Below are 72,089 nucleotides of genomic sequence, written 5' to 3' on the forward strand. Positions count from 1 at the left end.
AATAACAAATTACTCTCAAGAATGAAGTATAATTTAAGTAATGTTGATTGGGATATGGTCCTTAATTTTATCACACACAAAATATGTACACTTCCATTAATATCAGTAGGGAATGAAAATGAGTGTTCTGATACCTTTGCAATATTATTATTAGAGGCAGCAGTTTTTTTTCCAAAAAAAGGCAATAGCAGGGACGGATCCCATCACCACCTTGGTGGGATAATGAATGTACACTGACAATTAAAAAAAAAGAGACAGAAAAAGCATACAACTTTTATTCTTCATGGGATAACTTTAACAAATATTCTGAAATTTTAAGAAATACTAAAAAACTGTTAAGAGAGAAAAAGATTGCAGGGTGGAAACATTTCTGCTCATCCATTTCCCCCAACACTAATATATCTCAAGTTTGGAGTAACATAAGACGGTTTAGACATGTTTTTAATGTTTCTAGACCTAATTCTCTTATGCCCAGTCTTGTAGAATCATTTTTAGACAGGCTAGCCCCTGCATTTGTTTCAGAAGATCTGTATTTGGTTTACCCTGATCCACCTCAGTTAAGTAATATGACTCTTGAACCGCTTGAATTACCCTTTAGCCTTGATGAATTGAAAAGTATACTATCTAAGGTTAGGGATTCCACTCCTGGTAATGATGGGATACCATATTCCTTTATTACGCATCTTGATGATAGCTCTCTTAACTATTATCTAAAACTCATCAATACTGTAGTAGATACTGGTAACATTCCAAAGTCATGGAAATCACAGCAAATCATACCCATTCTTAAAACAGGAAAACTTTATCTGATCCAGCATCTTACCGTCCAATAGCTCTGTCATCTGTCTTAATAAAACTGACAGAACATTTAGTAAAAAACCGATTAGAATGGTTTGTAGAACATAACGATTTGCTATCTAGTAGTCAATATGGTTTTAGAAAAGGAAAGTGTACTCAACACTTGATAGTTTAAGTATATTTACAACAGATATCCGTTTGTCATTTACTGAAAATAAATCGACAATAGCAGCTTTTTTAGATATTAAAGCTGCCTACGATAATGTCTCTATAACAGTGCTTCAAAATAAACTCAATGCTTTAAATATTCTCCCTAGGTTAACAAAGTTCATTATAAACATGTTATTAGAACGGTCGATTAATCTTGAAAATAGTAATCCTAGTTGTAATTCAAATTTCAGAGTTCTTTGGAAGGGCCTTCCCCAAGGCTCTGTTTTAAGCCCTATTTTATATAACATATATACTTATGACTTCGAAAATTCAGTAACCGACCCAACTAACAAAATAAACATTTTGCAATATGCAGATGACATACTGTTTTATGTCATTGACAACTCTGTTCAGAAATCGTGTACAGTTTTAACTTCAGCATTAGAACGTTTAGGAATTTGCTTACAATTAAATGGTTTGGAGTTATCCGTTACAAAAAGTACTATTGTCCATTTTAGTGTGAAAGTGTGAAAAATCACAGAATATATTAAGATGTTTATCTGGAGTATGGTGGGGTGCCCATCCATATTCTTTGAAACTTGTATATAATGCTATTATTAGAAGCATTTTAGATTACGGTACTTTTCTTTTAGACCCAAGTAATGGAGCTGGATTACGTAAATTAGATGCTACACAATCTAAAGCTTTAAGAATAATTACTGGCGCCATGAAGTCCAGCCCAGTAAATGCCTTACAAGTTGAATGCTGTGATCCTCCTCTAAATCTCGGACGACAATTCCTCGCAGATAACTTTTTATTCCGTATCTCTCAATATTCTAAGCACCCACTTCTCCCTAAACTACAAATACTAGCTCAATATTGTATGAATGCACATTATTGGCGAAATAAATCTAGTCCTTGTTTAGTCGAAAGTTTTAAAAAGTTATCTTCTCTTGACTCACCCACCTGTAATTACAGAAGGTTTCCTCTCTTCTGTGTACCATATGAAGCATTAACCCTTATACCTGATGTTCATTTAAATATAAATATTACTAAAAATGATCCTAATGCAAATGCGATGTTTAACTATTTTATGAATGTCAATAAAAAAGATTACCACCATGTGTTTTGTGATGCATCTAAGCATAACCCTTCTGGTTGTGTTAGCGTTGGAGTTTATCATAAGCAATTTGATTTAGTTCAAAAAATTAAATTGCCCCAGAAACTTCAATTTTTACAGGAGAATGTTTTGGCATCTTTAAAGCCTTAGATTACATTTTAACTATGAAACTTAAACAATCAGCAATATTTAGTGACTCCATTAGTGCTTTACAGGCTTTACAAAAGGCTCCGTTCAAATCGAATGAAGTGTATCCTGTCATTATTGATGCTAGAAAATTACTACAGATGTGTATTTCGAAAGGATATGTAGTCTCTTTCTTTTGGATACCTGGTCATTCAGGTATTCAAGGGAATGTGACTGCAGATAGATTGGCTAATGAAGCTATTGGGTGCGGAGATGTTTTTCCTTATAAAAATTATAGTCATGATTTGGCGGCTCTGTCTGTCTCTTATCTCCGGGATGCCTGGAAGACTTGGCCTATTAGCTGCCAAACCAAGGCCCGACATTACTTTAATATTCAACCCAAAATTCCGGTCAAACCTTGGTTTTATTGTGTTAAGCTTAGCAAACGCGCAACGACATCTCTTATAAGGATGAGATTAGGCCACATGAGTTCACCTTCACATTTGGCTAAATTAAAAATAGTGGACAGTAATGTGTGCGATTGTGGTATAGACGTGGGTGACTTGAATAATATTGTTTTAAGTTGTCCTTTATATGATCATTCTATCCTTTTTCAATCCCTCATTTATCTCCAGATTCTTTTACCTACTTCCGTTCCAATATTACTGTTCATGGATAAATTAGAAATATATAATTTTATCTCCATATTTCTGAGTAGCAACAATATTAAGCTCTAATCATAATATTATTATATTTTAAATATAAGCATTATCTCATTTGGTATCTATTTTTTTATAAAACATCATTATATGTTTTCAATGTTAGCATTAATATTCATTGTAAACATATAAACTTCAAACATTTATTTCATATCTCTCCTTATTACTACTACTACTTCTCTGATCCATATCCCAAAATCCAAAACTTCCTATACCAAATCCTCTAGTTTCCCAAACTTTGATATTGGCAAATGCACCATAGTGCCAAGCCATAAGGGAAAAAAAAACTACTGTCAGTGGGTTTCGTCTAATTAAAAATACGACTATATGTGCGATTTTTAAATCTACATATTACTTAACATAAAAATATAAAATAATGTTGCCATATTTAAAGTAATAGTGATGCGTTCAGTTCTCGGCCAGACGAATGAACAATGAGTGTGAATAGTTAATCATTTCAAATTACAAAAGAATATTATTTCTATTTTACAATAAAATTGTATAAAAGTCCATTTTGTTCGTAATTCGGCTTCTAACCTCTGGTCTGTGAGCACGAATGTTTTTCTTTGCGCTCACGCTGTTTTGTTATTGTTTTTGTTAAGTTTTTCCTTATGTTGTGTTTGTGGTATTTGTTGGGTATATTGTATATTTGCTATATTGTTTCGTATAAACAATATGGATTCTCAAACAAGCACGTCAAGCCAAAGCTTGTCTTCAAGAAAGAAGAGACCACGGATTGCTTTAAGCGTTACCGAAAAACATATGATACGAAACGTCTACAAACACCTATTTGAGGAGAAAGCTGCTTCACTATTACTTATTGAGGCTCCTGAAAAAAAAGAATGTATTTCGAAAACAGCTGATATTTTGGGAATTGGTGTGACTTCAGTCTACAATGATTTAAAAGAATACAAAAAAAGTGAACAATTAAGTCTCCGGAAAAGCGTGGAAACACTGTTTCAAAGATAAATTATTGACAGTTTTTCAGAGAGATTTATAATTAATGTCACTGAAACCGACAATGATTTTTTTATCTGAAGATGAATAAAATGAATTTTGTAATAAGCGAAGTTTTTTATTTTTATTACCTAACTATATTATGTTATATATTGTTATATTTTATACATCTATAGTTTATTTACATATTTACATTTTACGTGATGTATTGTAAATAGGACAGTCTTAAATATCTATTAAATACGTCTGCGATAGAATAATTAGTAAAAATTAGTTAAAGTGCATATAAAACATTACAAACATATACCAAATATAGCTACAGAAGTAAGTTACCCTGGCATATATGAAAAACGAATCACAAAGTGCTACGAATGCGAGAAATTCACTATATTTCCAAGAGCGGTAAGCCACAATTTACCGTTACTAATTTAAAAATACCGTTACAATATTATTTACTCCAATTAACTGATTCATGGATGTAAACAAACAAATTTTCACTAATTGAATGGATGGAACTGACTCAATAACTGACAAATGACATATACACGACTACTACTTGTCACAGTGTAATAGTTGACACTTTAAAGAACGACGCAGACGCATTTTTCAACATTATAACAAGACATAGACAACTAGATAGTTTTGGATGCAAGACCATTTGGCCCATTAATTAACATCATAGGTAGGTGGCGCTACTATCGCTTGATTTTTAAATATATTATAAATATTTTAAATATATTATAATATCAGTTAATGGTTTATACATATAACTTATTGATTAATTAATTAATGTCAAGAAAGACTAATTTAAAGATGACTTCGCCAAGCAATATAACATTTAGGAAAATTAGACGATCAAGCTCATTCCATAGTCTATCTAATTCGTCACTTTATGATACCACGAATATGAGTTTACCAAATACTTCGATGGATGAGAGTATAAATATTCAAAATAAAGATAATTACATAGAAAAATTAACTACAGATCTACATTCGGCATATTCTGAAATTGATGATCTTAACGTGGAGAATACTAAATTAAAGCTAGAGTTAGAAAAATGTTTAAAAATTATAGACATATACAAAAACGATAAATGTGAGAGCACACCTATAATAAAAAAGAAGAAATCCGTAACAAAAAAAACGATCTCGAGAGAACCATCGTTTTCTCCAGACAATGTATGTATACAAGCAGAGTGCAACCAAAACCTAATTACTGATAAGGGGACCAAAGAGCAAAACTTGAAGGATACATTGATAAACACTAACAGACTGGATAACAACATAGAAGTATTTTCTAATAATAAATCTACATACTACGACAATGAGCAACATATAAAAACAACAAAAAAGAATGTTGTAATTCTAGGAGACCAACAATGCCGCGGAGTAAGACAAATATTACAAAACCTTTTGGGCAACGACTATATAGTAACAGCGTTTTGGAAATCTGGGGCAAGATTATCTGAAATATTGAAATTTGATAACAAATATATATTAGAATTGACAAAAAATGACTATGTTCTTATTATAGGAGATACAAATGAGGTTAATCCGTATGAATTTAAGATGTACGTGACTAGTTGGCTGAAGAGTATTGTTAATACTAATGTAATATTTTCTGAAATACCATTTAATATGAAACTTAACGAAAGTCGGTTAAATTATGAGTTGCGGCACATTTCTAATTTTCACAAAAATGTTTCATTTATTGACATGGATTATTCTAGGATTAAATTAACTAAAATGAAATTTACAATTAATCTATGTAGACATCTTTTAAGAGAAATATTACATATTACCTACAAATATAATTATGAAACATACATTTTAAATTTAAGTAATTATGACAACGTAGTAAGGCAAACAAATTTCTGTCATAAATATACACAGACTGATGATATTTCTCATACTTCGAACATAGCTTTAAGTAATTGTAATAATGACAAATCTAATTCAGAAATGGTTAATAAAACAGAAGATTCGTTTTTTCTTGTATAATAATATCACTGTATTGCATCAAAATATAAATGGTCTTATTGGTAAATCGGATCTATTAAGCATGAGTTTGAATGAGTTAAAAAATGAGGGCTTTTCAATCGATGTGTTGTGTATAACGGAACACAATATGGTGGAAGGTGATATCAATCAGTTATATATACCAAATTTTAATATTGCAGCAGTTTTTTCTAGATCTACACGAAAAGAAGGTTCGTGTATAATGGTTAAAAACATACATAAATTCAAAACATTGTCCAAATTACAAAAGTATAGTGTACAAAATATTATTGAATGTTGTGGTATAGAATTAGTTAGTCATATAGTTAGAATAGTCATCACGTTGTTATGTATCTATAGACCACCAAGACAAGATTCAACTTCAATGCAGACTTTTTTTGATGTATTTGATAAAGTGTTATCGGAAATAACAAAAAACCAGAGGAATAAAAAAATAATAATAGGGGGAGATTTCAATATAGATACTTTAATTAAAACTAAAAATTCATTGCAATTTCAAGGTACCCTGCACAGTTTCGGTTTAAAATTTGCTATTAAAGAACCAACACGCTTGGTCAGCTCAACTTGTATTGATAATATAATACACAATGTTAGGGGTTCTAAAAGTAATGTAATAGAACTTGCTCTATCTGATCATACAGCACAAGTTCTAAAATGTCCCGTAAAAAAAAAACTTGCATTATTTCACACTGGTTTACGAAAAAACGAGATATTCATATTGATAATTTGATTAAGTTTAAGAAAACTCTTAAGGCACTAAGTTTTGTTGATGTATATACTAATAATGACCCTAATGAAGCATTTGACGTGTTTTATGATACATTTAAGTTGTTCTATGACCTCTGTTTTCCTATACTCAAAATTAAAGTACCTACTGAAAAAAAAATTAATTGGATATCTAAGGGCTTAAAACTATGTAGTAAACGTAAAAGAAAATGTTTATGGGAGTATAGACGAAATAAAACTATAGAAAATAAAAATAAATTTAAAACCTATAGTAGGCGTCTTAAAAACATTATTCAATTTACTAAAAAGTTAAAAAATGACAATTACATACAGACATCAAAAAATAAATGTAAAGCGACGTGGAATGTTATAAATAGCAATAAATCTAATGTTGTTAAGGAACCTATAGAAAGTATATATATTAATAAAATAATTGTACATGACTCACAAATAATAGCAGATGCATTTAATGATTACTTTATAAAAAATTCAATCTGTGATAACAAATCAAATACGGATGACATTTCTTTTGACGAAAATATAAATATGACATGTAATAGTAGCAATAATAATGTAATTGACATTAATCGTATCGTATCATATCGAAATTATAATTCTATGTTTATGTTACCCACTGGTCCTGATGACATAAATTTAATAATTAAAAACTTACGAAATACTGCAAGCATAGGTTATGATGAAATTTCAACAAAAGTAATTAAATATGTAGCAGGAATAATTTCACCAGTTTTAAGTTATGTTATTAATCTTTGTATAGAAAATGGCATTTTTCCTAATAAACTAAAATTATCAGTGATAAAACCTTTATTTAAAAAAGGTGATAGGGAAAATCTAGACTGTTATAGACCTATAGCTCTTATCACAATATTTGCAAAAATTTTTGAGAAGGTAATTTACAATAACCTTTACTCATATTTAGAAAAATATAAAATATTTGCTAATGAGCAAAACGGATTTCGAAAAAATAAAAACATTAACTTAGCTATATTTAATTTTCTTAATACTGTAATTACTAACACTGATAAGAAAATAAGTGTAACAGCGCTATTTATGGACATGACTAAAGCATTTGATCATGTAAATCACGACATATTATTTAAAAAAATGGCGTCGTATGGTATAAGAGGAAATGTATTATCATTATTAGAATCGTATCTATTCAATAGGCAACAGGTAACACAGATTAGTAGAATATGTGTAAAAAGTAAGAATGAGACTATTTACACCTCGAAATTGCGATACATACGATGTGGTGTTCCTCAAGGTAGTGTACTAGGTCCGCTTTTATTCAATATATACATAAACGATCTACCGAGGGTTGTTAATCATCCAATGATTTTATTTGCAGATGACAGTACTATATTATTTATAAATGATAAATTAGCCAATTATAATTATGAAAAAGAAATAAATAACTCTACAAAATGTATAATTGACTGGTTACAAAGACATAATTTAAAAATTAATCTGACTAAAACAAATATGATGACATTTAATAGACACTCAATTCAAACTGCTACAATGAATATTAACTATTTAGGACATAAAATACTTAACATTGATAATACAAAATTTTTGGGTATTTATATTGACGATAAATTAAAATGGAAGTATCAAATCGAAAAAATTTCTAAAGACTTAAATCGATTTTCATTTGCTCTATACAATCTTTCAAAGGTAGTAAGTATAACTACTCTTCTAAGTGCTTACCATGCGTACGTCTCATCAACTTTGAGATACGGTATAATTTTTTGGGGTAACGCTACGGGTAAGGATCTAGTATTTAAAGCACAAAAAAAATGTGTCAGGGCGATGTGTAATTTAAAAAATACTGATAGTTGTGTTCCATATTTTAAAAAATACAATCTACTTACGGCTCCATCCCTTTACATTTATGAGGTGTCTATTTTTATTAAGACGAACCTTGAACTTTTTAATAACATCAAAGGAATACGTAATAATGATAAATTGTGTAATTTTCCGGCTAAAACTGCTATGTCGTGTAATAGTATTTTAGGAATGGGACCTAGAATATATAATAATCTTCCAAGGGCATTAAAATCTATTGGTAGTATCCATCAATTTAAAACTGCTCTTAGAAATATACTGATTGGTAAAACTTACTACACGGTTGGTGATTTCCTGACTGATACATTGACGTAAAGACAATTGATTAATGACTATCGGTATGATGACGTAGTACAGTAATTTTATTTCATTAAACATTAATTGTACCTACAATTTGAAATTTTGCACACCTCTTACGAGGTTAATGTACGGATCTCAACAACATATTTATAACACCTGATTGTTTACCTACATTTGGCAAATAAAGTATTATTATTATTATTATTATTATTATTAAAAGTTTCCTCGCAATTTTTTTCTCTATGTTTAAAATACTCGGTATTGAGTATAGGTAGATACTATAGGAACATAGTAGTCGAAAACTCGTTGGTATGCATAAAGCACGGCTAAAATTCGAACCCGGTACCCGATATCGGCAGTTCGGCACACTAACTATTCACTAGACTAGACAATCGAAGCAATTCCATTCATTCAGGAGTTTTTTCAATTATTCACTTTGTCACAACACTATTTTTATTTCATTAAATACTGACAATACAGTAAACGTCAGTTGACTTCGTCTAATTAAAAATACGACTATAGTACTAAGTAGACCCCTGTTAAATCTGGATTCATAATAATGTTCGGTTTATTCCAAGTATTAACTTTAGGAATGGTTTAAACCACGACTATTTAGACCACGTTTCGTCCGAGTTTTAACAGATTTTTTGTAATAAGACCGTAACAGTTCTCACACAACCATCCTGAACCAAGCAATCGAATATGAACCCTTGATTGCCGCTCCGTGTGATAGAACTCAAGCATACCACTCATTCAATAGGAAATACCAAATACAATTGAAGGAGGACGAAAGGGACCAATCTGCAGTAAATGAACTACGCATATACACAGATGGCTCCAAAACACAGAACGGTTCAGGAGCTGGAGCACATTCCCTCGACCTCAACATGAACATATTTATACCGCTCGGCAAACACAGTTCGATCTTTCAGTGCGAATGTGTTGCCCTGACCGAGGCAGCAACAGCCATGTACAGGTTAGGGGTCAACAATTTCAACGTTAAATTCATATTGGACAGTGCAGCCGTGCTTAAAGCGCTACAGAACAGAAAATCCAACAACAAACTAATAATGGAGTGCTACATCGCCTTGGAAAAAATTGCAACACACAATAGAGTAATTATCCAATGGATAAAGGGGCACAGCGGATCATATGGCAATGACGCCGCGGACGAACTAGCGAGAATAGGATCTGGCGTGGTGGTTGCTGGCCCCCTCCTGCTTATGTGTGCCATCTACCTCTTCTATGTACCTTATTCCTATTGCTTGTTAGCAGGTTGTCTGTAAGAAATTGCCTATAGCGTTAAGACCACCTTTGTAATTATTTTTTTATTTACTGCTTTTCTTATTGTATTGTATGTGCACAATAAAGAGTTTATTATTATTATGAATAAAATAAATATTAAAAGCCTCCCATGCTACATTATAATGTTTTTAGTATATAGATTTACATGAAAATGGTTCTTAACGAATGAATAAATAAAACGATAATGAATTTTAAATTCAAATGATATATTTATTGGCTGTTATAGTATACATGTTACTCATAACAGTGAAGTTACATCTAAGAATTCTATTAACTGCACATTTATAATAAATGACATATATCCCTCATGGATGTATGTCATTTACATTAAATAGAACAATAAAAGCTAAAACATTAAATTTAATAACATTTTACAATATGACTGCATTTAATATGCTTTATCACTAATTGTGATTTTATAGTTAGGGAATGCAGCTTTGATAAGTTTGGCTGTTATTTCATGGTCTGCTTTGCCATAGCCGTGTGCATGACCATAGATGCGAATCTTCTTTGAACTCGGTTCATGTGATATACTACCCCCACCCACTATGTCACAATCTAATGGATGCAGTTTTTCTTGTACCTAAAAATAAAAACAATAATTATACATGTCAAAGTAGTAATGAAATTATATAAAAATATATGTTCTATGACAATTCAAATGAGTTTATATTAAGTTTCTTTCTATTATATTTACAAAGGTCTCCACAAAGTTGTTAGTGTGCAGTACCTCCTTATTACATATTTCTGCTGCCATTGTCAACTTGTTTGCTAAGTAGTTTTGGCAAGTGGAAGATTTCACCCACTATCTAACAGCATGTGACTATATTTTGCTAATAAGTATTATAATAACGATGTATTTCGGATAACAATATTTTTAAAATTCGAGTTGAAAAAAAAAGGAGACAAATGTAGAGAAACAAATGAAGTTTATATACATACCTCCACATATACGTCTGAATGGTAAATGCATCTGCAGTAACCGCGAACAATGTATACAAAGTTTTCTTCACTTTGTTTTCTATCATATAATTTAATCAGCATATATTTAAATACCCCAGATGGATCTATATCTACTGTAGGCACATCCGCCAATGAAGATGATGCCATTGTTTTGATGGTTTGTAGCGAAATTAAACCTGCAAATGAATAACCAATTGATACTTTGAGATTAAGTTAATACACTAACAAACATATATTTACTGTACAATAATTTCTATACGACTTGCTTGCACCACCCTGCAAGTATTGATTTTATTTGATACATGCAACTTAGTGATGTGTCAACTCAAGTTAACTCAAGTTGAATTCTGCCAACTCGAGTTGGAAGAATTCAACTGGTAAATTAATGAATCAAGTGAAAGAGCGAGAGCATGATTCTGTCATCGAACTGAAAATGACATGAAATTTTCCGATCATTTCGTATCATACAATTTTCTTTCGTCACAAATATTTCAATATTGATTTGAGGTTGTTATAATTTTTTTTTTCGCATATTCGTTCGATTATGTTATGAATAAAATGATTATGCATTCCATAAGTCCTTGCTCGGCTTTAAAGTGCCATTTCTACTCGCCCCCTAAAGTTCGGTGAAGCTTTTAAGGCTAGCTGCGCCCAAAAACATTAGAATTTATCGAAAAAATAAAAATAAAAAATTTATTCCAGGTAACTGGAGTCAACTCGAGTTACCTGAATTTTAACTAGAGTTAACTCGAGTCATGTTTATTCCGAGTTAGCACATCTTTATATGCAAGTATTCTTTAAAAGTAAAATCAATCAATACATCAAAGAGTAAAGTACGTATACCAGAGGAATGCATAGTAGTAGTAGTGGTATATTTTATCCACAAGTGGATAGGCAAAGGTACGAGACCATACAGCCTAATCTTCAGTAGCAGAGGAATGCATGCGAAAAGTAGTAAACTACTCTGTGTATCGAATACAGTAAATGTCAGTGTAATAACAATAACTGCGTCAATCACGGATATCACATGGGAGATTTTCCATTAATCAAAATTTTGTAGCGATGGAGAAAAAATTGAATTTGATAGTTGTGGGAGGGTTATGACTCCATGTATGGGGAGGAGTGGGGGGATACCCTTACTGCTGTGGTGGAATCCCGTTTGGGGGGGTTGCGTACCTCATTGATTTTGAGGGGGACAGGTTCATCATTCTGAGTGTATTAGTGACCATCGCTCCAGTTTTCTTTTGTGTGATCATTAAACTCTTTTTTTTTTTTTTTTTTTTTTTTTAACGTGTGGAAAAATCTTCAAAAGACCGTCACCCCGCCGGAGGGATGGCGAGGTGGTGTGTGGGACTTGTACCCACTAAAAAACCACACGGTGTACCTACGAGCGCCTATGCCGGAGCCAGGGGATTCGCAAGTGCATTCTACCCCAGCTCCGACGGCGACGGCCCGCCCTGTAGATGTTGTAGGGCAGGCCCCATCTCGTTTTGTGGTTAGGGCGACCTATTTCGCCCTACTCCATTGTGGAGGCGTGTGGGTACACGCGCACACCTCCGGGGCCTTTGGATTGGGGGGACTGCCTCCCTCAAGGCAGTCACCCCGGCCCCAGTGGGGGATAGAGGGGGGCGGAGTTGGATACGCTCCCACCTCTAGGCCTGGCTCTTCTGCGGCGGAGGGAAGCGGGACGAGCTGACTCCCACTCCCTTTCCGCCGCCTCCTTCCGCGAGATAACTTCCTCGCAGAAGGAGCTCACCGCCAGCCACGATCTCTCGCTACTGACCATCCTCCGAACTAAATTCGGCAGCGAGAGATGGTCCCCCACTATTCGTGTGAGGACACGGCGCTCACTCTCAAACGCTGGACATATTTCCAGCGTGTGTTGCGCCGTGTCCTCTACACCTCCGCATTCGTGGCAGCCGGTCGTCGGCTCCTTCCTCGCCACATGACACAGATACCGCCCAAAGCAGCCGTGCCCGGACAGTATCTGCGTCATGCGGTACGTCAGTGGCCATCTCCTATTCATCCACCTTTTGAGGATGGGACGGACAGCCTCGACGGTCCTCAGGCCGGCCGATGGACTGGCCAGCCTTTCTCTCCACCTGATCCTCAGGATCCGCCGAAAGTCGGACCTCCGCGCTCCAATCTCGTGGCCAGCGGGTGCCTCCCCCATGGAACGTCGCTCCGCGCGCCAGTGATACACTGACGCGTGGAGCTCCGCTCAGGTAAGGGAGGGGAAGTGAAAGCGCGGGAACAGAAAACTAACGGACTCTAATATAATAATCTGTGCTTACGATGATACAGGGTAGATTTTGAGCAGTAACATAATCTCTGTAACATGCCTTAGGCAATATTGTATAATTATAGTAATCAGTGCTTAACGTAGTGGGTGACACATTTGTTAAAATTTATTAGTAAATAGCCATAAGTCATATATATAATGTGTAACTGTTTGTTGACCTAAATAAATTAAAAAAAAAAAAAAAAAACATTAGACTACTGCCTCACTTCTCTGCAGTATTACACTGATTAAGGTTAATTTCATAATAATATAAATCGATGGGGTTAAAACTGCTTTTCCTTTTAAACATATCTTCCACTTATTTTTTTTTTTTTACTGATTGATAGAAGGTACTAAATTAATGTAACTTTTGTGTATTTTGAGAATACGTTTGTGATATAAAACCACATTCGAAGGACTTCTAATTACTACCAACTGTTTTAATCTTATTGTGTATATAATATTTTGACTAACAATTTAGTGCTGGCTGGTAATTTGCATTCACACATTTAAACTTAAAAATGCAAAGTCACAACGATTATTTAAAAGAGCAAGCCTCTTGCTCGCTCTATCCGCGATAAGGCAACCGAAAGAGCGGTAAAAAAATAGCCATAACTATTCAAAAGTACATACCAAACCAAGCCCATTTAAACAAAGGGTTTTCTATTGTATTCTTCACAATTTCTAATAGTATTTATATAGATAAAGAAAGACTACGTAACTTAAGTATGCTCCCGCGTTGTACCGTCGCTCAGCATGTCGTTCTGGCACCACTTCTGCACCTACAGCTTCAATTACGGCATCTTCGGTGACACGTGATCTGGACGTGCGATGACTCATTAGATGTTTCGAAATTATAAGTTTTAGGTTTTTCACACTTCTGATATGTAAGATATACCAATTCTATGTACTAGTAAATGTATGTATTATAATAAAATAACAACTATATAACATTAATTTAACTATGTCTCTAACACAATTCACTTCAGCAATTAAAATACAACCAGCACATCCTGTGCTCAAAGACCGAATGCCGCGGCCTACAAAAACCCTCTCTTTTATACACAGAAGATATGAGTGGGGGTTATATATGCAACTAGTTTAACGATACCGAGTAATAATGAAACTACCTTCTTTTAATATAAAATATCAGATTTTTCGACAATATCGATGTGAACCCTAACATAAGTTTATGTATTATATTAATTCTTCATATATCTTGTGACTCACTGGTTTGTGCTGCGAGTTTGTAAATGTTTTCCAAATTACTTTTAATAACTTAATCCTTGATTTCGTACAAAGATAACACTCTCACTAATATACTTAATATCACACTTTAATATTGGTTAGTCTATATCGGACCGCAGTTACAGTTATGTGTGTTTCTGCCGGCCGGCCACCGTTTGTGTACATTACAGTCAGTCGCCAAAATACAACCGCGAAGACACAACGTCGTGTCGTGACCCTGAGTTCACTATAACAAAAACACGAACAACATCTTTCGGTAATGGATCGTATTACTATATTGCTAAAAATCAGTAGCTTCTATCAAGAAGTCAAAAGATGTCGCTACTAATACTTTTATAGCTACAGGAACGATTAAAGTCGGTGTTCCGCATATGGTTCTTCTATGGTTCTCTTGTAGGGTTAATATATTTAAAATTATAAAATACTGAAATCATAATCATCGTAAAAGAACCATCGCACAGCAAGGCATAAAATTAAAATAAGTACAGTATATTTTCATGTACGTAATGGTATGTTTACAAAAAATATTATACCGTATATTAGTAGTATAAATTCAGGCAGTTACATCGCTATTGTAATAAGTGTCTGGACAGGACAATATAACTTTGAGCACAGTGGTAAGCCAGTTCTTCTTATTCAACAATTTTGCAATATTTTCATCCAATGTTTTAGTGGATTTTATCGATATGTCCATCTTTGCTTGATTTTATTGGTATCTGACCTTATGGAATTCACAATTCAGACATTTCTTGTATACCGGTTGGTCTGTATTTTCAACACCAAGCATAAGTAGGCGGAGAGACAGCCGCACGGAATGGTGTATATGCAACATGACCACAAGTCCCGTTTTGAACGGGACTGTCTCGTCTTTCGTTTCTTGATCCTGGTGGTCCCGAATAGGATCCAGCTTGCATTTCCGTTGGTAGGGTAGGATAAACTGGATGCATTATTTCAAATGGCGTAACGTATGTGGTGGCAAATAACCAGTTCTAAAGAAGCTTTCCTTTTCAAAAGTAGTTGTCCAAATCCAGCACATGCACATAATTGCAGGTTTCTCCTCTCTTGCATGTACCACGAATGAAATCCTTGCATTGCACATTGTTTTTTTAGGTTTTCTGCTTAGGACTCAAACTCTATAGAATATTCTACTGTCTGTCCCCTATTTGGTCTTTCTTCTGTGTTAACTTCATACATATCATCCACAACTTCGGTCTTAATTTCAAAATTCAAAGGATTGGTGGTGGAGAATTTGGTGGTAGAGGTGGTTGTACCGTCATTTTTATCTTACTGTCGTTTTCAGTTATTTCATTTGACACAGACGAAGGCGCAGACCCTGACGGTACACTAGACGTTGACGCTATCTTATCTGCTTCCTCAAACTTAGATTTTAATTACTTTCTTATGTATTTAAAGTTAGGCGAAGGCTTAAAATTGATTGATTTAGCAGCTTCAGGTAACATTTCTGAACTTGCTCCAGATGACATGCATTTCTTATTTGATAATTTATTTAAAAAGCGGTATATATGAACTATGATATGCAATAACTTTGCAAACGATGACATATTTAATGCGAGTTTATAGTGAACGAGGACGCGACCATAGTGGGGATGCCAGCCTAACACCTATTGTTCTCGCGTATCCGAATCGGCGCTTGCTACGCACGTCCTTGGTGAGCCGAGTTAGTTCGACATCCGTCGCCCGGTGTGAAGGACACCTCACCACTACTACTTTTGCATTCTTGCTACTCGTCCACAATTATGTTTTATTGTTTTTTTGTTAATATATATACGAGTGATAAACTGTGTTCATAAAATACATTAATAGAATGAACTATAGTTTAATTTTATTATATACTCTTACAGTTCAGAAGTGCGATGGACAATTTAACTGCGTAGTTAACCGATGAACGCTTGTTCTTGTGTTTCCGGGATAGACAATTTAACTGCGTAGTTAGCCGAAGAACGCTTGTTATTGTGTTTGTTTACGACGTAACTGTGATATTTATAGTACTAATATTGTGACTATGGGGTCGAAGTCAAAAAAAGACAAATCAAGTGCAAGACGGGAAAAGCGTTTACGTCGTCGGTTGCTTGCCGAAATAGAAAACCGTCGGTTGGCACAACGGTTACATAATTTGGAAAATGAAATTTACAAAGCTCGGCATGTTCCAATTGACGGAGGGTTGCAGTCGACCTCATTACATTACAGGCCATGCCGTCTGTGATTGTTAGTGAGCGGGCCGCGCACTCACAGTCTACAGTGCAGACTCCTTCGTGCACAATTGGTTCGCTGCCTGTTGTAGTCGCACAGGACTCAACGACTATCACAGGCAGACCACAGCTGTCATCTCAAGAGGGATTTACGTATGATGAACATTGTAATAATAGTTCTTTCAATACTAATATTCGTTATGTAGGTCGGAGTGACCCAGTACCAGAATACGACCCTCAAACGTCGTTAATAACCATGGAGTTGTGGCTCCGTAAGGTAGAGGGCATTTCCAACATGTATGGCTGGGATGAGAAAACATTACTATTTAATTGCGCTTCAAAATTAAAAGGTTATGCTCGTAGTTGGTATAATCAATTACAACTGCAAGATATAAACCGCCCTTGGGCGGAATTTAAAAATAAATTGTTAACAGCTTTTCCGTCCCATAAAAGTAAATTAAGTATGTTACGTGATTTAGTAAATACCATTAGGCGTCCCGATATGGATTATTTACCATTTTACTATGATAAACTGGCGCTAGGTAATGCATGTAACATACAACCATCGTTAATAACAGAGGCAATTATAGGTACGATAGGTAACGAGTTGGTAGAAATAGGAGCGATATCGGCGGGTTGTCGTGAACCAAATTCATTATTAAATTATTTGTCATCATTGAGAACCTCAGCTTTAGCCGTTCCAGTGTCTCACAAATATGAGAGTACGGACGTTAGGTATTCTAATAATGTTAAATGTCACACTTGCAAAAGGCGCGGTCATACTGCCAATCGTTGTACTTATAAAATGCGTGAAAAATTAGTAAGTAATTGTTCGTTTTGTAGTAAAAAGGGACATAATGAAAATAATTGTTTTTTAAAAATACGTAAATGTTCATATTGTAATAAAATGGGTCACATTAAGGAGGAATGCTTCAAACTTAAAAGTCGTAATACAAAAAACTCTATGCCTCCGCAAAAGGTACAATTGATTACTGATCGTGATGAAGGTTCAAAGTATTTTATGCCCATAATTATTAATGACATAAAAGTAAATGCTTTTATAGATTTTGGAAGTACATGCATTACGATAACGGAGTCGGTGGCTAATCAACTATTGCTGGACATTCAACCGTGTGCAGAAAATAATGTAATAAAAGGTTTCGGTGGATCAATTGTTACACCTCTTGGCGAGGTTTTGATTACTATAAAAGCTGATGAAGCCATGTGTAAAGATTTAAAGGCTTACATTGTGCCTAACATATCTCAAGATATAGGTGTAATAGTTGGTCCCTGTTTGGCCAAATGAGCAATCAATTCTGGTGATGTATAATAATTATCAAAGAATAATTTGTAATTTTTATTCTTTGGTATGGACCTAACTAAGCGTACTACGATATTTGAACTAGCTCCTAAGTCTGGCTCACTTGGATGTCTTAGCTCGGGATCGTTCTCCATTCCAGAATAAATTTCAAAATCGTAAGCAAAGCCACGATCGTCGCAGAGAATAAGCAGTTTATAGCCCCGTTTGTGTGGCTTATTAGGTAGGTATTGTCGAAGAAGATTACAGGCTTTTGTCGCGCACATTTGCTCGTCGACTGATAGTGCTTCTCTTTTCGGCACGCTTTGACATTTTTTTTAATGTTTCCAATATGGGCCTAATTTTATGCAAACGGTCATACCCTGGACTATCTGATGGCGGTTGCGTAGAATTATCGTTAAAATGTAGGAATTGACAGATTTTTTTGAATTGATTTAGCGACATCGTCTTTATAATCAAAGGAATACCTAATTCAGATGCCCAATACATTCGAATATTTGGCAGTGGCGCCAGACTCATAATCACACAGATACCTGTAAACTTTTCCAATTCATTAGTTGTTATTATATACGGCTTTGATGGATTTTTTGTATACTAAATTTGTGCATTTCTTCTACGATATGTTGAAATAATTCATTATCAAAAAACCATGAAAAATATTGCAGGGGAGTTTCGAAGTCTATAATCGGTGACTGTAAATTTGTGTTTCCAGTACATGATAAAGGAAGTGATTGGAAAGAAGTTTTCTTCCAAATAAATCTCCTCTTTTTTCTTTGAGTGACAGAGCCAGGGATTCTAGATCTATGACCGATTGTGTTACTCATACTCCATGATCGTCTAGATGCCCGACATTGTGTAATGGTACCTGTAGTTGTCCCGGAAGTCATTCCTGATGTACTAGACTGAGGCTCTAATATTTCTGGTTGATAATTTTCAATATTCGTAACAACCTCGTTAACAGGAGACGAACACTGACGTTTCTGCGGAGATGAGGAAGTTTCCACGTCGCTAAGCGCCTCGGATAAAATGTTTCGGATTGATTGAACTTTTTCGATGTCATCATCACTTTCAGCGTCATAGAAATCTTGTTCATCTTCGCTTCCAGGAGGAATATTCAAGAAACCCTCAATATCTGCATCACACAATCTTCTTCGCGACATTATCTATAATAAAATCAAAGTATTCACAAGGACAGCAACACATATAAAACAACAACATATATAAAAATATGATTTACTGATACGTTTACTATTGTAATATAAAAAACAACTTACTAACGCAACACTTTCATTCAAATTTCACCCTGAGTTCACTATAACAAAAACACGAACAACATCTTTCGGTAATGGATCGTATTACTATATTGCTAAAAATCAGTAGCTTCTATCAAGTCAAGTCAAAAGATGTCGCTACTAATACTTTTATAGCTACAGGAACGATTAAAGTCGGTGTTCCGCATATGGTTCTTCTATGGTTCTCTTGTAGGGTTAATATATTTAAAATTATAAAATACTGAAATCATAATCATCGTAAAAGAACCATCGCACAGCAAGGCATAAAATTAAAATAAGTACAGTATATTTTCATGTACGTAATGGTATGTTTACAAAAAATATTATACCGTATATTAGTAGTATAAATTCAGGCAGTTACATCGCTATTGTAATAAGTGTCTGGACAGGACAATATAACTTTGAGCACAGTGGTAAGCCAGTTCTTCTTATTCAACAATTTTGCAATATTTTCATCCAATGTTTTAGTGGATTTTATCGATATGTCTATCTTTGCTTGATTTTATTGGTATCTGACCTTATGGAATTCACAATTCAGACATTTCTTGTATACCGGTTGGTCTGTATTTTCAACACCAAGCATAAGTAGGCGGAGAGACAGCCGCACGGAATGGTGTATATGCAACATGACCACAAGTCCCGTTTTGAACGGGACTGTCTCGTCTTTCGTTTCTTGATCCTGGTGGTCCCGAATAGGATCCAGCTTGCATTTCCGTTGGTAGGGTAGGATAAACTGGATGCATTATTTCAAATGGCGTAACGTATGTGGTGGCAAATAACCAGTTCTAAAGAAGCTTTCCTTTTCAAAAGTAGTTGTCCAAATCCAGCACATGCACATAATTGCAGGTTTCTCCTCTCTTGCATGTACCACGAATGAAATCCTTGCATTGCACATTGTTTTTTTAGGTTTTCTGCTTAGGACTCAAACTCTATAGAATATTCTACTGTCTGTCCCCTATTTGGTCTTTCTTCTGTGTTAACTTCATACATATCATCCACAACTTCGGTCTTAATTTCAAAATTCAAAGGATTGGTGGTGGAGAATTTGGTGGTAGAGGTGGTTGTACCGTCATTTTTATCTTACTGTCGTTTTCAGTTATTTCATTTGACACAGACGAAGGCGCAGACCCTGACGGTACACTAGACGTTGACGCTATCTTATCTGCTTCCTCAAACTTAGATTTTAATTACTTTCTTATGTATTTAAAGTTAGGCGAAGGCTTAAAATTGATTGATTTAGCAGCTTCAGGTAACATTTCTGAACTTGCTCCAGATGACATGCATTTCTTATTTGATAATTTATTTAAAAAGCGGTATATATGAACTATGATATGCAATAACTTTGCAAACGATGACATATTTAATGCGAGTTTATAGTGAACGAGGACGCGACCATAGTGGGGATGCCAGCCTAACACCTATTGTTCTCGCGTATCCGAATCGGCGCTTGCTACGCACGTCCTTGGTGAGCCGAGTTAGTTCGACATCCGTCGCCCGGTGTGAAGGACACCTCACGGCTACTACTTTTGCGTTCTTGCTACTCGTCCACAATTATGTTTTATTGTTTTTTTGTTAATATATATACGAGTGATAAACTGTGTTCATAAATTAATAGAATGAACTATAGTTTAATTTTATTATATACTCTTACAGTTCAGAAGTGCGATGGACAATTTAACTGCGTAGTTAACCGATGAACGCTTGTTCTTGTGTTTCCGGGATAGACAATTTAACTGCGTAGTTAGCCTATGAACGCTGGTTATTGTGTTTGTTTACGACGTAACTGTGATATTTATAGTACTAATATTGTGACTATGGGGTCGAAGTCCAAAAAAGACAAATCAAATGCAAAACGGGAAAAGCGTTTACGTCGTCGGATGCTTGCCGAAATAGAAAACCGTCGGTTGGCACAACGGTTACATAATTTGGAAAATGAAATTTACAAAGCTCGGCATGTTCCAATTGACGGAGGGTTGCAGTCGACCTCATTACATTACAGGCCATGCCGTCTGTGATTGTTAGTGAGCGGGCCGCGCACTCACAGTCTACAGTGCAGACTCCTTCGTGCACAATTGGTTCGCTGCCTGTTGTAGTCGCACAGGACTCAACGACTATCACAGGCAGACCACAGCTGTCATCTCAAGAGGGATTTACGTATGATGAACATTGTAATAATAGTTCTTTCAATACTAATATTCGTTATGTAGGTCGGAGTGACCCAGTACCTGAATACGACCCTCAAACGTCGTTAATAACCATGGAGTTGTGGCTCCGTAAGGTAGAGGGCATTTCCAACATGTATGGCTGGGATGAGAAAACATTACTATTTAATTGCGCTTCAAAATTAAAAGGTTATGCTCGTAGTTGGTATAATCAATTACAACTGCAAGATATAAACCGCCCTTGGGCGGAATTTAAAAATAAATTGTTAACAGCTTTTCCGTCCCATAAAAGTAAATTAAGTATGTTACGTGATTTAGTAAATACCATTAGGCGTCCCGATATGGATTATTTACCATTTTACTATGATAAACTGGCGCTAGGTAATGCATGTAACATACAACCATCGTTAATAACAGAGGCAATTATAGGTACGATAGGTAACGAGTTGGTAGAAATAGGAGCGATATCGGCGGGTTGTCGTGAACCAAATTCATTATTAAATTATTTGTCATCATTGAGAACCTCAGCTTTAGCCGTTCCAGTGTCTCACAAATATGAGAGTACGGACGTTAGGTATTCTAATAATGTTAAATGTCACACTTGCAAAAGGCGCGGTCATACTGCCAATCGTTGTACTTATAAAATGCGTGAAAAATTAGTAAGTAATTGTTCGTTTTGTAGTAAAAAGGGACATAATGAAAATAATTGTTTTTTAAAAATACGTAAATGTTCATATTGCAATAAAATGGGTCACATTAAGGAGGAATGCTTCAAACTTAAAAGTCGTAATACAAAAACTCTATGCCTCCGCAAAAGGTACAATTGATTACTGATCGTGATGAAGGTTCAAAGTATTTTATGCCCATAATTATTAATGACATAAAAGTAAATGCTTTTATAGATTTTGGAAGTACATGCATTACGATAACGGAGTCGGTGGCTAATCAACTATTGCTGGACATTCAACCGTGTGCAGAAAATAATGTAATAAAAGGTTTCGGTGGATCAATTGTTACACCTCTTGGCGAGGTTTTGATTACTATAAAAGCTGATGAAGCCATGTGTAAAGATTTAAAGGCTTACATTGTGCCTAACATATCTCAAGATATAGGTGTAATAGTTGGTCCCTGTTTGGCCAAATGAGCAATCAATTCTGGTGATGTATAATAATTATCAAAGAATAATTTGTAATTTTTATTCTTTGGTATGGACCTAACTAAGCGTACTACGATATTTGAACTAGCTCCTAAGTCTGGCTCACTTGGATGTCTTAGCTCGGGATCGTTCTCCATTCCAGAATAAATTTCAAAATCGTAAGCAAAGCCACGATCGTCGCAGAGAATAAGCAGTTTATAGCCCCGTTTGTGTGGCTTATTAGGTAGGTATTGTCGAAGAAGATTACAGGCTTTTGTCGCGCACATTTGCTCGTCGACTGATAGTGCTTCTCTTTTCGGCACGCTTTGACATTTTTTTTAATGTTTCCAATATGGGCCTAATTTTATGCAAACGGTCATACCCTGGACTATCTGATGGCGGTTGCGTAGAATTATCGTTAAAATGTAGGAATTGACAGATTTTTTTGAATTGATTTAGCGACATCGTCTTTATAATCAAAGGAATACCTAATTCAGATGCCCAATACATTCGAATATTTGGCAGTGGCGCCAGACTCATAATCACACAGATACCTGTAAACTTTTCCAATTCATTAGTTGTTATTATATACGGCTTTGATGGATTTTTTGTATACTAAATTTGTGCATTTCTTCTACGATATGTTGAAATAATTCATTATCAAAAAACCATGAAAAATATTGCAGGGGAGTTTCGAAGTCTATAATCGGTGACTGTAAATTTGTGTTTCCAGTACATGATAAAGGAAGTGATTGGAAAGAAGTTTTCTTCCAAATAAATCTCCTCTTTTTTCTTTGAGTGACAGAGCCAGGGATTCTAGATCTATGACCGATTGTGTTACTCATACTCCATGATCGTCTAGATGCCCGACATTGTGTAATGGTACCTGTAGTTGTCCCGGAAGTCATTCCTGATGTACTAGACTGAGGCTCTAATATTTCTGGTTGATAATTTTCAATATTCGTAACAACCTCGTTAACAGGAGACGAACACTGACGTTTCTGCGGAGATGAGGAAGTTTCCACGTCGCTAAGCGCCTCGGATAAAATGTTTCGGATTGATTGAACTTTTTCGATGTCATCATCACTTTCAGCGTCATAGAAATCTTGTTCATCTTCGCTTCCAGGAGGAATATTCAAGAAACCCTCAATATCTGCATCACACAATCTTCTTCGCGACATTATCTATAATAAAATCAAAGTATTCACAAGGACAGCAACACATATAAAACAACAACATATATAAAAATATGATTTACTGATACGTTTACTATTGTAATATAAAAAACAACTTACTAACGCAACACTTTCATTCAAATTTCACCCTGAGTTCACTATAACAAAAACACGAACAACATCTTTCGGTAATGGATCGTATTACTATATTGCTAAAAATCAGTAGCTTCTATCAAGTCAAGTCAAAAGATGTCGCTACTAATACTTTTATAGCTACAGGAACGATTAAAGTCGGTGTTCCGCATATGGTTCTTCTATGGTTCTCTTGTAGGGTTAATATATTTAAAATTATAAAATACTGAAATCATAATCATCGTAAAAGAACCATCGCACAGCAAGGCATAAAATTAAAATAAGTACAGTATATTTTCATGTACGTAATGGTATGTTTACAAAAAATATTATACCGTATATTAGTAGTATAAATTCAGGCAGTTACATCGCTATTGTAATAAGTGTCTGGACAGGACAATATAACTTTGAGCACAGTGGTAAGCCAGTTCTTCTTATTCAACAATTTTGCAATATTTTCATCCAATGTTTTAGTGGATTTTATCGATATGTCTATCTTTGCTTGATTTTATTGGTATCTGACCTTATGGAATTCACAATTCAGACATTTCTTGTATACCGGTTGGTCTGTATTTTCAACACCAAGCATAAGTAGGCGGAGAGACAGCCGCACGGAATGGTGTATATGCAACATGACCACAAGTCCCGTTTTGAACGGGACTGTCTCGTCTTTCGTTTCTTGATCCTGGTGGTCCCGAATAGGATCCAGCTTGCATTTCCGTTGGTAGGGTAGGATAAACTGGATGCATTATTTCAAATGGCGTAACGTATGTGGTGGCAAATAACCAGTTCTAAAGAAGCTTTCCTTTTCAAAAGTAGTTGTCCAAATCCAGCACATGCACATAATTGCAGGTTTCTCCTCTCTTGCATGTACCACGAATGAAATCCTTGCATTGCACATTGTTTTTTTAGGTTTTCTGCTTAGGACTCAAACTCTATAGAATATTCTACTGTCTGTCCCCTATTTGGTCTTTCTTCTGTGTTAACTTCATACATATCATCCACAACTTCGGTCTTAATTTCAAAATTCAAAGGATTGGTGGTGGAGAATTTGGTGGTAGAGGTGGTTGTACCGTCATTTTTATCTTACTGTCGTTTTCAGTTATTTCATTTGACACAGACGAAGGCGCAGACCCTGACGGTACACTAGACGTTGACGCTATCTTATCTGCTTCCTCAAACTTAGATTTTAATTACTTTCTTATGTATTTAAAGTTAGGCGAAGGCTTAAAATTGATTGATTTAGCAGCTTCAGGTAACATTTCTGAACTTGCTCCAGATGACATGCATTTCTTATTTGATAATTTATTTAAAAAGCGGTATATATGAACTATGATATGCAATAACTTTGCAAACGATGACATATTTAATGCGAGTTTATAGTGAACGAGGACGCGACCATAGTGGGGATGCCAGCCTAACACCTATTGTTCTCGCGTATCCGAATCGGCGCTTGCTACGCACGTCCTTGGTGAGCCGAGTTAGTTCGACATCCGTCGCCCGGTGTGAAGGACACCTCACGGCTACTACTTTTGCGTTCTTGCTACTCGTCCACAATTATGTTTTATTGTTTTTTTGTTAATATATATACGAGTGATAAACTGTGTTCATAAATTAATAGAATGAACTATAGTTTAATTTTATTATATACTCTTACAGTTCAGAAGTGCGATGGACAATTTAACTGCGTAGTTAACCGATGAACGCTTGTTCTTGTGTTTCCGGGATAGACAATTTAACTGCGTAGTTAGCCGAAGAACGCTTGTTATTGTGTTTGTTTACGACGTAACTGTGATATTTATAGTACTAATATTGTGACTATGGGGTCGAAGTCAAAAAAAGACAAATCAAGTGCAAGACGGGAAAAGCGTTTACGTCGTCGGTTGCTTGCCGAAATAGAAAACCGTCGGTTGGCACAACGGTTACATAATTTGGAAAATGAAATTTACAAAGCTCGGCATGTTCCAATTGACGGAGGGTTGCAGTCGACCTCATTACATTACAGGCCATGCCGTCTGTGATTGTTAGTGAGCGGGCCGCGCACTCACAGTCTACAGTGCAGACTCCTTCGTGCACAATTGGTTCGCTGCCTGTTGTAGTCGCACAGGACTCAACGACTATCACAGGCAGACCACAGCTGTCATCTCAAGAGGGATTTACGTATGATGAACATTGTAATAATAGTTCTTTCAATACTAATATTCGTTATGTAGGTCGGAGTGACCCAGTACCAGAATACGACCCTCAAACGTCGTTAATAACCATGGAGTTGTGGCTCCGTAAGGTAGAGGGCATTTCCAACATGTATGGCTGGGATGAGAAAACATTACTATTTAATTGCGCTTCAAAATTAAAAGGTTATGCTCGTAGTTGGTATAATCAATTACAACTGCAAGATATAAACCGCCCTTGGGCGGAATTTAAAAATAAATTGTTAACAGCTTTTCCGTCCCATAAAAGTAAATTAAGTATGTTACGTGATTTAGTAAATACCATTAGGCGTCCCGATATGGATTATTTACCATTTTACTATGATAAACTGGCGCTAGGTAATGCATGTAACATACAACCATCGTTAATAACAGAGGCAATTATAGGTACGATAGGTAACGAGTTGGTAGAAATAGGAGCGATATCGGCGGGTTGTCGTGAACCAAATTCATTATTAAATTATTTGTCATCATTGAGAACCTCAGCTTTAGCCGTTCCAGTGTCTCACAAATATGAGAGTACGGACGTTAGGTATTCTAATAATGTTAAATGTCACACTTGCAAAAGGCGCGGTCATACTGCCAATCGTTGTACTTATAAAATGCGTGAAAAATTAGTAAGTAATTGTTCGTTTTGTAGTAAAAAGGGACATAATGAAAATAATTGTTTTTTAAAAATACGTAAATGTTCATATTGTAATAAAATGGGTCACATTAAGGAGGAATGCTTCAAACTTAAAAGTCGTAATACAAAAAACTCTATGCCTCCGCAAAAGGTACAATTGATTACTGATCGTGATGAAGGTTCAAAGTATTTTATGCCCATAATTATTAATGACATAAAAGTAAATGCTTTTATAGATTTTGGAAGTACATGCATTACGATAACGGAGTCGGTGGCTAATCAACTATTGCTGGACATTCAACCGTGTGCAGAAAATAATGTAATAAAAGGTTTCGGTGGATCAATTGTTACACCTCTTGGCGAGGTTTTGATTACTATAAAAGCTGATGAAGCCATGTGTAAAGATTTAAAGGCTTACATTGTGCCTAACATATCTCAAGATATAGGTGTAATAGTTGGTCCCTGTTTGGCCAAATGAGCAATCAATTCTGGTGATGTATAATAATTATCAAAGAATAATTTGTAATTTTTATTCTTTGGTATGGACCTAACTAAGCGTACTACGATATTTGAACTAGCTCCTAAGTCTGGCTCACTTGGATGTCTTAGCTCGGGATCGTTCTCCATTCCAGAATAAATTTCAAAATCGTAAGCAAAGCCACGATCGTCGCAGAGAATAAGCAGTTTATAGCCCCGTTTGTGTGGCTTATTAGGTAGGTATTGTCGAAGAAGATTACAGGCTTTTGTCGCGCACATTTGCTCGTCGACTGATAGTGCTTCTCTTTTCGGCACGCTTTGACATTTTTTTTAATGTTTCCAATATGGGCCTAATTTTATGCAAACGGTCATACCCTGGACTATCTGATGGCGGTTGCGTAGAATTATCGTTAAAATGTAGGAATTGACAGATTTTTTTGAATTGATTTAGCGACATCGTCTTTATAATCAAAGGAATACCTAATTCAGATGCCCAATACATTCGAATATTTGGCAGTGGCGCCAGACTCATAATCACACAGATACCTGTAAACTTTTCCAATTCATTAGTTGTTATTATATACGGCTTTGATGGATTTTTTGTATACTAAATTTGTGCATTTCTTCTACGATATGTTGAAATAATTCATTATCAAAAAACCATGAAAAATATTGCAGGGGAGTTTCGAAGTCTATAATCGGTGACTGTAAATTTGTGTTTCCAGTACATGATAAAGGAAGTGATTGGAAAGAAGTTTTCTTCCAAATAAATCTCCTCTTTTTTCTTTGAGTGACAGAGCCAGGGATTCTAGATCTATGACCGATTGTGTTACTCATACTCCATGATCGTCTAGATGCCCGACATTGTGTAATGGTACCTGTAGTTGTCCCGGAAGTCATTCCTGATGTACTAGACTGAGGCTCTAATATTTCTGGTTGATAATTTTCAATATTCGTAACAACCTCGTTAACAGGAGACGAACACTGACGTTTCTGCGGAGATGAGGAAGTTTCCACGTCGCTAAGCGCCTCGGATAAAATGTTTCGGATTGATTGAACTTTTTCGATGTCATCATCACTTTCAGCGTCATAGAAATCTTGTTCATCTTCGCTTCCAGGAGGAATATTCAAGAAACCCTCAATATCTGCATCACACAATCTTCTTCGCGACATTATCTATAATAAAATCAAAGTATTCACAAGGACAGCAACACATATAAAACAACAACATATATAAAAATATGATTTACTGATACGTTTACTATTGTAATATAAAAAACAACTTACTAACGCAACACTTTCATTCAAATTTCACCCTGAGTTCACTATAACAAAAACACGAACAACATCTTTCGGTAATGGATCGTATTACTATATTGCTAAAAATCAGTAGCTTCTATCAAGTCAAGTCAAAAGATGTCGCTACTAATACTTTTATAGCTACAGGAACGATTAAAGTCGGTGTTCCGCATATGGTTCTTCTATGGTTCTCTTGTAGGGTTAATATATTTAAAATTATAAAATACTGAAATCATAATCATCGTAAAAGAACCATCGCACAGCAAGGCATAAAATTAAAATAAGTACAGTATATTTTCATGTACGTAATGGTATGTTTACAAAAAATATTATACCGTATATTAGTAGTATAAATTCAGGCAGTTACATCGCTATTGTAATAAGTGTCTGGACAGGACAATATAACTTTGAGCACAGTGGTAAGCCAGTTCTTCTTATTCAACAATTTTGCAATATTTTCATCCAATGTTTTAGTGGATTTTATCGATATGTCTATCTTTGCTTGATTTTATTGGTATCTGACCTTATGGAATTCACAATTCAGACATTTCTTGTATACCGGTTGGTCTGTATTTTCAACACCAAGCATAAGTAGGCGGAGAGACAGCCGCACGGAATGGTGTATATGCAACATGACCACAAGTCCCGTTTTGAACGGGACTGTCTCGTCTTTCGTTTCTTGATCCTGGTGGTCCCGAATAGGATCCAGCTTGCATTTCCGTTGGTAGGGTAGGATAAACTGGATGCATTATTTCAAATGGCGTAACGTATGTGGTGGCAAATAACCAGTTCTAAAGAAGCTTTCCTTTTCAAAAGTAGTTGTCCAAATCCAGCACATGCACATAATTGCAGGTTTCTCCTCTCTTGCATGTACCACGAATGAAATCCTTGCATTGCACATTGTTTTTTTAGGTTTTCTGCTTAGGACTCAAACTCTATAGAATATTCTACTGTCTGTCCCCTATTTGGTCTTTCTTCTGTGTTAACTTCATACATATCATCCACAACTTCGGTCTTAATTTCAAAATTCAAAGGATTGGTGGTGGAGAATTTGGTGGTAGAGGTGGTTGTACCGTCATTTTTATCTTACTGTCGTTTTCAGTTATTTCATTTGACACAGACGAAGGCGCAGACCCTGACGGTACACTAGACGTTGACGCTATCTTATCTGCTTCCTCAAACTTAGATTTTAATTACTTTCTTATGTATTTAAAGTTAGGCGAAGGCTTAAAATTGATTGATTTAGCAGCTTCAGGTAACATTTCTGAACTTGCTCCAGATGACATGCATTTCTTATTTGATAATTTATTTAAAAAGCGGTATATATGAACTATGATATGCAATAACTTTGCAAACGATGACATATTTAATGCGAGTTTATAGTGAACGAGGACGCGACCATAGTGGGGATGCCAGCCTAACACCTATTGTTCTCGCGTATCCGAATCGGCGCTTGCTACGCACGTCCTTGGTGAGCCGAGTAAGTTCGACATCCGTCGCCCGGTGTGAAGGACACCTCACGGCTACTACTTTTGCGTTCTTGCTACTCGTCCACAATTATGTTTTATTGTTTTTTTGTTAATATATATACGAGTGATAAACTGTGTTCATAAATTAATAGAATGAACTATAGTTTAATTTTATTATATACTCTTACAGTTCAGAAGTGCGATGGACAATTTAACTGCGTAGTTAACCGATGAACGCTTGTTCTTGTGTTTCCGGGATAGACAATTTAACTGCGTAGTTAGCCGAAGAACGCTTGTTATTGTGTTTGTTTACGACGTAACTGTGATATTTATAGTACTAATATTGTGACTATGGGGTCGAAGTCAAAAAAAGACAAATCAAGTGCAAGACGGGAAAAGCGTTTACGTCGTCGGTTGCTTGCCGAAATAGAAAACCGTCGGTTGGCACAACGGTTACATAATTTGGAAAATGAAATTTACAAAGCTCGGCATGTTCCAATTGACGGAGGGTTGCAGTCGACCTCATTACATTACAGGCCATGCCGTCTGTGATTGTTAGTGAGCGGGCCGCGCACTCACAGTCTACAGTGCAGACTCCTTCGTGCACAATTGGTTCGCTGCCTGTTGTAGTCGCACAGGACTCAACGACTATCACAGGTAGACCACAGCTGTCATCTCAAGAGGGATTTACGTATGATGAACATTGTAATAATAGTTCTTTCAATACTAATATTCGTTATGTAGGTCGGAGTGACCCAGTACCTGAATACGACCCTCAAACGTCGTTAATAACCATGGAGTTGTGGCTCCGTAAGGTAGAGGGCATTTCCAACATGTATGGCTGGGATGAGAAAACATTACTATTTAATTGCGCTTCAAAATTAAAAGGTTATGCTCGTAGTTGGTATAATCAATTACAACTGCAAGATATAAACCGCCCTTGGGCGGAATTTAAAAATAAATTGTTAACAGCTTTTCCGTCCCATAAAAGTAAATTAAGTATGTTACGTGATTTAGTAAATACCATTAGGCGTCCCGATATGGATTATTTACCATTTTACTATGATAAACTGGCGCTAGGTAATGCATGTAACATACAACCATCGTTAATAACAGAGGCAATTATAGGTACGATAGGTAACGAGTTGGTAGAAATAGGAGCGATATCGGCGGGTTGTCGTGAACCAAATTCATTATTAAATTATTTGTCATCATTGAGAACCTCAGCTTTAGCCGTTCCAGTGTCTCACAAATATGAGAGTACGGACGTTAGGTATTCTAATAATGTTAAATGTCACACTTGCAAAAGGCGCGGTCATACTGCCAATCGTTGTACTTATAAAATGCGTGAAAAATTAGTAAGTAATTGTTCGTTTTGTAGTAAAAAGGGACATAATGAAAATAATTGTTTTTTAAAAATACGTAAATGTTCATATTGTAATAAAATGGGTCACATTAAGGAGGAATGCTTCAAACTTAAAAGTCGTAATACAAAAAACTCTATGCCTCCGCAAAAGGTACAATTGATTACTGATCGTGATGAAGGTTCAAAGTATTTTATGCCCATAATTATTAATGACATAAAAGTAAATGCTTTTATAGATTTTGGAAGTACATGCATTACGATAACGGAGTCGGTGGCTAATCAACTATTGCTGGACATTCAACCGTGTGCAGAAAATAATGTAATAAAAGGTTTCGGTGGATCAATTGTTACACCTCTTGGCGAGGTTTTGATTACTATAAAAGCTGATGAAGCCATGTGTAAAGATTTAAAGGCTTACATTGTGCCTAACATATCTCAAGATATAGGTGTAATAGTTGGTCCCTGTTTGGCCAAATGAGCAATCAATTCTGGTGATGTATAATAATTATCAAAGAATAATTTGTAATTTTTATTCTTTGGTATGGACCTAACTAAGCGTACTACGATATTTGAACTAGCTCCTAAGTCTGGCTCACTTGGATGTCTTAGCTCGGGATCGTTCTCCATTCCAGAATAAATTTCAAAATCGTAAGCAAAGCCACGATCGTCGCAGAGAATAAGCAGTTTATAGCCCCGTTTGTGTGGCTTATTAGGTAGGTATTGTCGAAGAAGATTACAGGCTTTTGTCGCGCACATTTGCTCGTCGACTGATAGTGCTTCTCTTTTCGGCACGCTTTGACATTTTTTTTAATGTTTCCAATATGGGCCTAATTTTATGCAAACGGTCATACCCTGGACTATCTGATGGCGGTTGCGTAGAATTATCGTTAAAATGTAGGAATTGACAGATTTTTTTGAATTGATTTAGCGACATCGTCTTTATAATCAAAGGAATACCTAATTCAGATGCCCAATACATTCGAATATTTGGCAGTGGCGCCAGACTCATAATCACACAGATACCTGTAAACTTTTCCAATTCATTAGTTGTTATTATATACGGCTTTGATGGATTTTTTGTATACTAAATTTGTGCATTTCTTCTACGATATGTTGAAATAATTCATTATCAAAAAACCATGAAAAATATTGCAGGGGAGTTTCGAAGTCTATAATCGGTGACTGTAAATTTGTGTTTCCAGTACATGATAAAGGAAGTGATTGGAAAGAAGTTTTCTTCCAAATAAATCTCCTCTTTTTTCTTTGAGTGACAGAGCCAGGGATTCTAGATCTATGACCGATTGTGTTACTCATACTCCATGATCGTCTAGATGCCCGACATTGTGTAATGGTACCTGTAGTTGTCCCGGAAGTCATTCCTGATGTACTAGACTGAGGCTCTAATATTTCTGGTTGATAATTTTCAATATTCGTAACAACCTCGTTAACAGGAGACGAACACTGACGTTTCTGCGGAGATGAGGAAGTTTCCACGTCGCTAAGCGCCTCGGATAAAATGTTTCGGATTGATTGAACTTTTTCGATGTCATCATCACTTTCAGCGTCATAGAAATCTTGTTCATCTTCGCTTCCAGGAGGAATATTCAAGAAACCCTCAATATCTGCATCACACAATCTTCTTCGCGACATTATCTATAATAAAATCAAAGTATTCACAAGGACAGCAACACATATAAAACAACAACATATATAAAAATATGATTTACTGATACGTTTACTATTGTAATATAAAAAACAACTTACTAACGCAACACTTTCATTCAAATTTCACCCTGAGTTCACTATAACAAAAACACGAACAACATCTTTCGGTAATGGATCGTATTACTATATTGCTAAAAATCAGTAGCTTCTATCAAGTCAAGTCAAAAGATGTCGCTACTAATACTTTTATAGCTACAGGAACGATTAAAGTCGGTGTTCCGCATATGGTTCTTCTATGGTTCTCTTGTAGGGTTAATATATTTAAAATTATAAAATACTGAAATCATAATCATCGTAAAAGAACCATCGCACAGCAAGGCATAAAATTAAAATAAGTACAGTATATTTTCATGTACGTAATGGTATGTTTACAAAAAATATTATACCGTATATTAGTAGTATAAATTCAGGCAGTTACATCGCTATTGTAATAAGTGTCTGGACAGGACAATATAACTTTGAGCACAGTGGTAAGCCAGTTCTTCTTATTCAACAATTTTGCAATATTTTCATCCAATGTTTTAGTGGATTTTATCGATATGTCTATCTTTGCTTGATTTTATGGGCTGGGCTGCGTTTTAAGACCGCGGCCACTGGGGCCCGGATCCTGGAGATCCCAGGGTCTCAGACGGGTGATCAGGCCGACGCGCTCGCGTCGAAGTTCCGGGACGTCTTCCCGGAAGGTACAGTCCGAATCGCCAGGCCCACCAAGACGGCCGAAATGAGGGTCATGGGCCTGGATGACGGTACCGACCGGGAGGAGGTGGCGGCCGCCGTGGCACAGCACGGCGAGTGCACGGCGGACGCCGTCAACGTCGGGGAGATTCGGCGCGGCGCGTCGGGCCTGGGCACCTGCTGGGTGCGGGCCCCATTGGCCGCGGTCAAGAAGGTCACGACGGCAGGGCGGATCCGGATCGGCTGGGTCTCAGCCGCTGTGGAGCTGCTGCGGCAGAAGCCACTCCGGTGTTACAAGTGCCTCGAGAGCGGGCACGTGGTGGCGAGGTGCTCGCACGAGGAGGACCGGAGTGGCCTTTGCTACCGGTGTGGGGCTCCCGGCCACAAAGCGGCCGGATGTTCGGCGGCCCCACACTGCGTGGTTTGCGCAGCGGCGGGTCGCCCAGCCGATCACCGGGTGGGGGCCAAAAAGTGCCCCCAATCCCGGTCCAAGAGAGCGAGGGGATCCGCACTGTCGTCGGCCCGCGGCAATGGCCGCCGGGAAGAGGCTGAGGTGATGGACACCGGTTAATAATGGCAGTCCATCGCCTCCTGCAGGGGAATCTGAACCACTGCGCGCGCGCCCAGGATCTGCTTCTGCAGAGCGCGGTGCAGTGGGGAGTTGACCTTGCAGTGGTCGCCGAACCATATCGCGTCCCACGAAGCGACCATTGGTTCGGCGACCCCTCTGGCCTGGTGGCCATTGTCGGCGCGGGCAACCCCGCGACCCCGCTCGTCAGCCGCCTATTCGGCGGAGCGGGGTACATAGGAGTGAGTTGGGGGGAAACCGTCGTTGTCGGGACATATTTCTCTCCGAACAGGACTCTCGCCGAGTTCGAGCAGTTCATGGACGGGCTGGGGGCCGCTCTGGAGCTATACTCGGCCCGTCCAATGATGGTGATGGGGGACTTCAATGCCAAATCCACGGCATGGGGCTCCCCCATCACCGACTCTCGAGGCAGGGTCCTGGAAGACTGGGCGGCCGCGGCCGGCCTGGTGGTGTTAAACCGAGGGTCGGCCGCCACGTGCGTGAGACAGCAGGGGGAGTCGCATGTCGACGTATCCCTCTGCAGTCCAGCGATCGCACAGAGGGTGCGGAGCTGGCAGGTGTTGGATGAGGTGGAGACGCTATCCGATCATCGTTACATTCGGATAGACGTTCTCCCCTCACCCGTAGCTCCGCACCCCGGTCGCCAGGAGAGGAATGTCCCACAACTCCCCAGATGGGTGTTGAAACGTCTGAATAAAGACGTGCTGATGGAGGCTTCCATCGTCCAGGCCTGGGTTCCCATGCCGGAGGGGCCTGTGGAGGTCGACGCAGAGGTGGGCTGGTTCGGTGAGGCTCTGTCGCATATTTGCGACGCGGCGATGCCCCGAGCCGGCCCTCGACCTCCTAGGCGTCAGGTGTACTGGTGGTCGGAGGAGATAGCTTCGTTGAGGGAGGAGTGCTCCGCAGCCCGCCGCCGGTACACCAGGCACCGCCGACTCAGGCGGGGCCGCGATGCCGACGAGGAAGCACAGCTGTACGAGCAATACAAAGAGAGGAAGAAAGCTCTGCAGCTGTCCATCAGCAGGGCCAAGGAGACAGCCAGGGAAGAACTCCTGGAGACCCTGGACAGGGATCCATGGGGGCGCCCTTATAGGTTCGTCAGGGGCAAATTACGCCCCTGGGCGCCCCCCGTGGCAGAGGGTCTCCAGCCGCAGCAGCTGGAGGGGGTGTTGGAGGAGCTGTTCCCGAGACAGCCTCCCTTCACACCTCCTCCGATGATGCCGCGTGGCAGTGATGGAGAGGCCAGCGGCGTCAGCGCTGCTGCGGTTCCTGCCATTACCGAGGAGGAGTTCGCCGCGGCCGTGGATAAACTCCGGGGCAAGAATGTCGCCCCGGGTCCGGATGGTATCCACGGCCGCGTCCTGGCCTTGGCCCTAAACACCCTAGGGGACCGACTCCGGCGCTTGTTCAATGCGTGTCTGGAGTCGGGACGGTTTCCCAATCAGTGGAAAGCGGGTAGAGTGGTCCTGCTCCGCAAAGCGGAGCACCCCGCAGGTTCGGTGGTTCCCTCGGCGTTCCGCCCCATAGTACTGTTGGACGAGATCGGCAAGCTCTTCGAGCGAATCTTGGCGGGCCGACTCGTCCAACACCTGTCTCAGGTAGGTCCCGATCTCAGCCCGAAGCAGTTCGGGTTCCGAGAGGGGCGCTCGACGATCGACGCGATCTCGCGTGTGCGCTCCCTCTCGGAAGAGGCGACGTCCCGGGGTGGGGTGTGTTGGCGGTCTCTCTAGACATTAAGAACGCCTTCAACACCCTGCCCTTTGCGACTATTAGGGAGGCGCTGAAGTACCATCGCGCGCCTCCCTACATTCGGGACGTGATCGGGGCCTATCTCGAAGACAGGTCTGTGCTATGCACGGGGCGGAACGGCGTTGTAGTGCCGAGGGAAATGCAACGCGGTGTTCCACAGGGGTCGGTTCTGGGCCCGATCCTGTGGAACATCGGGTATGATTGGAACCTGCGGGGCGCCCTTTTAACGGGCACTGACGAGGAAGACGAAGAAGGAAGACACTGACTGCTGAGGAAGGAGCCGACGACCGGCTGCCACGAATGCGGAGGTGTTGAGGACACGGCGCAACACACGCTGGAAGAATGCCCAGCGTTCGTGAGTGAGCGCCGTGTCCTCACACGAATAGTGGGGGACGATCTCTCGCTGCCGAATTTAGTTCGGAGGATGGTCAGTAGCGAGAGATCGTGGCTGGCGGTGAGCTCCTTCTGCGAGGAAGTTATCTCGCGGAAGGAGGCGGCGGAAAGGGAGCGGGAGTCAGCTCGTCCCGCTTCCCTCCGCCGCAGAAGAGCCAGGCCTAGAGGTGGGGGCGTATCCAACTCCGCCCCCCTCTATCCGGGGTGACTGCCTTGAGGGAGGCAGTCCCCCAATCCAAAGGCCCCGGAGGTGTGCGCGTGTACCCACACGCCTCCACAATGGAGTAGGGCGAAATAGGTCGCCCTAACCACAAAACGAGATGGGGCCTGCCCTACAACATCTACAGGGCGGGCCGTCGCCGTCGGAGCTGGGGTAGAATGCACTTGCGAATCCCCTGGCTCCGGCATAGGCGCTCGTAGGTACACCGTGTGGTTTTTTAGTGGGTACAAGTCCCACACACCACCTCACCATCCCTCCGGCGGGGTGACGGTCTTTTGAAGATTTTTCCACACGATAAAAAAAAAAAAAAAAAAGGTTAGTTAGGTTTGTATATATGACAACTTGACCACATTTTTTGGACCACATTTTTGAAGACTTTTGGGATTTTTGTTTTGATTGTTTTCGTGTGTGGTTTTTGGCGTTAGCGCATTATTATTGTTATATCTTTCTTTTCTTTCTTTCTTTTCTTTCTTTTTCTTATAATTGTTAGGTTAGTTAAGTTTTGTACATATATAGTTAGGTTAGGTTAGTTAGGTTACAATAGTATAGTAGTGTGTCTGTTTGTTTGCTGATTTTCTTTGTTTTTCTTTCTTTTTCTTTTAATTAAACACTTAGGTTAGGTTTTGTATATATAGTTAGGTTAGATTAGTTAGGTTAAGTTGATTTTGTCTGTTTTCTTTTTTACTGTTGCGCTGAGGTGGATTTTGGTGGACTCACCGGGAGCGACAGGGGGCAACTCCTGTTTGCTGTGCCTGCTCCAGGGGAAGCCCTGGAGCAGCTTGTGGAGGCGCTAGCCTCCGTATTACCCGCCCGACTTAGGTTGGGCGTGCTACTGCTGGCGACGATCTGAGGGAGTTGGCTGGTACTACCAGCCCCCTCCTTTTCCCGTCCCCCGTCGGGGGGGACGAGGAGTACCTGTCCCTACCCCGGGACCTGGACTTTTGGTCCATGACGGACTCCGTCACGCTGGCGGACGCCGACACGGTGCGGTCGGCGGCGAGGTCGCGGCCCGTCTCGCGAGCAAGGTCGCGGGCATCTCGGCCCTCTTCAGCATCGTCGACGCGCTCCACGCGCTCGACGCGCTCGATGCTGGTGGAGGACGATTTGTCCGGCTGCCTTGTGTCGAGCGAGGACGGGCTGGCGAAGGCGGCCGTGCCGAAACGGCCGCACGTGGATGGACCGGGCCCTTCCGGGGCGGCGGGCAAGCCGTCCAAAATCCCCTGCCCGTCGTCCGGGAACGGGGTAGTCCTGGTGGTGCCCGTGGGCCGGGCCACAGGGAGTCCGGCAACGTCGCCGAAGTCTCGGCGACAGGAAAAACGGGGGGACGACGGGGTGTTTGTCCGACCCTCGGAGGTTCCTGCGGGAAAGGGAAGGTCCCCCAAAAGGACGACTCGCAGCCTGTGGCCGTCTTCAGGGCGGAGGCCCAGAGAATGCTCGGGGCTGCCCTGGACACGGTGCACGGGTGCGGGAACCTAAAGGGGACCGACCAGAGGCGGCTAACGGACAGCATCAGCTCCGTGCTGATGATGGCGGAGGAACTGGACGGGAGTGCCGCCATCAACAGCGAGTTCACCGCGGGTGCCGTCAAACGGCGAAAGTTGGAGGAGCAGGTAGAGGAGCTCCGTAAGGAGAACAAGGAGCTCCGAAACCAGCTCCAAGCGCTCCAAACCCAAATGCGGCAACTCGCGGTGAGCTCGGGGCCGCAACGTCCTTTAGCCGCTTCACAGGCGCCACAGGGGCCGAGATTGAGGCCACCTGTCCCGACCCCTGAGCCGGATGAGATCGGGGCCTTCAGGGCCGATATAATGCGGGCGACCGGGGAGCTAATAGATGCCCGTATCGGTGCCCAAATTGATAAGGGCATCCGGGAAATTAAGGCTGCCCTGGGCCTTAGCTCCCCGGCGGCATCAATCCGCCCTGACTGCCGCCCGCCGCTGCAAAGCGACGGGCAATACGAGGTGGTGTCCCGGCTCCCCGGCGCAGGGGGACCGGGGTTCAGGGACGCTCCCCATCTGCGGGGGGCGCGAGGCGCAGAATTCCCGCCGCTTCAACCCGCCAACCGGCCTGCCCCTGGCAGCCAACAGCCGGGGCCGTCGGGCGCGGGGCGCGCAACCGAGGGCTGGAGCACAGTGGTACGACGGGGCGGCAAAAACCGCAACGTCCCTGAGAGGCAGACCCAGAGTACTCAGAGTACTCAGAGGACCTCTGGGGCTCCTTCTCAGGGGAAGAAGGGAAAGCCGGCCCCGCCGTCGCCATCAAAGTTGCGTGCCCCGCGATCGGCGGCGGTGGTGGTTACACTGTGCCCGGAGGCAGAAGCGGCGGGAGTGACCTACTCCGCCGTCCTCAAGGAGGCGAAGGAAAAAATCAACCTCGCCTCCTTGGGGATAGGAAGCCTGCGCTTCAAGACCGCGGCTACTGGGGCCCGGATCCTGGAGATCCCAGGGTCCCAGACGGGAGACCAGGCCGACGCGCTCGCGTCGAAGTTCCGGGATGTCTTCCCGGCCGGTACGGTCCGAATCGCCAGGCCCACAAAAACGGCCGAAATGAGGGTCATGGGCCTGGATGACGGTACCGACCGGGAGGAGGTGGCGGCCGCCGTGGCACAGCACGGCGAGTGCACGGCGGACGCCGTCAACGTCGGGGAGATTCGGCGCGGCGCGTCGGGCCTGGGCACCTGCTGGGTGCGGGCCCCATTGGCCGCGGTCAAGAAGGTGACGACGGCAGGGCGGATCCGGATCGGCTGGGTCTCAGCCGCTGTGGAACTGCTGCGGCAGAAGCCACTCCGGTGCTTCCGGTGCCTCGAAAGCGGGCACGTGCTGGCCAGGTGCTCGCACGAGGAGGACCGGAGTGGCTTGTGCTACCGGTGTGGGGTTCCCGGCCACAAAGCGGCCGGATGTTCGGCGGCCCCACACTGCGTGGTTTGCGCAGCGGCGGGTCGCCCAGCCGACCACCGGGTGGGGGCCAAAAAGTGCCCCCAGTCCCGGTCCAAGAGATCGAGGGGATCCGCACTGTCGTCGGCCCGCGGCAATGGCCGCCGGGGAGAGGCTGAGGTGATGGACACCGGTCAATAATGGCAGTCCATCGCCTCCTGCAGGGGAATCTCAACCACTGCGCGCGCGCCCAAGATCTGCTTCTGCAGAGCGCGGCGCAGTGGGGAGTTGACCTTGCAGTGGTCGCCGAACCATATCGTGTCCCACGAAGTGACCATTGGTTCGGCGACCCCTCTGGCCTGGTGGCCATTGTCGGCGCGGGCAACCCCGCGACCCCGCTCGTCAGCCGCCTATTCGGCGGAGCGGGGTACATAGGTGTGAGTTGGGGGGAAACCGTCGTTGTCGGGACATACTTCTCTCCGAACAGGACTCTCGCCGAGTTCGAGCAGTTCATGGACGGGCTGGGGGCCGCTATGGAGCTATACTCGGCCCGTCCAATGATGGTGATGGGGGACTTCAATGCCAAATCCACGGCATGGGGCTCCCCCATCACCGACTCTCGAGGCAGGGTCCTGGAAGACTGGGCGGCCGCGGCCGGCCTGGTGGTGTTGAACCGAGGGTCGGCCGCCACGTGCGTGAGACAGCAGGGGGAGTCGCATGTCGACGTATCCCTCTGCAGTCCAGCGATCGCACAGAGGGTGCGGAGCTGGCAGGTGTTGGATGAGGTGGAGACTCTATCCGATCATCGGTATATCCGGATAGATGTTCTCCTCACCCGTAGCTCCGCACCCCGGTCGCCAGGAGAGGAATGTCCCACAACTCCCCAGATGGGTGTTGAAACGTCTGAATAAAGACGTGCTGATGGAGGCTTCTATCGTCCAGGCCTGGGTTCCGATACCGGAGGGGCCTGTGGAGGTCGCGCAGAGGTGGGCTGGTTCGGCGTGGCTCTGTCGCACATCTGCGACGCGGCGATGCCCCGAGCCGGCCCTCGACCTCCTAGGCGTCTGGTGTACTGGTGGTCGGAGGATATAGCGGCGTTGTGGGAGGAGTGCTCCGCCGCCCGCCGCCGGTACACCAGGCACCGCCGACTCAGGCGGGGCCGCGACGCCGACGAGGAAGCACAGCTGTACGAGCAGTACAAAGAGACGAAGAAAGCTCTGCAGCTGTCCATCAGCAGGGCCAAGGAGACAGCCAGGGAAGAACTCCTGGAGACCCTGGACAGGGATCCATGGGGGCGCCCTTATAGGTTCGTCAGGGGCAAATTACGCCCCTGGGCGCCCCCCGTGGCAGAGGGTCTCCAGCCGCAGCAGCTGGAGGAGGTGTTGGAGGAGCTGTTCCCGAGACAGCCTCCCTTCACACCTCCTCCGATGATGCCGCGTGGCAGTGATGGAGAGGCCAGCGGCGTCAGCGCTGCTGCGGTTCCTGCCATCACCGAGGAGGAGTTCGCCGCGGCCGTGGATAAACTCCGGGGCAAGAACGTCGCCCCGGGTCCGGATGGTATCCACGGCCGCGTCCTGGCCTTGGCCCTAAACACCCTAGGGGACCGACTCCGGCGCTTGTTCAACGCGTGTCTGGAGTCGGGACGGTTTCCCAATCAGTGGAAAGCGGGTAGAGTGGTCCTGCTCCGCAAAGCGGAGCACCCTGCAGGTTCGGTGGTTCCCTCGGCGTTCCGCCCCATAGTGCTGTTGGACGAGATCGGCAAGCTCTTCGAGCGAATCTTGGCGGGCCGACTCGTCCAACACCTGTCTCAGGTAGGTCCCGATCTCAGCCCGAAGCAGTTCGGGTTCCGAGAGGGGCGCTCAACGATTGACGCGATCTCGCGTGTGCGCTCCCTCTCGGAAGAGGCGACGTCCCAGGGTGGGGTGTTGTTGGCGGTCTCGTTGGATATAAAGAACGCCTTCAACACCCTGCCCTTTGCGACTATTAGGGAGGCGCTGAAATACCATCGCGCGCCTCCCTACATTCGGGACGTGATCGGGGCCTATCTCGAAGACAGGTCTGTGCTATGCACGGGGCGGAACGGCGTTGTAGTGCCGAGGGACATGCAACGCGGTGTTCCACAGGGGTCGGTTCTGGGCCCGATCCTGTGGAACATCGGGTATGATTGGAACCTGCGGGGCGCCTTTATAACGGGCACTGACCTCGTGTGTTACGCGGATGACACCTTGGTCACTGCCCGGGGGCGGGACCTACGGGAGGCTACCCGCTTTGCCACGGCAAGCGTGGCGCTGGTCGTCGGCCGAATTAGAAGGCTTGGGCTCCAGGTGGCGCTGGAGAAGACCGAGGTCCTATGTTTTCATGGGCCTCGGCGCGCGCCACCTCCGGATGCCCAGCTGGTCGTCAGTGGCCAGAGGGTGGGGGTCAAGCCCTGTATTCGATACTTGGGGCTTGACCTGGACAGTCGTTGGAGCTTCCGCGCTCACTTCCGGAACCTGGTCCCTCGCCTCATGGCAGCCGCCGGCGCTCTTAGCTGGCTGCTGCCAAATGTGAGGGGCCCGGGAGAAGGTTCCCGCCGCCTATACCTCGGTGTGGTGCGGTCCATGGCCCTGTACGGGGCCCCCATCTGGGTGGGGGCCCTAGGTAGGGAAAATGTGGCCTGCCTCAACAGGCCACACAGGGTCATGGCCATACGGGCCATAAGAGGCTACCGCACCATATCCGGGGAAGCGGCGGGTCTGCTGGCGGGGTCTCCTCCGTGGGACTTGGTAGCGGAGCTCCACGCGTCAGTGTATCACTGGCGCGCGGAGCGACGTTCCATGGGTGAGGCACCCGCTGGTCACGAGATTGAAGCGCGGAGGTCCGACTCTCGGCGGATCCTCAGGATCGAATGGCGGGCGAGGTTGATGAGCCCGTCAGCCGGCCTGAGGACCATCGAGGCTGTCCGTCCCACCCTCAAAAGGTGGATGAATAGGAGATGGCCACTGACGTACCGCATGACACAGACACTGTCCGGGCACGGCTGCTTTGGGCGGTATCTGTGTCATGTGGCGAGGAAGGAGCCGACGACCGGCTGCCACGAATGCGGAGGTGTAGAGGACACGGCGCAACACACGCTGGAAATATGTCCAGCGTTTGAGAGTGAGCGCCGTGTCCTCACACGAATAGTGGGGGACGATCTCTCGCTGCCGAATTTAGTTCGGAGGATGGTCAGTAGCGAGAGATCGTGGCTGGCGGTGAGCTCCTTCTGCGAGGAAGTTATCTCGCGGAAGGAGGCGGCGGAAAGGGAGCGGGAGTCAGCTCGTCCCGCTTCCCTCCGCCGCAGAAGAGCCAGGCCTAGAGGTGGGAGCGTATCCAACTCCGTCCCCCTCTATCCCCCACTGGGGCCGGGGTGACTGCCTTGAGGGAGGCAGTCCCCCAATCCAAAGGCCCCGGAGGTGTGCGCGTGTACCCACACGCCTCCACAATGGAGTAGGGCGAAATAGGTCGCCCTAACCACAAAACGAGATGGGGCCTGCCCTACAACATCTACAGGGCGGGCCGTCGCCGTCGGAGCTGGGGTAGAATGCACTTGCGAATCCCCTGGCTCCGGCATAGGCGCTCGTAGGTACACCGTGTGGTTTTTTAGTGAGTCAAGTCTCACACACCACCTCGCCATCCCTCCGGCGAGGTGACGGTCTTTTGAAGATTTTCCACACGTAAAAAAAAAAAAAAAAAAAAAGGTTTGTATATATAGTTAGTTAGGTTAAGTTAGGTTAAGTTTGATTCTTGTTTTTTTTTCCTTTTCTTTTTTATTTTTATTGTGCTGAGGTGGCGGTGTGGTGTTCACCGGGAGTGGCTGCACTGAGCAGAGTCTAATTCTGCCTAGTGCGCCCGCTCCAGGGGAAACCCTGGAGCAGTTTGTGGAGGCGCTAGCCTCCATTGTACCCGACCGACTTAGGTCGGGCGTGACCCCTTTGTTGTCGGGTTGAGGAAGTTGGCTGGTGGTAGCAGCCCCTTCCTTTTCCCGTCCCCCGTAGGGGGGGACGAGGAGTGTTTGTCCCTGCCCCGGGACTTAGCGTTTTGGTCCATGTCGGACTCCATCACGCTAGCGGACGCCGACACGGTGCGGTCGGCGAGGTCGCGGCCCGTCTCGCGGGCCAGGTCGCGGGCATCTCGGCCTTCCTCAGCGTCGTCGACGCGCTCTACGCGCTCGACGCGCTCGATGCTGGTGGAGGACGAGATGTCCGGGTGCCTGGTGTCGATCGAAGACGGGCTCACGAAAACGGCCGTGCCGAAGCGGCCGCACGCGGATGGACCGGGCCCTTCCGGGGCGGCGGGCGGGAGTGCCAAGCCGTCGAAGATCCCCTGCCCGTCGCCCGGGACCGGGGTGGTTCTGAAGGTGCCTGTGGGCCCGGAGAGTCCGGCCATGTCGCCGAAGTCCCGGCGGCAGGAGAAACGGGGAGATGACGGGACGTTTGTCCGTCCCTCGGGGGTCCCTGTGGGGAAGGGGAAGGCCCCCCAAAGGATGACCTGCAGCCTGTTGCCGTCTTCAGGACGGAGGCCCAGAAGAAGCTGGGGGCTGCCTTGGAGACGGTCTACAGGTGTGGGAACCTGAAGGGGGCCGACCAGAAGCGGCTGAAGGAGTCCATCGGCTCCGTGTTGATGATGGCAGAGGAGCTGGACAGCAGTGCCGTCGTCAACAAGGACTTCACCGCGGGTGCCGTCGAGCGCCGGAAGTTGGAAGGACAGGTGGAGGAGCTCCGTAAGGAGAATAAGGAGCTCCGAAGCCAACTCCAGGCGCTCCAAGCGCAGATGCGGCAACTCGCGGCGAGGTCGGGGCCGCAAACCCCTTCAGCCGCTTGCCAGGCACCACAGGAGCCTGCGAGGGTGAGGGCACCCCCTGGCCCGACCCCCGAGCCGGATGAAGTCGGGGCCTTCAGGGCGGATATTATGAGGGCGACCGGGGAGCTGATTGATGCCCGTATCGGTGCCCAAATAGAGAAGGGCATCCGGGAAATCAAGGCTGCCCTGGGCATCAGCTCCCCGGCGGCATCAATCCGCCCTGAACACCGCCCGCCGCTGCGAAGCGACGGGCAGTACGAGTTATTGTCCCGGCTCCCCGGTGCAGGGGGACCGGGCTACAGAGACGCTCCCCATCTGCGGGGGGCGCGAGGTGCGGAATTCCCGCCGCTTCCGGCGAGTCAACCCGCCAGCCGGCCTGCCTCTGGCAGTCAACGGCCGGGGCCGTCGGGCGCGGGGCGCGCAAACGAAGGTTGGAGCACGGTGGTGCGACGGGGCGGCAAAAACCGCAACGTCTCTGAGAGGCAGACCCAGAGTACTCAGAGGACCTCTGGGGCTCCCTCTCAGGGGAAGAAGGCTAAGCCGGCCCCGCCGTCGCCATCGAAGTTGCGTGCGCCACGATCGGCGGCTGTGGTCGTTACATTGTGTCCGGAGGCAGAAGCGGCGGGAGTGACTTACTCCGCTGTCCTCAAGGAGGCGAAGGATAAGATCGACCTCGCCTCCTTGGGGATAGGAAGCCTGCGCTTCAAAACCGCGGCTACTGGGGCCCGGATCCTGGAGATCCCAGGGTCCCAGACGGGAGACCAGGCCGACTCGCTCGCGTCGAAGTTCCGGGACGTCTTCCCGGAAGGTACGGTCCGCATCGCCAGGCCCACCAAGACCGCAGAGATGAGGGTCATGGGCCTGGATGACGGTACCGACCGGGAAGAGGTGGCGGCCGCCGTGGCACAGCACGGCGAGTGCACGGCGGACGCCGTCAATGTCGGGGAGATTCGGCGCGGCGCGTCGGGCCTGGGCACCTGCTGGGTGCGGGCCCCATTGGCCGCGGTCAAGAAAGTGACGACGGCAGGGCGGATCCGGATCGGCTGGGTCTCAGCCGCTGTGGAACTGCTGCGGCAGAAGCCACTCCGGTGCTTCCGGTGCCTCGAAAGCGGGCACGTGCTGGCCAGGTGCTCGCACGAGGAGGACCGGAGTGGCTTGTGCTACCGGTGTGGGGTTCCCGGCCACAAAGCGGCCGGATGTTCGGCGGCCCCACACTGCGTAGTTTGCGCAGCGGCGGGTCGCCCAGCAGACCACCGGGTGGGGGCCAAAAAGTGCCCCCAATCCCGGTCCAAGAGATCGAGGGTATCCGCACTGTCGTCGGCCCGCGGCAATGGCCGCCGGGGAGAGGCTGAGGTGATGGACACTGGTCAATAATGGCAGTCCATCGCCTCCTGCAGGGGAATCTCAACCACTGCGCGCGCGCCCAAGATCTGCTTCTGCAGAGCGCGGCGCAGTGGGGAGTTGACCTTGCAGTGGTCGCCGAACCATATCGTGTCCCACGAAGTGACCATTGGTTCGGCGACCCCTCTGGCCTGGTGGCCATTGTCGGCGCGGGCAACCCCGCGACCCCGCTCGTCAGCCGCCTATTCGGCGGAGCGGGGTACATAGGTGTGAGTTGGGGGGAAACCGTCGTTGTCGGGACATACTTCTCTCCGAACAGGACTCTCGCCGAGTTCGAGCAGTTCATGGACGGGCTGGGGGCCGCTATGGAGCTATACTCGGCCCGTCCAATGATGGTGATGGGGGACTTCAATGCCAAATCCACGGCATGGGGCTCCCCCATCACCGACTCTCGAGGCAGGGTCCTGGAAGACTGGGCGGCCGCGGCCGGCCTGGTGGTGTTGAACCGAGGGTCGGCCGCCACGTGCGTGAGACAGCAGGGGGAGTCGCATGTCGACGTATCCTCTGCAGTCCAGCGATCGCACAGAGGGTGCGGAGCTGGCAGGTGTTGGATGAGGTGGAGACGCTATCCGATCATCGTTATATTTGGATAGAGGAATGTCCCACAACTCCTCAGATGGGTGTTGAAACGTCTGGATAAAGACGTGCTGATGGAGGCTTCCATCGTCCAGGCCTGGGTTCCCATACCGGAGGGGCCTGTGGAGGTCGACGCAGAGGTGGGCTGGTTCGGTGAGGCTCTGTCGCACATTTGCGACGCGGCGATGCCCCGAGCCGGCCCTCGACCTCCTAGGCGTCAGGTGTACTGGTGGTCGGAGGAGATAGCGGCGTTGAGGGAGGAGTGCTCCGCCGCCCGCCGCCGGTACACCAGGCACCGCCGACTCAGGCGGGGCCGCGACGCCGACGAGGAAGCACAGCTGTACGAGCAGTACAAAGAGAGGAAGAAAGCTCTGCAGCTGTCCATCAGCAGGGCCAAGGAGACAGCCAGGGAAGAACTCCTGGAGACCCTGGACAGGGATCCATGGGGGCGTCCTTATAGGTTCGTCAGGGGCAAGTTACGCCCCTGGGCGCCCCCGTGGCAGAGGGTCTCCAGCCGCAGCAGCTGGAGGGGGTGTTGGAGGAGCTGTTCCCGAGACAGCCTCCCTTCACACCTCCTCCGATGATGCCGCGTGGCAGTGATGGAGAGGCCAGCGGCGTCAGCGCTGCTGCGGTTCCTATCATCACCGAGGAGGAGTTCGCCGCGGCCGTGGATAAACTCCGGGGCAAGAATGTCGCCCCGGGTCCGGATGGTATCCACGGCCGCGTCCTGGCCTTGGCCCTAAACACCCTAGGGGACCGACTCCGGCGCTTGTTCAACGCGTGTAGGTTAAGTTTGATTCTTGTTTTTTTTTTTTTTTTTTTCTTTCCTTTTCCTTTTATTTTATTGTGCTGAGGTTAGTGGTGTTCACCGGGAGCGGCTGCACTGTGCAGGGGTTAACTCTGCCTAGTGCGCCCGCTCCAGGGGAAACCCTGGAGCAGTTTGTGGAGGCGCAAGCCTCCATTGTACCCGCCCGACTTAGGTCGGGCGTGACCCCTTTGTTGTCGGGTTGAGGAAGTTGGCTGGTGGTAGCAGCCCCTTCCTTTTCCCGTCAAATACAATCTCAGTAATCCATGCACAGGTAAATGAAAATGATTTACTGAAAAAATTCTGGGAAATTGAAGATCAAACTACGAGTACACAAAGAATATTAAGCGAAGAAGAACAAAAATGTGAAGAGTATTATACACTAACGACAACTAGAGCACAGGATAGTCGCTATACAGTAAACTTACCTTTTCGGGATTCACATCCACTCCGCGTAGGCGGCAACTCTCGAACGATTGCTGTGAACAGACTTAAAGCGTTAGAACGAAGATTATCAAAAGACGCAGAGCTGAAAGAAATGTATACACAGGTGATAAATGAGTATATACAATTAGGACACATGAGACCTGAGAAAAAAGAAGAAAAAGAAAATGAATCTGTTTACTTACCCCACCATGCTGTTATAAGAGAAGATAAGTTGACATCAAAGGTTCGTGTCATCTTCGATGCTTCCTGTAAAAATGAGAATGGAGTGTCGCTTAACGACTCGTTGATGGTGGGACCCACACTGCAGTCAGACTTACGGCATATAATAATACGTTGAAGAATGCACTACATAGGTTTAATAGCAGACATAATAAAAATGTACCGCCAGGCTAAGATATTTATACAAAAATTGTGGCTTTCGGGTATAGACTGGGATGATGTAGTCCCGGATATATTATTACAAGAATGGGAGACTTACCGTGGTGAGTTGTCACAACTTACCAATGTGCGTATTCCAAGGTGGCTCGGTATGAAGACTGGTGATCACGTCGAACTTCACGGTTTCTGTGATACATCAAAGGCAGTGTATGCTGCAGTTGTATATACAAGAACAATTAGTCAGACCGGAGACATTTCTGTATCATTATTGGCAGCTAAAACGAAGGTGTCGCCAATACAGCAAGTAAGTATTCCACGGTTGGAGCTTTGTGGCGCAGTTTTGCTAGCTCGACTCTTGGTGGAAGTAGCAGAGGCTATGAATGTCGAGAAACGCAATTTACGAGCGTGGACTGATTCCACTGTCGTACTGGCATGGTTGAACAGCCACCCTAGTCGATGAAGACATTTGTAGGTAACCGTGTATCGGAAATTTTAACTACACTGGATTCATCTCATTGGGCTCATATATCATCGAAGAATAACCCCGCTGATTATGCCTCGAGAGGTATTCAACCAAGTGCACTTGCAGAAAATAAGCTTTGGTTGACTGGTCCAGAGTTTTTACGGGAAAAGGAAATTTTGTACAATAGATCAAAGGTTTTCGAAACAAAGATTGAAGAAACAATTAAGTCATATGTAACAATAATAGAGGATTCTCCATGGACAAGATTTTCAAACCTTAAGAAATATTTGAGAGTAGTTTCTTATTGTAGATGGTTTTTAATAATGAAAAAGGATTAGAAAAGTGAAAAATTTATGTATTTACAAAAGGAAGAAATAGAAGAAGCTTTAAAATGTTTAATAAGGGATAGTCAAAGTAAGTGGTTTCAAGAAGAGTATTTACAATTAAAGAGCAATGGTAGTAAAAAAGTAACGGGAAGTAAAATTAATACATTATGTCCGTACATTGATGAATATGGGACAATGAGAGTTGATGGACGACTGCATAAGTCTGCATTGGATGAACATGCAAAACATCCAATAATTTTACCTCATGCATCGCATCTTACTAAACTTATAATAAAGGATTCACATGAGAGAACTCTGCATGGAGGTATCCAAATGATGATAAACTATTTAAGATCTGCCTATTGGATTGTAGGTGTTAAGAGTCTTGTAAAACAACACATCAAGAAATGTATCGCTTGTGTAAAACATAAAACCAAGGTGGCAAACCAACTAATGGGATCACTCCCATCTGAACGTTGTACTCCTACAAGACCTTTTCTTCATACTGGTATTGATTACGCAGGACCCATAAATATTAGGACATCGAAGGGTAGGGGTCATCAGTCATACAAGGGGTACATTTGTTTGTTTGTCTGTATGGCAACTCGAGCGATACATCTAGAAGTCGTCAGTGACATGAGTACAAAAGGTTTTATAGCGGCCTTCAGGCGCTTCATATCCAGACGTGGACACTGTGCACAAGTATGGAGCGATAATGGCTCCAATTTTGTTGGTGCTGCTCGAGAATTACAAGAGTTACTTGTTTTACAACAAAGAGTTGCAGAAAATATAGCACGTGAAGGTACTAAATGGCATTTTATACCCCTCATGCGCCTAATTTTGGTAGATTATGGGAAGCAGCGGTGCGCTCCACTAAATTTCACTTAAAAAGAGTTATAGGAGAGTCAACGTTGACGTATGAAGAGATGAGTACACTGCTCAGTCAAATTGAAGCGTGTCTAAATTCTAGGCCAAATAGGCCAAATAGGCTATTAAATATAATAAATATTATATATATAGATGGCAATGATCCTGAAGAACCTATGCCATTAACTCCGGGTCATTTTCTGGTAGGTGAACCACTAATAGCTGTGCCAGATGTTAATTTTGAGAAATCACCTATTTTTTCATTGACTTGATGGCAGACTATACAAAAAATGTTGCAAAATTTTTGGCGGAGATGGTCCCAGGAATATTTGACTACACTGTTGCATAGATATAAATTCTCTTCTCAAGTTCCTGAACCTAAATTAGGAGACATAGTTCTTGTCAAGGAAAGCGATATGCCTCCTAGTCGATGGTTACTTGGTCGTATTATTCAAAAACATCCTGGCGATGACAACATAACCCGAGTAGTCACATTAAAGACAAAAAGTTCAATTATAAAAAGACCAACATCTAAATTGTGTGTACTATCAGTTGTTGATTAGTATGTTAAAGAATGTTTTATTTATCATTTATTTAGTGTTTAAGTTTAATAGTTCAATATTTTTATACTCTGTATTATTAAGTCGTTAATTACGAACATGTAACTTCAACCCATTTTGTCATGGTGGGCGGATATTTAGTACTGTAAAGGACATTGTTTCATTATATCCTTGGTGGGCGGTATGTTCGAGTCAAAATAGTTTTATACTAGTACAACTAGATGGCGCTGTATTTTTGCATACATATTTCTAAAACACGCTAATAAGATATTTTTGTTATTTCTTACCGTAGGAAATATCTTCTCATCAGTGGTATACTAGAAGATATTAAGAAGGATAAATTGGCTACTTTTATATCTGAGCTTAAAAAAAAAACTGCCTTCAAAGGAACCCCACATACTGTATCAGAATTCCTCATTCGCCGAAGGCAATCCCTATTTATTCAGGCACGTAAACATTTCGGCATAAAAAAGTGCTGGATCATGGATGGAAATGTATTGGTTATGATGCCCGATGGGTCAAAACGGCGACTTCATAATGAAGAGGATCTTTCCAAGGCCGTTGACATTACGAAAGATGATCATTCTGATGAAAACGAGCCGGCGGCTCCTGAGCCACGGAGTAAGAAGTATAAGCGTGTAGTGAAAAAGAAGTGATTTCCATTTATGTATTGTATTTGTCCATTTCTTGTAAAATATTAAATGTATCAGTCCATTTCATATATAATATTGTACCAGCGGGTAGTCTCTACTTTGTATATTGCTTTTAATTAGTGGTTGATTGATATTTGTAAGTATTTTTTTTTTGCTTCAATGTTTGAATATCACCCGCACAGAAATAATTACAAACGTTGGGTTAGGTTCTGCCTTCTGACATTACTGACGTTGACATAACATAAATAATGTCAAACTTGACGTTTATTGTTGTTGTTTCATTACATATATATATTTGATTTTTTGTTTTTTAATGTGTAATGTTACTGGTACATTTGCCAATTGGATTTTTTTATCTTTATCTCATTCGTCTAATTTTTATTTCTGTTTACCCACTACTAATCTGTAGTATATATATATGTACTTAAATGTAATAACTGGCAGGGCATGCAGGAATACATAGTTTTTTTTTTTTTCTCTTCCTAATCTTATTTAATATATATATTTATATATTTTATTATATTTTACATATATATTGTATTGTATTGTATTATTATTTGTACGAAATAATGTCAGATGATGAATCATTTTATTCGGCAATTGATACCACTGCGTCTTCTGATTCTAGTGACTTTTATGATGAACCTCAAACTCTGTGTAACCTAATTGCATCCAAGATAGAAGGATCCTCTTCTTCTTTTAACGTATGCCATATTAATGCCCAAAGCCTCCCATCCCATTACTCTGATCTTCTTGACACCTTTTCTTCCTCTTCTACTTTCTACGCTGTCTTGATACCAGAAACATGGCAAAAACCGACACTGTCCACATATGCATACTGTTTACCAGCCTATGTTCTGATTCGAAATGACCGCCGCCGCCGCGGTAAGCGAGGCGGAGGCGTTGCGATTTACTTACGTGGCGACTTCCATTACTCATTAATTTTCACATCTAATCCCAATTACACAGAAAGCGCAGAATATATTTTATTGGAGGTTCTCGTCAAAGGGGTGAAAGTGGTTCTCGGAGTCGTTTACTGTCCACCCTCCATTAACTATTTTACTCAACTTGAATCTCTTTTAGAAACCGCTGCTTCGGATTACACACATCACATAATTATGGGTGACTTCAATACTGATCTATTGAAGACCACACCATTCTCTCAAAAACTTCTAAATATAACCGAGTCGACTAATCTTTATATTATTCCTTCAGGACCTACTCATCATAATCCTAGCTCTTCCGATACATGGTTTGATTTAATAATAACGTCTTCCCACGATCATGTTATCAAGCATGGTCAAATATCTGCTCCCGGCTTCTCAAAACATCTTATATATCTCCAATATAAATTGAAAACACCAAAGATGAAGGCAACCATTATACATATGCGCAACTTTGCGAAAATAAATATGGAACAATTACTGAATGATGCTTCTAAATTAAACTTTAGTTTATTACAAAATACATCTTCAATCGATGAAAAAGTTGCTTATTTTAATGCTGGAATTATATAATCAACATACTCCCATAAAACCTGTGAAGGTTAAACGACCACCTGCTCCTTGGATTACAAGAGGAGTACATATGGTCATGACCAGACGAGATCGAATGTTTCGGAAATTTAAGCGTGATAGGTGCGATGAAAACTGGACTTTATACAAGACGGCACGAAATAGGTGCAACCAGACAGTACGAAAAGCGAAACGTCAATACTTTGCAGACAATTTGTCTAACTCCTCTTCCGCCAATATATGGAAGTTTCTTCACTCTCTTGGCTTTGGTAAATGTTCTAATCTACCTAATACATCCTCCTTCTCCCGCAATGATAAATCATCACTTCTCATCAATTAACTATCTTGAACCCTCTTTGAAAGTAAATGCTATTTCTAGAATTGCTTCCATGGCCCAACCTAATATAGATTGCTTCTCATTTTCTCCAATTACTGAGGATGAGACTTTAAATATAATTCAATCCTTGAAATCAAATGCAGTTGGTTGTGATGATGTAAGCCGCAAAATGATTTCTCTGGTTATTCAACAAATTTTACCCATTTTGACTCACTTCATCAATTACTTATTTATCACTAACATCTTTCCATCAATCTGGAGAAAAGCATTTGTTATTTTTACCCAAAGTACAAGTTCCTGGCAGATTATACGATGTTAGGGAAAATACTCTCTGCTACCAAAATGTTATGGAAAGTACTATGTATATATATAGGGAAAAATATGTGTGGAAACGTCTGTCACGTACCTGTGTGGTTCTGCGGATTTCCTGGGCTTCAGGGTCTCGAAGATATCTTCGCTAGTTCACAGTAGGTTTCACAGTAGGTTTAACACAGTTCTAATTTATTTTAATTCACAACACAATGCGCGCGCGCGTCAAGGCCGCTGTATGGTCAGTTCAGTACTAGGTAAGGGAGGGGAAGTGAAAGCGCGGGAACAGAAAACTAACGGACTCTAATATAATAATCTGTGCTTACGATGTTACAGGGTAGATTTTGGACATAGCCCCCGCTCTAAACAGCTATGATGTTTACGGAACAAATTATCAAAATCAAGGGAAAAATTACAAGGTAAAGGGGCTATACAATATATTACTCAATAGGGAGGCGACCAGTTTTGTAAGAGAACGTTTTAAGGAACCAGTAGAGGTTTTGACCTCGACTACTCGAATTACACCGTCTTGACCAGGAAATGTACTATACGTCCGCGGCGCCACTCCAAAGGAGGGAGGTTGTCATCCTTTATCAAAACCAATTCATCAACATTAGGAGGATTCATAGGAGAAGTCCACTTATTACGAGTTTGAAGGGTTGATAGGTACTCTGAATGCCACCGCGACCAAAAATGTTGAGTAATTTGTTGCAATAAATGAAAGCGTGAAATGCGATGCTGCTTCTCGTCTCTCAATGGGTACTCGGGTAAAGCAGTAAGGGGTTGACCAATGAGAAAGTGACACTGAGGGTTAACACTTCAAGATCATTGGGATCTTGAGATAAGGAACACAAAGGCCGAGAGTTAAGTACAGACTCAATTTTTGCAAATACAGTGGTCAATTCCTCAAAGGTAAGGGGATTTTCCGATTACACATTTAATGTGCGTCTTGGCAGACTTCGGCTGCTTCAAACAATCCTCCCCAGTAAGGACAGGCCGGTGGGTCAAATACCCAGTTTATATTCTTGCGGGCTAGTTGTGAAGCAAGATCATCATGCTTTTGGGACAGGAATGAATCAAGCTCTCTAATATAGTTACTCGCTCCTAAATTATTTCGTCCACAATCCGAACGTATAATGGTAGGTAATCCGCGACGCGCAACAAATCGGGTAAAGGTAGATAGGAAAGATTCAGTCGTAAGGTCGGATACTACTTCCAAATGTACCGCTTTAGTTGACAGGCAAACAAATACACACAGATAACTCTTTAGTATTTTCTTATTTCGATAGGATTGTACTTTAGTATAGAAAGGGACCTCATCTATATCTCTGATTGGAGCAAAGCCTATGGCCTTATTATTAATCAAAAAAAAAAACACAATGTATCATAATTGGAAGCCCATATTTTATGTCTAAATTAAATAAAACAAGTCTCCCGCCTATTACCTTCAATGGCCATGTCATTGAATTCAGTGCCCAGGTAAAAAACCTCGGTATTTATTTCGATGAAACATTATCATAGTCGCACCAAATTTCGCAATTAAGTCGTAAAATATTTGGGTCTCTCGGAAGCCTAAATAGATTGCGAAATTTCCTGCCAGTAGATACCAAGACTGCGCTCGCACATTCGTTGTTACTCCCAATCCTAGATTATGCAGGTTCCTGCTATTTAAATCTTACTTAACAAAAATTCAAAAAACTTGAGCGACTCCAAAACATTTGTATACGATTTATATTTGGTCTTCGTAAGTATGACCACATATCTCAATTTCGCAAACAACTCAAGTGGCTTCCCATTCCTTCCTCATACTCCTCAATACTTAAAAAAGAACTTTCAGTTCCATTCTAAACACCAGGGTTCTGAATTACGCAGCACAAGAAGCCTCTGTCTTACCTTCCCACCTCATTCTTCTAAATATTACGCTGATTCTTTTACTGTACAAGCTATTCGTCTCTGGAACTCCTTACCATTTCCCATTCGATCAGCACAATCATATGCCATTTTTCAAAAATTATTAAAATCGCATTATCTATCCCTGTAATAGAATAATAACACGTCCTCTCGTCCATTATTATGTAGTATATGTATGTATATTGTATGTATTGGTGTGTAAGTTTATTTATTTATGTTTATAAAATGTATGTTTATCTATAATTGTATAATAAATAGAGTGTTTAGTGCGCCTCCTACCTTCTCTCTTTATGTAAATACTCTTTGTTAACACCGGGTTGTTTGTAAGAGATTGCTGATAGCGATAAGACCGCCTTTTGTAAAACATTTATTTTCATTGTTTTGTACTTACTGTCCTATGTTTTTGTATGCGCAACAAAGAGTTATTATTATTATTATTATTAAAGGGCCCGCAAAGTCAGTGCCAACACGAGAAAATGGTCTAGCCGAAGTAACCCAGTCCCTGGGTAGATCACCCATAGTGAGTTGAGATACGGATGCTTTAAGGCGGTAACAAGAGAGACAATGAAATATTATGTTTTGAATAGCACGTCGGGCCGATAATATCCAGTATTCACGGGAAAGGATAGCATGTAAGGCATTAGGACCAGCATGAGAATTTTCGATATGATAATGGGAAATTATTAATTTAACAAGGGGGCCAGACATAGGTAAAAGTAATGGGTGACGAGCATCGTATGGGAGTTCAGAATTACGTATACGTCCGCCAACTCTGACTAAGCCGTTTTCATCTAGGAAACACGACAGCCGTTTTAAAGGGGATTTAATAACATTACCGCATTTTAAGGATTCTATCTCGTTAGAAAATGCATGTAACTGGGTTGCTTTAATAAGCATCAACAAAGAATTACGTCGTTCGTCAACAGAAAGGTAAGGATTAATAACACGTAAATTAACATTTTTAATATTATAAATAAAACGCAGAATAAAGCCTAACACTCCGACTAGTTTATTTAAGGAACTATACCGGTCGAGGAGAAACTAGAGATCCATAGCTGGCATAGGTATTTCAATTAACAAACAGCGAAGGCCAGGTAAAGAATCAATAGGATTGTTTGTCAAGTCTGCACCAATAGGCCAATGATTAGGGAATTCTGTCAACCAGGAAGGAGATCACCATAGATCATGGTTAAGAAGAGACGATGCGCTAAGACCTCGGGAAGCGCAATCGCTAGGGTTAATAGAACCAGGAACATGATGCCACTCGGAAGGGAAATCGGATGAGGTGATTTGAGACACGCGGTTTGCTTCGAATGTTTGAAGCAGGTGAGGAGGAGTCTTTATCCATGCCAGCACAATTTTGCTATCCGTCCAACTGTGGATAGCATCCAACACGATTACCTTCTGCAGACAGATGGTAACGTGATGAATTAATTTTGTGAGGAGCACAGCTCCTTGCAATTCCAACTTGGGAATTGTGAGCCGAGTACGTATAGGGGCAATCTTACTCTTAGAAATGAGGAAATGGACGGAGCAATGGCCAGAAGAGGATTCAGTCCTAAGGTATACAACAGCTGCATAACCAGCCTCAGAAGCATCACAAAAGCCGTGTAAGGAAATGAAAGTGGCATCCGCAGGCAATATCCGACGAGGAATGCTCAGCTGTTTGATATTCTTCAGGTCTTGTACAAATAATAACCACTCATCAGAAAGGGATTGGTTAAGAGGATCATCCCAGTTGAGGTCCGACATCCATAGACGTTGTATAAACGCTTTGGCTTTAAATACAACTGGAGATATCCATCCACATGGATCATAAATATGAGCGATGAGGGAGAGAACTGTACGCTTGGTTAGGGACTTCTGAGGCTTAAAGGAAAAACTGCATGTAAAGGAATCTGCAGTCGGATTATACTGAATACCAAGTACAGGAATGGTTGGTGGGTTATCTGGGTCATGAAATTCATATGGACCTTGTAGATGTTCGAGGGGTATGTCTTTGAGCAATTCGGGTTCATTACTGATCCATTTTCTCAACTCATAACCACCACAGGCTATTAGGGACTGAAGTTCTGTTTTTAATATTTGAGCTTCACCGAGTGAACTCGCTCCGGTTAGGCAGTCATTAACATAAATATCATTTTCCAGAACAGCAGCTGCTCGTGGGTATGATGAGCGCTCACGTTCAGCAAGCTCTAAAAGGGTACGAATGGAAATGTAGGGACTAGACCGTAGGCCGTAAGTATTTGTAGCTAACTCGTACGTAACAAGAAGTGCAGATGGGGATTCACGCCACAAGATTAACTGATACCGACGATCATTGGGGTGCACCCAGGTCATCCGGAACATCATTTTTATGTCTGTCACAAAGACCACAGCATGTCTACGGAAATTAAGAAGGATATGAGTGATATCTCGTTGGAGCTTGGAACCTGTGTGTAAACACTGGTTTAATGAAATACCATTAGAGGTTGGACTACTTCCATTAAAAACAACACGAATTTTAGAGTAGTCGTCGGCCTTAAACACTCCGTGATGGGGAATATAATAAAGCTCAAGTAATGATGGATTATAGGAAATGGGAGACATATGGTGAAAATCTATGTACTCACGCATAAATATAATATATTTTTCACGAAGCTCTGAGTTGGCATTGAAACGTCTTTCTAAATTTAGGAAACACTTAACCGCTGTAGACTTGGATTCACCAAGCTGGGGACGATCATAGATAAACGGAAGTCGGACCATAAAACGACCGTCACTCTCACGGGTGATGCCATTCTTAAAAATACGTTCGCACTCTAACTCCTCAGGATTGGGATTGAGAATTTGAGGCAGTTCCTCAATTTTTTAAAATTTCTCTACGACCTGGGATAGAGAAATGCCAGTCATAGGGGGTTCAAGGTCGGGGAAATTACCAGCAACAGGTCCAGACAACACACAACCAAAAACTGTTGAAAGGCCGGTCAGACCATGAGGAAGAGAAATCGATTTTTCAGGTTGCATAAGATAACCGAACACGTCGGCACCTAACAATACCTCAATAGGCTCTGGTTTATAAAAGGAGGGGTCCGCTACGGAAAGGTGATTAATACTATTAACGACAGGCCTAGGCAACTCAATCTCAGGATGGGGGCCTGCAATTACATCAACAACCACTGCAGGGGTTGTTATCACAGGATACGATCTATGAACTGCTTTAAAGGTAAGGGAGATAGACCCGCGGGAATATACAGATTGAATGTTGCCAATACCGCGAATAGGTACTGAGTTTGATGATAACGGGGCATTCAATCTCTCAACAGCTAAGTCGGTAGTAAGCAGACAACCTTGTGCGCCTGTATCACATAACGCACAGGCCTCTATAAAATAACCATAAGCCGATTTGACATGAATAATGGCGGTAGGTAGGAGGACTAGGGAATTGGAGGGAATAGACATATGTGGTGAGAAAGCAGGGGGGATACAGGGCCTAGTTATTGGGATGAGTTCCGTCTATGATTGGTATGCATAGAACGGTCGGGGAGGTCACGTGACTTATGGTATGTTTTATCTCGGGAAGTGACCGCGGGGGAGGGGACGTATGACGATAATCTTGTCGTGAGTATGTAGGAGGAGAAGCTCGACGTGCAGGTGGTGACGAATCACAACCGACCGAGCACAGACAGCACACCTGTAATCACGTGTGCAATTGGCTATCGAATGTTTATCTAAACATCGATAGCACATGCCAGACGATTTAATAAAATAAGATCGGTCACGTGGGTTCATATCACGAAATTGGGGACATTCACGTAAATAATGGGAATCACTATTACACATATGGCACTTCTTATTGGAAACTGGTACCTGGGAAACATAGGCCCTACGCGGGTGGTTAGATTGCTGGTTATGCGAGTATTCAGGTCTTCGTTTAAACGTACGGGAAGTTGGGGCAGAATCCACTAATGCTGCATCACCTACATTATCATGGTGGCGGCACTCATCCTCTAAAAAAGTGATGATCTGATCAAACTGGGGCAGTCGATCACTATCACCACCGTAACGCCGCTCAAAACGAGCCTTTAACTCCAGGGGAAACTTATTAAGGCATATGTGCACTAGCATATATGACCCACTAGTCACAGGTAACTCTAAGCGTTCCAAACAACGATAAGCTGTTAACAATGGGTTGAGAAACGAAGCACGTAATCCATTCAATTTAGGTGGTATGTTAGGTAAGGTAAGGATCTGTGTTATATCGGGGGGATCCCCGGAGTAGGCTTTGGAGGCGCTCGCCTCCCAAACACCCTTCCGACTTAAGTTGGAAGTGGTCATTGTTGGTTGCAGGCTGTGGGTGTGGCAACCTTAGATAGGTACGCGCCCTTCCTCTTCCCGTTCCCCGGAGGGGGTTATGAGGAGAGTTCGTCCCCTTGGAACGCTGAGTTCTGGTCCATGGACTCAGTGACCGAGGCGGACCTCGACATGGAGGATCGACCGGCGAGGTCGCGGCCCGCCTCGCGGGCCAGGTCGCGCGCTTCTCGTCCTTCATCGGCCTCGTCGACGCGCTCGACGCGCTCGACGCGTTCGATGCTGGTGGAGGACGAGCTGTCGGGTTGCCTTGTGTCCAGCGAGGACGGGCTATTGAAGGCGGCCGTTTCCAAGCGGCCACATGAGGGCGGATCGAGCCCCTCTGGGGCGGTGGGCGGAGGTATTCGCCCATCTAAAATACCCTGCCCACCGACTCCGGCGGGAGCGTCCCTCCGCTTCCATGTGGACCAGGCCGGAAAGGGGCCATCGACGTCGGCGGAGTCCCGACGGGCGGATGCGTCGGATGACGACGTCGTGTTCGTCCGTCCGCAGGAGGTCTCGAAGGGGAAGAACGCTCCCAAAAGTGACCCGATTTCGGTGGCCGCCTTCTCGTCGGATGCCAGGTACAGGTTGTCGCTAGTCCTCAACAGAGTTAAGAGGTGCGGCAACCTGAAGGGGACCGACCAGAGGGCGATGACGGAGGAGATCGGGACCGTCATGGCATTGACGGAGGCCTTAGACCCGAACTCCTCCGTGGCCGGCGAATTCTCCTCGGTGGCTGTCGTCCAAAAAAAGATGGAGGCGGAGGCTAAGGAGCTCCGCAAACAGAATAAGGAGCTCCAAAGCCAGATCCGGCAGCTCCAGGAGCAGATTCGCCAACTGGCCGAAGTGGTGAAGTCGGGGTCACGGACTCCTCCGACTCCTTCCCCGGCCCCAAAGGGATCGGCAGTGGGGAGCGCTTCTGGCCCGGCCCCTGCGCCGGGCGACACAGAGACCCTCAGGGCGGACATAATGAGGGCGACCGGGGTCATGATAGAGGCCCGAATAGGAGAACGCATTGAGCAGGGCATCAGGGAGATCAAGGCTGCCCTGGGCCTCAATTCCCCGGCGACCTCAATCCGCCCTGAGCACCGCCCGCCGCTACAAAGCGACGGGCAATATGACGTCCTGTCTAGGATCCCCGGCGCAGGGGGACCGGGATTCAGGGACGCTCCCCATCTGCGGGGGGCGCGAGGTGCGGCGTTCCCGCCGTTGGGAGCGAGTCAGCCCGTCAGCCGGCCTGCCTCCGGCAGTCAGCAGCCGGGGCCGTCGGGCATGGCGCGCCAGGACGGATGGAGCACGGTGGTGAAGCGGGGCGGCAAAACACGCAACGTCCCTGAGAGGCAGACCCAGAGTACGCAAAGTACTCAGAGGAGTTCTGGGACTCCCTCTCAGGGGAAGAAGGGTAAGGCGGCCCCGCCGTCACCATCGAAGCTGCGCGCGCCGCGATCGGCGGCCGTGGTGGTCACCCTGTGTCCGGAGGCAGAAGCGGCGGGGGTGACTTACTCCGCCGTCCTCAAGGAGGCGAAGGATAAAATCGACCTCGCCTCCTTGGGGATTGGAAGCTTACGCTTCAAGACCGCGGCTACTGGGGCCCGGATCCTGGAGATCCCGGGGTCCCAGACGGGAGACCAGGCTGACGCGCTCGCGTCGAAGTTCCGGGACGTGTTCCCGGACGGTACGGTCCGCATTGCCAGGCCCACCAAGACCGCAGAGATGAGGGTCATGGGCCTGGATGACGGTACCGACCGGGAAGAGGTGGCGGCCGCCGTGGCACAACACGGCGAGTGCACGGCGGACGCCGTCAACGTCGGGGAGATTCGGCGCGGCGCGTCGGGCCTGGGCACCTGCTGGGTGCGGGCCCCATTAGCCGCGGTGAAGAAAGTGACGACGGCAGGGCGGATCCGTATCGGCTGGGTCTCGGCCGCTGCGGAGCTGCTGCGGCAGAAGCCGCTCCGGTGCTTCAGGTGCCTGGAGAGCGGGCACGTGGTGGCGAGGTGCTCGCACGAGGAGGACCGGAGTGGCTTATGCTACCGGTGTGGGGTTCCCGGCCATAAAGCGGCCGGATGTTCGGCGACCCCACACTGCGTGGTTTGCGCAGCGGCGGGTCGCCCAGCCGACCACCGGGTGGGGGCCAAAAAGTGCCCCCAGTCCCGGTCCAAAAGACTGAGGGGATCCGCACTGTCGTCGGCCCGCGGCAATGGCCGCCGGGGAGATGCTGAGGTGATGGACACCGGTCAATAATGGCAGTCCATCGCCTCCTGCAGGGGAATCTCAACCACTGCGCTCGCGCCCAAGATCTGCTTCTGCAGAGCACGGCGCAGTGGGGAGTTGACCTTGCAGTGGTCGCCGAACCATATCGTGTCCCACGTAGTGACCATTGGTTCGGCGACCCCTCTGGCCTGGTGGCCATTGTCGGCGCGGGCAACCCCGCGACCCCGCTCGTCAGCCGCCTATTCGGCGGAGCGGGGTACATAGGTGTGAGTTGGGGGGAAACCGTCGTTGTCGGGACATACTTCTCTCCGAACAGGACTCTCGCCGAGTTCGAGCAGTTCATGGACGGGCTGGGGGCCGCTATGGAGCTATACTCGGCCCGTCCAATGATGGTGAGGGGGGACTTCAATGCCAAATCCACGGCATGGGGCTCCCCCATCACCGACTCTCGAGGCAGGGTCCTGGAAGACTGGGCGGCCGCGGCCGGCCTGGTGGTGTTGAACCGAGGGTCGGCTGCCACGTGCGTGAGACAGCAGGGGGAGTCGCATGTCGACGTATCCCTCTGCAGTCCAGCGATCGCACAGAGGGTGCGGAGCTGGCAGGTGTTGGATGAGGTGGAGACGCTATCCGATCATCGTTACATTCGGATAGACGTTCTCCCCTCACCCGTAGCTCCGCACCCCGGTCGCCAGGAGAGGAATGTCCCACAACTCCCCAGATGGGTGTTGAAACGTCTGAATAAAGACGTGCTGATGGAGGCTTCCATCGTCCAGGCCTGGGTTCCCATACCGGAGGGGCCTGTGGAGGTCGACGCAGAGGTGGGCTGGTTCGGTGAGGCTCTGTCGCACATTTGCGACGCGGCGATGCCCCGAGCCGGCCCTCGACCTCCTAGGCGTCAGGTGTACTGGTGGTCGGAGGAGATAGCGGCGTTGAGGGAGGAGTGCTCCGCCGCCCGCCGCCGGTACACCAGGCACCGCCGACTCAGGCGGGGCCGCGACGCCGACGAGGAAGCACAGCTGTACGAGCAGTACAAAGAGAGGAAGAAAGCTCTGCAGCTGTCCATCAGCAGGGCCAAGGAGACAGCCAGGGAAGAACTCCTGGAGACCCTGGACAGGGACCCATGGGGGCGTCCTTATAGGTTCGTCAGGGGCAAGTTACGCCCCTGGGCGCCCCCCGTGGCAGAGGGTCTCCAGCCGCAGCAGCTGGAGGGGGTGTTGGAGGAGCTGTTCCCGAGACAGCCTCCCTTCACACCTCCTCCGATGATGCCGCGTGGCAGTGATGGAGAGGCCAGCGGCGTCAGCGCTGCTGCGGTTCCTATCATCACCGAGGAGGAGTTCGCCGCGGCCGTGGATAAACTCCGGGGCAAGAATGTCGCCCCGGGTCCGGATGGTATCCACGGCCGCGTCCTGGCCTTGGCCCTAAACACCCTAGGGGACCGACTCCGGCGCTTGTTCAATGCGTGTCTGGAGTCGGGACGGTTTCCCAATCAGTGGAAAGCGGGTAGAGTGGTCCTGCTCCGCAAAGCGGAGCACCCTGCAGGTTCGGTGGTTCCCTCGGCGTTCCGCCCCATAGTGCTGTTGGACGAGATCGGCAAGCTCTTCGAGAGAATCTTGGCGGGCCGACTCGTCCAACACCTGTCCCAGGTAGGTCCCGATCTCAGCCCGAAGCAGTTCGGGTTCCGAGAGGGGCGCTCGACGATCGACGCGATCTCGCGTGTGCGCTCCCTCTCGGAAGAGGCGACGTCCCAGGGTGGGGTGTTGTTGGCGGTCTCGTTGGACATAAAGAACGCCTTCAACACCCTGCCCTTTGCGACTATTAGGGAGGCGCTGAAATACCATCGCGCGCCTCCCTACATTCGGGACGTGATCGGGGCCTACCTCGAGGACAGGTCTGTGCTATGCACGGGGCGGAACGGCGTTGTAGTGTCGAGGGAAATGCAACGCGGTGTTCCACAGGGGTCGGTTCTGGGCCCGATCCTGTGGAACATCGGGTATGATTGGAACCTGCGGGGCGCCCTTTTAACGGGCACTGACCTTGTGTGTTACGCGGATGATACCTTGGTCACTGCCCGGGGGCGGGACCTACTGGAGGCTACCCGCTTTGCCACGGCATGCGTGGCGCTGGTCGTCGGTCGTATAAGAAGGCTTGGGCTCCAGGTGGCGCTGGAGAAGACCGAGGTCCTGTGTTTTCATGGGCCTCGGCGTGCGCCACCTCCGGATGCCCAGCTGGTCGTCAGTGGCCAGAGGGTGGGGGTCAAGCCCTGTATTCGATACTTGGGGCTTGACCTGGACAGTCGTTGGAGCTTCCGCGCTCACTTCCGGAACCTGGTCCCTCGCCTTATGGCGGCCGCCGGCGCTCTTAGCTGGCTGCTGCCAAATGTGAGGGGCCCGGGAGAAGGTTCCCGCCGCCTATACCTCGGCGTGGTGCGGTCCATGGCCCTGTACGGGCCCCCATCTGGGTGGGGGCCCTAGGTAGGGAAAATGTGGCCTGCCTTAACAGGCCACACAGGGTCATGGCCATACGGGCCATAAGAGGCTACCGCACCATATCCGGGGAGGCGGCGTGTCTGCTGGCGGGGTCTCCTCCGTGGGACTTGGTAGCGGAGCTCCACTCGTCAGTGTATCACTGGCGCGCGGAGCGACGTTCCGTGGGGAGGCACCCGCTGGCCATGGGATTGAAGCGCGGAGGTCCGACTTTCGGCGGATCCTCAGGATCAGGTGGAGAGAAAGGCTGGCCAGTCCATCGGCCGGCCTGAGGACCGTCGAGGCTGTCCGTCCCATCCTCAAACGGTGGATGAATAGGAGATGGCCACTGACGTACCGCATGACACAGATATTGTCCGGGCACGGTTGCTTCGGGCGGTATCTGTGTCATGTGGCGAGGAAGGAGCCGACGACCGGCTGCCACGAATGCGGAGGTGTTGAGGACACGGCGCAACACACGCTGGAAGAATGCCCAGCGTTCGTGAGTGAGCGCCGTGTCCTCACACGAATAGTCGGCGGAAAGGGAGCGGGAGTCAGCTCGTCCCGCTTCCCTCCGCCGCAGAAGAGCCAGGCCTAGAGGTGGGAGCGTATCCAACTCCGCCCCCCTCTATCCCCCACTGGGGCCGGGGTGACTGCCTTGAGGGAGGCAGTCCCCCAATCCAAAGGCCCCGGAGGTGTGCGCGTGTACCCACACGCCTCCACAATGGAGTAGGGCGAAATAGGTCGCCCTAACCACAAAACGAGATGGGGCCTGCCCTACAACATCTACAGGGCGGGCCGTCGCCGTCGGAGCTGGGGTAGAATGCACTTGCGAATCCCCTGGCTCCGGCATAGGCGCTCGTAGGTACACCGTGTGGTTTTTTAGTGGGTACAAGTCCCACACACCACCTCGCCATCCCTCCGGCGGGGTGACGGTCTTTTGAAGATTTTTCCACACGATAAAAAAAAAAAAAAAAAAAGGTGTTGCGCTAATGACACATATTTTCGAATCTTGGGAGAAGTCACAGGATGCACTCGGAGTTTTTTGTGACCTATCAAAGGCATTGGATTGTGTGGATCATAAAACGCTTTTGTACAAGCTCGAACATTATGGTATAAGAGATAACGATCTAAAATTAATGAGAACTTATTTAGAGGATAGGGTCCAAACTGTAGATATTGACGGTGTAAAATCTAAGGGAGCTAATATTAAGATGGGCGTTCCACAAGGGTCAATCTTAGGCCCCTTTCTCTTTTTAATCTACATAAATGACCTTCCCTTGGTAGAGAAAATTGCAGATATAGTGCTGTTTGCGGATGATACTTCGTTAGTGTTTAAAATTGGACTATATTGAATTGGAATATAATGATTTATGTATTAGTTTTTCTAAAAGTTTCATCAGCACAGACAATATGGATATGGGGTGTTTGGGAAACTACTCTGCTACCAAAATGTTAGGGAAGCATCAGTCACGTACCTGTATGGTTCTGCGGATTTCTTGGGCTTCAGGGTCTCGAAGGTATCTTCGCTAGCTTTCCAGTTTCACAGTAGGTTAACACAGTTCTAATTTATTTTAATTCACAACACAATGCGCGCGCGCGTCAAGGCCGCTGTACATTCAGTTCAGTACTAGTTAGGGAGGGGAAGGGAACGCGCGGGAACAGAAAACTAACGGACTCTAATATAATATAATATCTATGCTTACGATGATACAGGGTAGATTTTGAACATAGCCCCCGCTCTAAACATAGGATGTTTACGGAATAAATGATCAAAATTAAGGGAAAAATTACAAGGTAAGGGAGCTATACAATACATTACTCAATAGGGAGGCGTATCAGTTTTGTAAGAGAACGTTTTAAGGAACCAGTAGAGGTTTTGACCTCGACCACTCGAATTACACCGTCTTGACCAGGAAATAACTGTACTATACGTCCGCGGCGCCACTCCAAAGGAGAGAGGTTGTCATCCTTTATCAAAACCAATTCATCAACATTAGGAGGATTCATAGGAGAAGTCCACTTATTACGAGTTTGAAGGGTTGATAGGTACTCTGAATACCACCGCGGCCAAAAATGTTGAGTAATTTGTTGCAATAAGTGAAAGCGTGAAATGCGATGTACTCGGGTAACGCAGTAAGGGGTTGACCAATGAGAAAGTGACCAGGGGTTAACACTTCAAGATCATTGGGATCTTGAGATAAGGAACACAAAGGCCGAGAGTTAAGTACAGACTCAATTTTGCAAATACAGTGGTCAATTCCTCAAAGGTAAGGGGATTTTCACCGATTACTGGTTTAAGGTGACAGTTCAGTTTCAGACAATCCTCCCCAGTAAGGACAGGCCGGTGGGTCAAATACCCAATTTATATTCTTGCGGGATAGTTGTGAAGCAAGATCATCATGCTTTTGGGACAGGAATGAATCAAGCTCTCTAATATAGTTACTCGCTCCTAAATAATTTCATCTACAATCCGAACGTATGAGGGTAGGTAATCTGCGACGCGCAACAAATCGGGTAAAGGTAGATAGGAAAGATTCAGTCGTAAGGTCGGATACTACTTCCAAATGTACCGCTTTATTTGACAGGCAAACAAATACACACAGATAACTCTTTACTATTTTCTTATTTCGATAGGATTATACTTTAGTATAGAAAGGGTCCGCAAAGTCAGTGCCAACACGAGAAAATGGTCTAGCCGAAGTAACCCGGTCCCTGGGTAGATCACCCATAGGGGGTTGAGATACGGATGCTTTAAGGCGGTAACAAGAGAGACAATGAAATACATATTATGTTTTGAATAGCACGTCGGACCGATAATATCCAGTATTCACGGGAAAGGATAGCATGTAAGGCATTAGGACCAGCATGAGAATTTTCGATATGATAATGTGAAATTATTAATTTAACAAGGGGGTCAGACTTAGGTAAAAGTAATGGGTGACGAGCATCATATGGGAGTTCAGAATTACGTATACGTCCGCCAACTCTGACTAAATCGTTTTCATCTAGGAAACACGACAGCCGTTTTAAAGGGGATTTAATAACATTACCGCATTTTAAGAATTCTATCTCGTTAGAAAATGCATGTAACTGGGTTGCTTTAATAAGTATCAACAAAGAATTACGTCTTTCGTCAACAGAAAGGTAAGGATTAATAACACGTAAAATAACATTTTTAACATTATAAATAAAACGCAGAATAAAGCCTAACACTCCGACTAGTTTATTTAAGGAACTATACCGGTCGAGGAGAAACGAAAGATCCATAGCTAGCGTAGGTATTTCAATTAACAAACAGCGAAGGCCAGGTAAAGAATCAATAGGATTGTTTGTTGTCTGCACCAATAGGCCAATGATTAGGGGATTCTGTCAACCAGGAAGGAGACCACCATAGATCATGGTTAAGAAGAGACGATGCGCTAAGACCTCGGGAAGCACAATCGCTAGGGTTAATAGAACCAGGAACATGATGCCACTCGGAAGGGAAATCGGATGAGGTGATTTGAGACACGCGGTTTGCTTCGAATGTTTGAAGCAGGTGAGGAGGAGTCTTTATCCATGCCAGCACAATTTTGCTATCTGTCCAACTGTAGATAGCATCCAACACGATTACCTTCTGTAGACAGATGGTAACGTGATGAATTAATTTTGTGAGGAGCACAGCTCCTTTCAATTCCAGCATGGGAATTGTGAGACGAGTACGGATAGGGGCAATCTTACTCTTAGAAATGAGGAGATGGACGGAGCAATGGCCAGAATAGGATTCAGTCCTAAGGTATACAACAGCTGCATAACCAGCCTCCGAAGCATCAAAAAAGCCGTGTAAGGAAATGGAAGTGGCATCCGCAGGCAATATCCGACGAGGAATGCTCAGCTGTTTGATATTCTCCAGGTCTTGTACAAATAATAACCACTCATCAGAAAGGGATTGGTTAAGAGGACCATCCCAGTTGAGGCCCGACATCCATAGACGTTGTATAAACGCTTTGGCTTTAAATACAACTGGAGATATCCATCCACATGGATCATAAATACGAGCGATGAGGGAGAGAACTGTACGCTTGGTTAGGGACTTCTGAGGCTTAAAGGAAAAACTGTATGTAAAGGAATCTGCAGTCGGATTATACTGAATACCAAGTACAGGAATGGTTGGTGGGTTATCTGGGTCATGAAATTCATATGGACCCTGTAGATGTTCGAGGGGAATGTCTTTGAGCAATTCGGGTTCATTACTGATCCATTTTCTCAACTCATAACCACCACAGGCCATTAGGGACTGAAGTTCTGTTTTTAATATTTGAGCTTCACCGAGTGAACTCGCTCCGGTTAGGCAGTCATCAACATAACTATCATTTTCCAGAACAGCAGCTGCTCGTGGGTATGATGAGCGCTCACGTTCAGCAAGCTCTAAAAGGGTACGAATGGAAATGTAGGGACTAGACCGTAGGCCGTAAGTATTTGTAGCTAACTCGTACGTAACAAGAAGTGCAGATGGGGATTCACGCCACAAGATTAACTGATACCGACGATCATTGGGGTGCACCCAGGTCATTCGGAACATCATTTTTATGTCTGTCACAAAGACCACAGCATGTCTACGGAAATTAAGAAGGATATGAGTGATATCTCGTTGGAGCTTTGGACCTGTGTGTAAACACTGGTTTAATGAAATACCATTAGAGGTTGGACTACTTCCATTAAAAACAACACGAATTTTAGAGTGGTCGTCGGCCTTAAACACTCCATGATGGAGAATATAATAATGCTCAAGTAATGATGGATTATAGGAAATGGGAGACATATGGTGAAGATCTATGTACTCACGCATAAATATAATATATTTTTCACGAAGCTCTGAGTTGGCATTGAAACGTCTTTCTAAATTTAGGAAACACTTAACCGCTGTAGACTTGGATTCACTAAGCTGGGGACGATTAGAGATAAACGGAAGTCGGACCATAAAACGACCGTCACTCTCACGGGTGATGCCATTCTTAAAAATACGTTCGCGCTCTAACTCCTTAGGATTGGGATTGAGAACTTGAGGCAGTTCCTCAATTTTCCAAAATTTCTCTACGATAGAGAAATGCCCGTCATAGGGGGTTCAAGGTCGGGGAAATTACCAGCAACAAGTCCAGACAATACACAACCAAAAACGGTTGAAAGGCCGGTCAGACCATGAGGAAGAGAAATCGATTTTTCAGGTTGCATAAGATAACCGAACACGTCGGCACCTAACAATACCTCAATAGGCCCTGGTTTATAAAAGGAGGGGTCCGCTATGGAAAGGTGATTAATACTATTAACGACAGGTCTAGGCAACTCAATCTCAGGATGGGGGCCTGCAATTACATCAACAACCACTGCAGGGGTTGTTATCACAGGATACGATCTATGAACTGGTTTAAAGGTAAAGGAGATAGAACCGCGGGAATATACAGATTGAATGTTGCCAATACCGCGAATAGGTACTGAGTTTGATGATAAGGGGACATTCAATTTCTCAACAGCTAAGTCGGTAGTAAGCAGACAACCTTGTGCGCCTGTATCACATAACGCACGGGCCTCTATAAAATAACCATAAGCCGATTTGACATGAATAATGGCGGTAGGTAGGAGGACTAGGGAATTGGAGGGAATAGACATATGTGGTGAGAAAGCAGGGGGGATACAGGGCCTAGTTATTGGGACGAGTTCCGTCTATGGTTGGTATGCATAGAACGGTCGGGGAGGTCACCTGATTTATGATATGTTTTATCTCGGGAAGTGACCGCGGGGGAAGGGGACGTATGACGATAATCTTGTCGTGAGTATGTAGGAGGAGAAGCTCGACGTGCAGGTGATGACGAATCACAACAGGGAGTACGGCTTTTATAAGGGGGACGGCCCCCGCCCGTGCGGGGAGGTGATGTACGCGGTGCACTATGCACAACAGCATTGCGATAATTTATATTATTACGATTCTGATGGTTAGGACAAACAGGATCTCGAGAATTGTTAAAACACAGTAAGGTGTGATGGGAGGACCGAACACAGACAGCACACCTGTAATCGCGTGTGCAATTGGCTATCAAATGTTTATCTAAACATCGATAGCACATGCCAGACGATTTAATAAAATAAGATCGGTCACGTGGGTTCATATCACGAAATTGGGGACATTCACGTAAATAATGGGAATCACTATTACACATACGGCACTTCTTATTGGAAACTGGTACCTGGGAAACGTAGGCCCTACGCGGGCGGTTAGATTGCTGGTTATGCGAGTATTCAGGTCTTCGTTCAAATGTACGGGAAGTTGGGGCAGAATCTACTAATGCTGCATCACCTACATCATCATGGTGGCAGCACTCATCCTCTAAAAAGGTGATGATCTGATCAAACTGGGGCAGTCAATCACTATCACCACCGTAACGCCGCTCAAAACGAGCCTTTAACTCCAGGGGCAACTTATTAAGGCATATGTGCACTAGCATATATGACCAACTAGTCACAGGTAGCTCTAAGCGTTCTAAACAACGATAAGCTGTTAACAATGGGTTGAGAAACGAAGCACGTAATCCATTCAATTTAGGGGGTATATTAGGTAAGGTAAGGATCTGTGTTATATATGTATCCGCCAGTATTCGCGTATTATGATATCTCCGCTTTAACAAATCACGAGCGATAGGGTAATTCTCTGCTTCAATACGTAAATGTAATAGTAGACGTTTAGGCTCACCCGATATTGCACCAACAAGGTACTGTAACTTATTAGTAGGGCTAAGGTCAGGCTGGGAATCGAAAATACTATCGAATTGGTCGACGAAGCTCAAATAGGATCCACTTTGGCCATTAAAGGTAGGAATAGGTAAGTCGGGTAGTTTATTTTTAATACACATTAGAGGGGAAGATATTAATGGAAGCCGCTTAGGAGTACTCGACTCTGTAGGAGGATCATGGAACAATTCAGGCTGCAACTCACTAAACCTAAGCCGCAACTCATCTACCATAGGCCGCATTGACTTAGATAAGGTTAGGGTGTCACCCGCCGGGGGGGACGAGGAGTGTTTATCCCTACCTCGGGACCTGGACTTCTGGTCCATGACGGACTCCATTACGGAGGCGGACGCCGCCACGCTGCGGTCGGCGAGATCGCGGCCCGTCTCGCGGGCCAGGTCGCGGGCCTCTCGGCCCTCATCAGCGTCGTCGACGCGCTCAACGCGCTCGACGCGCTCGATGCTGGTGGAGGACGGGATGTCCGGCTGCCTGGTGTCGAGCGAGGACGGGCTCGCAAAGACGGCTGTGGCAAAGCGGCCACACGCTGACGGATCGGGGCTTACAGGGGCGGTGGGCGGGGGTGCCCAGCCGTCAAAGATCCCCTGCTCATCGGGTCGCAGGACATTGACCATCTGCGTACCGGTGAGCCCTGGTGCAAAAGGGCAGGCTCCGTCACCGGAGTCCCGGCGGGAGAAGACCCCTGATGACGAAGTAATGTTCGTCCGACCCTCGGAGGTCCCCGGGGGAAAGGGGAAGGTGCCCCCTGAAGGTGATCTGCGGCCTGTGGCCGTCTTCAGGGCGGAGGCCCAAAAAAAGCTGGTAGCCGCCCTGGAGACGGTCCGCCGATGCGGGAACCTTAAGGGGACCGACCAAAGGCTGCTGAGGGAGAATATCGGCGCTGTGATGCGGTTGGCGGAGGGCTTGGATGTGAACGCCCCCGCCAACAACGACTTCACTGCGATGGCTGTGGAGCGCCGGGATATGGAGAAGCGCATTGAGGGGCTCCATAAGGAGAATAAGGAGCTCCGACGCCAGATCCAGGCGCTCCAAGCGCAGATGCAGCAGTTCGCGGCGAAGTCGCACACGTCGCAGACTCCCTCGGCTACTGCCCAGGTACCGCGGGGGCCTTCGAGGGTGGTGGTCTCTGGCCCGGCCCCTGAGCCGGATGAGGTCGGGGCCTTCAGGGCGGAAATAATGAGGGCGACTGGGGATCTCATAGATGCCCGGATAGGGGATCGAATAGACAGGGGCATCCATGAGATTAAGGCTGCCCTGGGTC

At 44.6% G+C, this 72,089-nt stretch overlaps 3 protein-coding genes and 4 pseudogenes across 3 annotated transcripts; 1 reads left to right on the forward strand and 6 right to left on the reverse strand.

Moving 5' to 3' along the window:
• Positions 1 to 10,477: 10,477 nt before the first annotated feature.
• LOC131846903 (14 kDa phosphohistidine phosphatase-like) lies at positions 10,478 to 15,528 on the reverse strand. Its single transcript, XM_059196326.1, has 3 exons — positions 15,393 to 15,528; positions 11,032 to 11,228; positions 10,478 to 10,672 (listed from the first exon to the last, which is right to left on the reverse strand). The coding sequence occupies exons 1-3, from the start codon at positions 15,526 to 15,528 to the stop codon at positions 10,478 to 10,480; spliced, it is 528 nt and encodes a 175-aa protein (XP_059052309.1).
• Positions 15,528 to 16,041, reverse strand: LOC131846904 (uncharacterized; annotated as a pseudogene).
• Positions 16,042 to 20,143: 4,102 nt separating this feature from the next.
• LOC131846905 (uncharacterized) lies at positions 20,144 to 20,657 on the reverse strand (annotated as a pseudogene).
• A 4,096-nt stretch (positions 20,658 to 24,753) lies between these two features.
• On the reverse strand, positions 24,754 to 25,267 carry LOC131846906 (uncharacterized; annotated as a pseudogene).
• Positions 25,268 to 29,364: 4,097 nt separating this feature from the next.
• LOC131846907 (uncharacterized) lies at positions 29,365 to 29,878 on the reverse strand (annotated as a pseudogene).
• A 29,596-nt stretch (positions 29,879 to 59,474) lies between these two features.
• LOC131846908 (uncharacterized) lies at positions 59,475 to 67,196 on the forward strand. The gene is made up of 2 exons (XM_059196328.1): positions 59,475 to 61,110; positions 67,189 to 67,196. Exons 1-2 carry the CDS (start codon positions 59,475 to 59,477, stop codon positions 67,194 to 67,196), a joined length of 1,644 nt encoding a protein of 547 aa, XP_059052311.1.
• Positions 67,197 to 67,364: 168 nt separating this feature from the next.
• LOC131846909 (uncharacterized) lies at positions 67,365 to 68,612 on the reverse strand. The gene has a single exon (XM_059196329.1). The coding sequence runs from the start codon at positions 68,610 to 68,612 to the stop codon at positions 67,365 to 67,367; it is 1,248 nt and encodes a 415-aa protein (XP_059052312.1).
• Between the last annotated feature and the right edge of the window lie 3,477 nt (positions 68,613 to 72,089).

The sequence above is a fragment of the Achroia grisella genome, unplaced genomic scaffold (genome assembly GCF_030625045.1).
Source record: "Achroia grisella isolate CSIRO2021 unplaced genomic scaffold, CSIRO_AGI_Agris_v1 utg5129, whole genome shotgun sequence".
Taxonomy (NCBI): domain Eukaryota; kingdom Metazoa; phylum Arthropoda; class Insecta; order Lepidoptera; family Pyralidae; genus Achroia; species Achroia grisella.

Excerpts from the sequence above, each read along its gene's own strand:
- LOC131846903 (XM_059196326.1), bottom strand. The coding sequence starts at position 15,528 with ATGCATCCAGTTTATCCTACCCTACCAACGGAAATGCAAGCTGGATCC. Across the intron at positions 11,229-15,392 it reads TGTTGCATATACACCATTCC|GTTTAATTTCGCTACAAACC; the intron begins GTGCGGCTGTCT and ends ATTCATTTGCAG. Across the intron at positions 10,673-11,031 it reads ATTCAGACGTATATGTGGAG|GTACAAGAAAAACTGCATCC; the intron begins GTATGTATATAA and ends TTTTATTTTTAG.
- LOC131846908 (XM_059196328.1), top strand. The coding sequence starts at position 59,475 with ATGGACTCAGTGACCGAGGCGGACCTCGACATGGAGGATCGACCGGCG.
- LOC131846909 (XM_059196329.1), bottom strand. The coding sequence starts at position 68,612 with ATGATGTTCCGAATGACCTGGGTGCACCCCAATGATCGTCGGTATCAG.